General features: G+C 40.3%; 1 protein-coding gene across 2 annotated transcripts; it reads left to right on the forward strand.

Moving 5' to 3' along the window:
* The first annotated feature begins 37429 nt into the window (after positions 1-37429).
* On the forward strand, positions 37430-59371 carry gal (galanin/GMAP prepropeptide). Of its 2 annotated transcripts, XM_035157261.2 has the most exons (7): positions 37430-37527; positions 37665-37745; positions 38352-38406; positions 40357-40428; positions 46956-47042; positions 47508-47579; positions 58975-59371. In XM_035157261.2, the coding sequence occupies exons 2-7, from the start codon at positions 37665-37667 to the stop codon at positions 59034-59036; spliced, it is 429 nt and encodes a 142-aa protein (XP_035013152.1). In that variant the 5' UTR covers positions 37430-37527; the 3' UTR covers positions 59037-59371. The 2 variants fall into 2 exon arrangements, with proteins under 2 accessions (XP_035013152.1, XP_035013153.1); XM_035157262.2 differs by lacking the exon at positions 40357-40428 and having other exon boundaries at positions 37439-37527.
* The last annotated feature ends 1985 nt before the right edge of the window (positions 59372-61356 follow it).

Genomic DNA, 61356 nt, shown 5'->3' on the forward strand with positions numbered 1-61356 from the left:
TCGATGTTCCCGTGGACCCGAAAGGCTTATTTGGCCCGGCGGTAGCCACCATGCAGAAACGCTGTGAGGAGAAAAAAAGAGAGGGGGAAGCGCTCCAGCTTTGCCTCCCCAGGAAAGCGCTGGCCGCTTCCCCAGCCGTACACCGGCAAATATTCGCCCAAGCCGTGGCACGGCCAGGTTCCCGTATCACTCACCCTCAGGCGGGCGGTCGGGGCCAGAACAAACCACAGGAGCTCAAGGGCGCATGGGCGAAGAAACCCTTCGCTTCCAGCATGACAGCGGGAGATCCAGCTGCCCATCCTGCCACTCTGGGTGCCAAGAAGAAGATGCGCGTTACCTAGCGTGCCTCCGCCAGTCGGGGACGGGTTCAGCCAGACGCCTGTGTCCCTCCCGGCGGAAGGGGTTCAGCTCCGAGGAGCTTGTTCCAGAACCCACAAAAGGTGTGCATAGGCCATGTTGGTGCTCACGGTTCACGTACAATCAAAGAAAGGAAAGGTCAGCGCTGCAGAGAGCTCTGTGGAGCCGCAGCCGAGTGTTTCCAAAAGCACACAGTGCACAAGCACAAACCCGTGCCCAAACAAACAGAAAATTTCTTTTCCCTCGGTGAAATGTTCAATAAATGTCATATGCGGTGCGCATCCAGGCCAAATGCCGAGGGCGTAGCCTCACTTGTTCATAAAAAACGAACAGAAAATGACAAAAACAATCAAAATGATAGAGGAACGGAACATGGGGGTACGGGCTCGCATAACACCACGAGGGGGCAGTATGGCTCCACTTATGGCACAGCGACCCAGCATGCTGATGCAAAGGGCAACATGAGCGCTGGAACCACGCAACTCGTGTAATCCACCGCTGCTCAGGCACTAGGGCCGCTAGCGGCTCGAACCCGACAGTGGCGAACCTGTGGGGCATCGGAGTGGGTAATGAAGACTGTGACCAGGGGCTACAGGCTTCAATTTGCGTCCACTCCACCCCGTTTCAACGGGATATTGCAGTCACAGGCGCAGGGAGAAAAGGCGCATATCTTGCAGAAATAAATCACTGCTCTGCAGAACAAGGGGGCTGTTCAGGTGGTTCCACGAGAACAGAGCCAGAGTGGCTTCTATTCAAGGTATTTTCTGATCCCGAAGAAGGACAGGGGTGTACGTCCGATAGTGGACCTGCGTGCACTAAACACATACATGAGGCGGTACAAATCCGCTTTGTGCGTCCAGGCGACTGGTTTACAGCCATAGACCTAAAAGACGCATATTTTCACATCCCTATTTATCCTCTTCACAGAAAATATCTCAGGTTTGCCTTCCAGGGCATAACATACGAATACCGGGTGCTCCCATTCGGTCTTTCATTAAGCCCACGGGTGTTTGTGAAATGCACCGAGGCAGCTGTGGCGCCCCTGAGGGAGGGGGGTATGCATTTAGTGATGTATATAGACGACTGGCTGATAGCGGCACAGTCGCCCCAGCAAATTCAGGCCCACACCAGTCAGCTCACATCGCATCTGGCGGCCCTGGGTTTTACAATAAACTGGGAAAAGAGTGTTCTGATTCCAACTCAGAGAATCACATTCATAGGACTGTCCCTCGATGCAGTCATGTTCAGAGCGTGTCTGTCAGCGGAAAGGATAAAAGCTTTCCAAGCTTGTCTGGCACTTTTTCGCAGGGGGGCGTTGCTAAAGTTCAGGTCGTGCCTCAGACTTTTAGGGCTGATGGCCTCAGTTCTGGTGGTCATTCCACTGGGTCGTTTACACATGAGACCGGTTCAGCGCTGGGTAGCGTCGCTCAAACTGAGCCCGACGCACCACCGTCATCGCCAGGTCTTAGTCTCCATGGCCTGCATTCCGCTGCGCCCGTGGAGACGCACAGGTTTTCTGACCAAGGGCGTTGCCATGGGAACGGCCCTGGCACGAAGGGTTATTACAACAGATGCCTCTCTTGCGGGCTGGGGGGCCACGCACGAGGGGAGGACAGTGAGCGGAACATGGAGTTTACTAATACAGTCCGCTCACATAAACCTGGAAGTATTGGCTGTATCGCTGGCACTAAAAAAATCAAATAGATCAATTCACAAGAATTCAAAATGCATCATCATCAAAACTGTAGTGCAAAGCAAACTGCCATTGTTGTGGAGACAATGGTATGCGTCGCAGAAGGGAGTAAGGACTGATAAGAGCAGACTAAACAGCCAGTACAACATCATCACATTCTTCATCACAGAGAGTTATTGAGGGCAATTGCCTTTTAACAGGTCCAATGCCCTTGTTTGCTGGACGTCCGAACAGAATCTTCAATGGGCTCAATCCATATTTTGGTCTAATTCTCATTCTCATCTGCATGAGAACAAGCGAGAAAGATTTAGTCCATGACAATCCAGTTTCCTCATACAATTTAGCAAAATTGTTTTTTAGTGTGCCATTTTCTCTTTCCACCGCTCCACCACTGGATGGGTGGTAGGCACAATGTTCTCTCAAATCATGCCCAAATATTTACTTAATTGTTTTAATGCCGCACTAACAAATGGAATCCAAATCATGCATGCATGACAAAATTTCTGAGAGTAGTTGGAAAACCCCTTTGTGAACCAGTGTTGTGAATTGCAGCCAACATCGATCCTTTCGAAACATGTTCATCCCATGCGTTAACTTTGCATAATAGGAAAACAGATAGTTTGGCAGACAAGGTTTATCATCAGAGCCCACCCACACCCCATCTGTGTACATGCAGCCAACATCTCCTCCAAAGTGCACGCTCATCTGCTGTGGCTCTAAGTTGGAGTTCCTGCAGGTCAGCTGTGGGGGTGGTTGGGTCGACCTGTAAGAGAATGTGTGAAGCAGGTTGTGGCTGGCGAGCAGCTGCTCTCGCTGCTGCATCTGCTCTGGCATTACCTTGAGATACTGGGTCATTATTAGAAGTGTGAGCATCACATTTACATACTGCAACCTGTTTGGGGAGGAGGACAGCATCAAGCATCTGAGACACGAGAGCATGATGTGCAATTGCTTTGTCTCTGTTTCCAAATCGTGAAAAATCATGTACTACACCAAATGCATCTCTACTGTCAGTGTAGATATTCACCCTTCTCCCTTTAGCCAATTTGCATGCTTCAATGAGAGCAGTGAGCTCTGCTGCTTGTGCAGACAGAGAAGCAGGGAGTGGTCGTGCAATCAATGTATCATGTGCTGTTACCACAGAGAAACCAACTTGATTTGCTCCTGTGTCTGAATTGCGAGATGCTGATCCATCCACAAACAGTTCAAAGTCTGGATTCTGCAAAGGTGTTTCCTGTAAGTCTGGTCTGGGGGAACAAACTTAGGTTATTGTTACTACACAGTTGTGTTGTTCACCATCTCCTTCTGTTGGAAGAAGAGTAGCTGGGTGTGGAGGTGAGGGGGCTGGGAGAGCACCCTCACCTGTACCACAGAGGATCAATCAGCGCAGGTGAGAGCTGTTAGCTGATTGGTCCTCGTGCTTAAAAGGCAGCGTCTGCACTGCCTCAAGGAGGAACTCAGAGACTCAGACACTCTCCGACAGAGTCCCGGACACTGAGCTGGAAAGCTCAGGAAGTTTAAGTTTGTATTAGGAATTTATGTTTTGATGAATAAAGATGCTTAGAAGCAACCCGTGTGTCTCTAGCTGTGTGTGGGAGAGCCCCGTGGCAAGGTCAACTGCCACACTGGGTTTAGAACATTACATCTTTTCACAGTGATGTTACGCATTTCCAACAAAATAGCATGATATAGATAGCATCATAGACACAGCATTTGGGGTCAGCAGGGTGAGTGGGGAGTATCCTAGTAAATCCTTGGATGCCATGACAGTCTTATCTGAAGCTGCTACAGCTCTAAGACAAGTAAGGAGGCCTGTATCAACAGGATCAAGTTTTGCTGAGAAAAATGCCACAGGTCTCTGTTTGCCCCCATGGTCTGGGAGTAGCACTGATGTCATGTAGCCCCCCTTCTCGTCAACTGCCTGTGTGAAAGGTCGGTCAGGGTTGGGTAGTCCTAAAGTCAGGGTTGTTTGTAAGGTCAGTTTCAAGTCAGTGAAAGCTTTCTCTGCGTCATCAGTCCATGTCACCTTACTATATGCTTGTAGGCCTTGCCTGTGTGCGATTGCGCTGAGGGGCTCCTCGAGGACAGCATAGTTAGGAATAAATGATCTGCAATAAGAGCACATTCCCAGGAATGACATCACTTGTTTCTTTGTAACAAGTTTAGGAATATTTGAGGGATTTGCCCTCTGCTGTGATCACATACCCTAAAAATGTAACTTGTACTTTTACAAACTGCAGATTTTCAGGCTTGCCTTATGTCCTTCTGCAGCTAGATGTTTTAATTTGAGCCACAGAATCCTTTTCACATTGTTCTTTAGTTGGAGCACAAATCATTAAATCATCAACATATTGTAAAAGTGCACTTCCTGGTGTTATCTCTAATGATCTTAAGCTTTCTTTTAGTGCCTAGTTGTAAATAGCACTGACATAGGCATGTGAATGTATAACTTTCTCTGTTAGACTCAAACTGTCTTTATCAATTTGAATGCTGAAAAATGCATTTGCCAGATCAACAACAGAGAACCAGTCACTATCCTGCAGAACTTGCTAAAGGATTGTTTAAGGCAGGGGTCTTCAACGTTTTTCAGACCAAGGACCCCCAAACTGATGGAGAGATGGAGCAGGGACCCCCTACTATATATATTGTATAAAATTGTGTTTTATATTGAACTGGGCCTAGTGCCATGTATAAACATAGCTACCCTGTTATTGTGCATTCAATACTAAGCTATTCAAATAATACACAGGTTCATATATTCATGTTTTTATTATTGTGTGTCGCTGAATGTGTGCATTGCTGACTGAAAGATAACGTCTTCTGCCTCCATTTATCCGTTTGCTACAATATGTTGGATTCATGTTAATGTGTATTTAAAGACATTTAAATTTGTGGGAAAAAAATTTGTTGGAAAAAAAATTTTAATTTAAAAAATATAAAAATTTGTCTAATCAACCAAACATTTCGCGACCCCCCTGCAGTACCTCCGCGGACCCCCTAGGGGTCGCGGACTCCCTGTTGAAGACCTCTGGTTTAAGGATTTGGAACAGACGGAGCGCTTTGTTGTACTGCGGCGTTGACAACTTACAAATCTTGGATGAATCGCAAATCATCAGGTTGTGATTTATCAAAAATATTCTTCACCGGAAAAATCGGAGTGTGCACTAGTGAATCCTTGCAAGGAACAATTACACCTGCCCTCAATAGAGAGTTGAAAACTGGTGTAATACCATCGATGGCTTTCTGTTTCAGTGGATATTGTCAGATCATGGTGTGATAACCACAGGTTCTATGTTTTGAATTAAACCGACATTATGATTGCCCTGAGCCCTTGAAATGTTGTTTGTATAATGTAAATATGCATGTGCATATTGGGCATCTGTATGTGTGTCTGGTACCAGTTAAACAGTCCTGAGTGTGTGAACAACAGATGTAAATCATTTTCTGAACTCTTTCAAAAATGGATTATACTGAACCATAGGATCTGATGTCTTTTCCCAAATGTCAGCATTTACACATTTTTTTATCCACGGTCCCAAGTCTTGCCATTCATCATTTTTGTGTTTTGACAGCAAGACATGTGAGTGTGAACCAGGAACGTCAAAAAAGGAAAGCATCCTCTGAATATCTGTGAAGGAACTGAGAGGGTGACATATTTTCTGGTTGGAGTAAAATTACAGAAACAGCACATCTATGTTCATTCCAGAACATGCAACTTAGTGTTAAATTCTCTTTCACACAACTTTCTTCACAACTTTCTCTAAACCATCTTTTTTCAAATCAGATCAGCCGTTCAGACCACTATGACTCCTAATGGGGTGGAAACGATAAAAATGCCCAAAAGACAAATTACATCACTTCCCATCAAATTAATTAGACAACTTGAATTTTTCTGTGATGCTATCACTACATATTAAGGGAGTTATGTATTTTTCAATCACGGTGCTTCCTGAATCCAACACAGATCTAACAAATCATTCGCTCATTTTAGGATGTCTGTCAAACATATCACTCTTGATGACAGAATGTGTTGCTCCTAAAACTATAAGGAATGTAATCTCTTTCCCTAGCACTGTGAGTGTGTGCGTTGGCATATTAGCATATACATCTCATTGATATTTAACATATGTTCCTATCAGTAGTTTGTCTTTCTCTTCTAAAAAATCTTTACTTCTGTGATAAGTGTTTGTGTTGGTGTGGTGCATTCACCCTCTTGATGTTTGAGGTGTTCCTCACGGTCTTGTTCTCTGTTCAAAGTTGCTGGTTCCTCCCTCTCCTCCATCCCCGCCTCGGTTCAATCAGCCTTGTCAGGTTGTTGCTGTTTCTTCGGACAATTTCTTGCCCAATGTCCCTTCTCTCCACAGTGAAAACAAATGTCCCAATCATCATTCCATATGCGGTCTCTCCTTCTTCCTTGAAATCCTCTTCTTTTGCATTCGCGATGTACCTCTGAACATTGTCAGTGAGGCTTTATACAGATCAGTCTCTCTTTTCTTCTTCTTCTTCTTGTCTCCATGTTTAATTATCTTCTTCGCATCAACTGCATGTGCTTTTATTAAGCTAAGTCTTCCAGAGTCCCACTTGATGCCTGTATGTTTTAACAGGCTGGCAACATCAGGTCACTTCAACCATCGCGATTTGAGCTGGATCCTGTCCCAGTCCATATTGCCCGCTTGTCTGGTGCGAGGTGAAGAGAGCAGTTGTGGGTCTGGAACTTTATCAGGTGGAAAAGGTTGTGGAGCCTGGGCTCCTGCCTGCGGAACATTCGCTTCTGGTGGAGCTTGGTGTTGTTCTGGTTGTCGTCTTCTCGGCGGGGAAGAGTCGAGGTCGGAAACCTGCATTTTGAGACACTGAGACACTTGTGAGGAGTTATCTGTCCCTGTCAGTGTTTGTTTTCTGTCCCTTTGATGCAATTATTCTAACCACATTCCACATACCTTCCTATCTGCCTGAAATGTAAGATTTTACTTTTCTGGCCTGACTTACTTTTTTCTTTCTCCTTTAGCTTCAGTCTCAGCTGTTTTAGCCTGTCTTATACTAAAACTTCCCCCAGTTGGAAACCCACATTCTTTCATTCACACTTGTATCAGACTTAGTGCTGTGTCACCATAGTTCCTCCACATAAAGTTCATATTAGGATTACTCCGATCAGTTCCATTATCCAAATCATCAAATTTTTCATTTACCTATGTAAAGACATTTTTTTATTTTAAGTATTAGTTACCTTAAGTCTTCAATCAATCTCCAAAACGCTATCGTAAGGAGCAAATAGGAAACTCAGTAATATAAACATCCTCAAAATAATGTTATACCCCTATATAATATAATCAATAGTAATTTCCTCTTGTAATTACTTGGTTACTGGTAATTTCTCAATTCATCTCTTTTTTTTTTTTTTAAATACACCTTCAAATATCCTGCCTGACCAACATGAATCATAGTGCCTTAAAGAAGTTCTCTACATAGCGCGCTTTTGGAGTTGCCTGACACAATGCAAATACAACTCAGTATTATGTCCTCTCTGTGTTTGCAGTCAAAACAACTATTTAAGGTACCTCGTCAGTCTACCTTCCAGGTTTCTTCTAAACCTTGGTTAAAAATTTACGGGGCTTTCACCCATCTGGAGATCTAATCCCCTTAGACCAACTTCTCCGTAACACTATGTTTGCTGGGATAAAATACACTTGAAATCTCAGATTCTCACCAGATAGATACACGCAGCGCTGAGACGATCCGGGCTCGGGTCTCGGTCCCTCCGTCTCACCCGTCCTAATGGGGAGGCTGAGGTTGGAAACTATTTTTCCAAGAAGGCCACTCAACCGTAGACACCGAGTCCAGATGCGCCCAGACGTGCGATCCCACTTCTGACACCAGATTGTGATGGAAATCTGGAAATACAAGAGGCTGGAACACCAAATTTGTCTTTGTGTGTTTTAATAGGGGCTTTCTGCAGAAAGGATCAACACAGAGAGTCACAGGGATCTCAGAGTGAAGATGCAGGACAGTCAAATGCAAGGATCTTATATAGGAGAACTAAGGCTGTCTCTCAGAGCCAGTTCAGACTGGTTCTGTAGGCGCAGGTTGAGAGAGGAATCTAAACACAGACAACTGATTTCCTTTGGAGATAAGTAGACATACATTCAGTTCTTTGGAGAGTAAATAAGTGGCTAGAGGGTCTGACAGTTTTCAGGTCATGCACATTTCAGACCGTAAAACAGTTCAGGTCATAAAGTATTTGGACAAGTTGTATATGTATGTAGATATAGGTCATAAAACTTACTTTTCAACTACAAAAATAGTTTTCAACCACACCTAGTTATTTTTCCACTACAATGTGCAGCGACGTTAACTATGCCTTACATGGCTAGCTTCATTGTATTTTCCATGTGCGCCCTCGTAGACTCATGTTTCTTTATTTTCTCGGATAAATGTTTCATATCTCGTACTCCTGTAACAGTCCATGCTGTATCTGTTCCAGCAGTTTTAAAAAGTAAACATGGAAAGCAAAAGACTGCATTTGCATGGCTACATCCTGCTAGCCAAGCCTTTATGCTGTACCAGTTACGGGAATAGCCTTGGGTGTATGATTTACCTTTTTCGCTGGCTTGTGAGCTGATTTTAATATAAGGTTAATCTGGTCCAATTTCTTTAGTTCGCAGTTTTTCAACCAAAGTTCTCCTCTCGAATGGAGTTTGGAGAAGAGATGGTACAGAATTTGGAGGCTGCAATGCTGTTTCATGCGTACTCCTGGCCATCATTGTCACTAGTACCGTCTGTCAGCCACCACCGACACTGACTGACCTGGCTTGGTTGCTATCAGAATCGCCCTTCGGGTCTAATTTTCAACGTTGTTGATTGGCCAAATTTACTTTGCTATACACATATCTTGCCCAGCAACAGTCCCTTATTGGCTACTCGTCTCTGCTTTATGGCCGACATTTCCAGCGCCCCTGAACCACAGACCGTGCCCTGAACACTCGTTTCCCACACATTTCCACTGAACATATTTATTTATATTTTATACAACACGTATAGTTTTTGTGAATTTTAAACGCATAAATACTTAAATAAGTTATCATAGTTAATGTTTAAAAATAAAAAAAAATTACATTTAAAATAAAACACACTCTCCACAAGGGAGGGCAGCGCCCTAGAGCCCTCTATTGGCCAGCTGCCACTGAACTTCTAGAGCTTTTTTCTGCATTTGACACAGTGAACCACCAGATTTCCTCCCTTCAGGATTTCGGTATCTTAGGCTCTTCACTCTCCCTGCTCTCATCCTACCTCAAAGAACGCACTAACCGGGTAATTTGGAGAGGATCTGTGTCAAAACCTTGTCCTCTCACTACTTGGGTCCTTCAAGGTTCCGTCACCCTCTTCTCTTCTCTCTGTCCCCTAACTCTCTCGGCTCTGGTACACACTCACATAGCTTTTCCAACCACAACTACGCAGATAACACCCAACTTATTTTCTCTCTCCCCAATCTGAAACACAGGTAGCAGCACAAATCTCTGCCTGTCTGACTGACATCTCTCAGTGGATGTCGGCACACCACCTGAAAATCAACCTTGACAAGACCGAGCTACTTTTCTTTCCAGGAAAAGGCTCTCCCACCCATGACCTTACTATTACCATTTACAACTTCGTGGTAGCCCCCACCCAGACCTGGGTGTGACACTCGACAGTCAACTCCCCCTTAGTGCTAACATTGCTGCAACAACCAGCTCGTGTAGATACATGCTTCACAGCATCAGGAGAATACTTCACTTTCTCACTAAGAAGGCGGCATAGATTCTGGTCCAGGCTGTTGTCATCTCACGCCTAGACTACTGCAATCCCTCCTGGCTGTTCTGCCTGCAAGTGCCATCCGACCTCTCCAGCTATCCAGAATGCAGCAGCTCGACTTGTCTTCAACCTACCTAAGTTCACTTACACTACACTGGTCCTCCGCTTCAAGACATTGCGAACAGATCGGGCCCAGTCTACATCCAGGACATGGTTAAACCTTACACCCCAGCCAGTCCCCCCTGCTTTGCATCTGCCAATCGGCTTACTGCTCCCTCACTAGCTAGCCACTCAACAAAATTACGACTGTTAGCAGAAAGTCGAAACATCTTCTGCCACAGACAGAAGACACATCTCTTCCGACTACACCTTGGTTAAGAAGATGATGTCTAATAGCCACCAGAGCCACTCTGGTTTATTAAAAAAAATTCAGTTTAGTTGCAGTTACATGTAGCACTTGTGGTTTGAGTTTGTGTGTCTTTCCTGATCCTGAAGCAGCGGTGGTTATAATTATTCAGCAGAGTCCACGTCGAGAAAGTCCACAGCTCTAGTGCTTACCACTGTGCAGGAGATGTGAAGGGAGGGAGGGTAGGGAATAAATCTAATCATCCGACCTGATATTTAGATTTTTTATTCAATCAGTATATTGTTTGACAGGAAAGCTTTGCACAAACAGGAATGTAATATTTATTTATGTTTCCTTTTATTTATCTTGTCTGCGATTCGTTTTTTGGCATCAACTTTTATGTCAAACCATTTTTTAAACTTGTGCCACCGTCCGAACCTCAGGGGAAATTAATTTCAGTTATTGCAGCCCAGGCTTCATTTTTTAAAACATCTTCACTCCGGAGGACACTCTACGGAAAAGTGTGCCTTTTGTGGCTTCCACCCACAAAATTTGCTCGAACAAACGTGTCATGAATCTGGCTGTGGTTTTGTGCACACACTTATTTTGTGTGGAGAGTAAGAACACGTCTGCACACATGTTAGTAAATGAGTGTGTGTGTGTGAGAGAGTCCAATTTTCGACTCCTTCCACATCTGCTTGTCACATTGTCCTTATGCAAAACTATCAACCCTATATTGCCTCTGACAGCAGTGTCAGGATTGATAGTGCGTTACGTATAGAAAGTGATATATGAAATATGTGTGTGCAAATGTTGTGAAGACTAGAAAAGCGCTAAATAAATGCAGTCATTGCCTATATATCTCACCTGCACGATTCTTGAGCACAGTTTGGACAGCCAGTCTTTTCATGTAAGCTCTGTTGCAAAGTGAATTTCCTCTTCTTTGCAGACTGATGAGGATTCTGATTTTCAGATATTTATATTTGTGCACAGTGAAAGATTATATATTTTATGTTTTTTTTGCATGGGTGTGGCAATAATGATCATAAAAATTGTAGTCTCCTGTTTTCCTTTTGCCCTAGATGTATGAATCAAAAATAATAAATCACACTTTGTGTGTGTGTGTGTGTGTGCGCGCATATGAGTCACCTAATGAATTATTTGTTGTTATAAAGGTCTAAATTACTGGTCATGACGCATGATGAGGGGTCCAGAAGGAAAAAATTTGCAGCAATGGGGGAAAAAATGGAGGAAGGTTTAAAGGGGTGAAGGATTCATAACACTCCAAATAATTGAAAGGCACAGTCGTACAAAGGTTACCAGTGACGATGTTCTTGGGCCGAACCATCTTTGGAGAGTTTGCATATTCTCCCTGTGTTTGTGTGGGTTTTCTCCACGTACTCCACCTGCCTCAAACAGCCCAGGGACATGCAGTTTGGGGATTAGGTTAGTTGTGGAGACTTTAAATTTACCCTATAGGTGTGAATGTGAACGTTGGTTGGTCTCTCTATATTGACTCTTCGATGGGTTGGTGACCTGTCCAGGGTGTACCCCTCCTCTCACCCAATGTCAGCCACCATGATGGATGGATGGAATACTCTAAACACAAACTAGAGCTACTACCAGATACATTTAGGGTTATATCTTGTGCTTACATCTAGTTGCTTTTTCCACAACTAAGGAAATATTTTTCCTTAATCCTTAATTTTGCTTGCTAGTGGTATGAGATTATAATTTAGAATCTGTTTTTTTGCGGTACGAATAGACACCATAAAGCTTAGTGACAGAGTCTCAATTTATCTCCCAAACCAAAGTTTTGAAAATTACAGACGTTTCAGTTCTGAGGAAGAACACACAGTATATTAGACAGTAAAGATCATAAGAAGCAAAGAAAGATGTTCTCACAAAGAGTAAGCCATTATACATCCTCTTCTCAAATAACACATAATTGCCATGTCACAATGTGATGTGTTTAAATGGCAGTCGTGATGCTCCATTATAAAATGACCTCAATGACAAGTGATTAAGTGTAATTTGCACATATTATTATTAGCAGGAGGTGACAGAGTAGTGCTTATCATTTGTTGGGTTCAGCGAGGATAGCCATTTATCTGTGATAATATATACGAAACTAGTCAAAAAAGTTTAGGCTTAGTAGTTTATTGTTTGATTGCAATGACCATTGGCATGAAGAGACATCATTGTGGAAACTCTGGAGTGTTTCCTGCCCTCCAAAAAATGTTAAGTCACTGTAACAAATAGTAATGCTGAGATTAAACAATTAAACAAACAGAATGCATCCCAAAAAAAAAAAATGTAAATGTATTCTCATCTCTCCTGTAGCTCTACCCTAATTCAAGCAACCAGTCATCAGTGAGGTGCACCTGGCCAGGGAAATGAGGTCCTATAAAAGCTCCTATGCCAGTAGCACAAGGGGAGGCCTCCAGTGTGGGGACTGATAGTTTTGCTGTGCTTCAGCCAGTGGTCACGGATTTTATGTGTTGTACACCACATATGGCCACTCAATCTTGGGGCGTAACAATTAGAGGCTTTAGATAGAACAATAGAACATCAGTGAGGTGAAGTAAAGATTTGTGTATATTTGTCTCTAATGACCGTTGTTTTAGTGTAGTGGTCGTTGCTTTGTATAAGTGGGTGCTTGGTGTTTGAGAGCATCCTAATTATTTAGCCATCAGGCAGTCTTGAGTCTTGCCACTTTATTATTTTGCCTTTCTTATTTTTGGTGTTATACCTAGGTATGGGTACATTGTCAGGGTGTGTCAGGAGACTTGCCCTTTCCCAATTCACCCAATAGCCCTACCCCTTCATTTGCACGTGGTCATGAATGTTGTCACATTTCTCTATATGATGTAGGAGTAGTGGCCATCTAGCCCTTCAAACAGACCTTCAAACGTAGTGTATTCAGGACCGCCTAAAAACTAAGGGGTAAACGGAAATTCCCAAATTCTTCATGACCGGACAAAGCAAATCAAGATGGCGACCGCTGCAGGTTAAATGCTCATAAATGTAGGTATGAATCTTGCAAAATAACCATAAATTATTTTTTTAATCCAGCGGAATATTTTAGTTTAATCTAGTAGCAAATGAAAATGTATGTGAATCGCTGTGACACGTGTTGCATGAAAATCGCTATTCGCGCTGTCAAAACAAGCATGTAAACAGTCTGAGAGTAAGGAGTAACGTTTGTTACCACCGCGTCCTAAATATAGAACGTTTTCAGTGCAGACGTTTCTGCACTAATTCAGTTATGTTGTGTACTCAATTACATTTGGTTAGTAAGCCCAGTCATAACATTAAATTACCTTACATGTCATTTAGCTGACGCTTTTATCCAAAGCAATTTCCAATTAGTGCATTCACCATCTATGAGGGGCCATTCGGGGTTGCAATTGTGCATTACAATGAATCAATAGAATTTCTTCCTTTGCCAGTGTCAGGATCGGAAGGGGAGGCTTCCAGCAGGGGGACTGCTGGGTTTTCTTTGCCTCAGATTAGAATTTTAACATTGTGTTTATTATCTTGTTTAAATTGAACAATTCCCATTTTGGTTGTTTTTTCTCGTTTTTTTTATGTCGTTGATTCTTGTCAGTGGTTGTCAGTGATGTGTTGTATGCCCTATAGGGCCACTCAATATTGGGCTGTAACAACAATATATATCTACTGTTTTTCCTTAAAAAGGCCTTTTATTTACCTTAACTTCAGTGGGTACCTGGGTCCTCCTTTATGCTGGATGCACTGGCCCTGAGAGAGGAGTCCGCAAATGGAAGAATGAGGAGGAAACAAGTGTCCAGCGATCACAAAGATTTTTTTGTCCCATGGTGATGACTAATCAGCTGATATACAGGTATGAGTTTGGTATGATTATCACTATACAATATTTACCTTTCTATGTGGAGCCTCTTTTAATCATTTAAAAAACCTCCACCTTTGAATTAGATTTTTTTTAATTTTAGGCACTGTTCTTTCTATTGTAATCACTCTCACTGTTTCATCCGCAGCAAAAGCAGAGCATCAGTGTATTTTCTTTATTAATGACATCACTGTTGTGGCCACCAAACAATGGGCCTCATTCACAAACAGTGCGTACGCACAGATCTGTGCTTAAACCATGCGTACGAACGTCTGACGCACAAATCTGGGATTCATCAATATGTTCTTAACTCCCTCAGACCATGCGTACGCACAAATGAAGGCCAGGCTGTCCTACAAAATGTAAACACACACCCTTTTAACTAAATACATAATATGTTAAAACTCTAAAATAAGTATTTAATAGACAACAATAATTTTATTATTGTGTCTTTTTTTCACTCCTTCCAAAACAAATACACATGCTGGCCAGACAAAGGTTTTTATGAAAGGAGACAGAAACACTACCACGTTTGTCCAAAGAGGGGCCAAAATCAACATAAATGAGGGGGCTTAAAGTAACAGAAGTGATCAGATCATAAATCGGAGCCTGCACCATAAACTCATGGAAAAAAACTGCCAGAGATGGAAAGACTGAGAAGAATTACTTTATTTAGGGATGGGTACCTTAACCTTGTTGTAAATAGGCAACGATTGACAAGCTCTAACCTTACTTCCTCTTCTCTGTCTCTGTCTCTCTCACTCACATTCACACACACACACACACACACACACATACATTGTATTCCTAAACCTAAAAGTATGTTTTAATGCCGAAACAGCCCGTCCGTAAGGTCCAGTCCACTCAAGAGTGGTCCTTTCAGTGGTGTGTGTGTGTGTGTGTGTGTGTGTGTTTGAAAACACATACTATTCACAACAAGGCATCATCAAAGTCTTCAGGCTTTTCAAATTTCATACAACTTAAAATCAGAGGCTACGATTATTAGGGGGTGTAATCAACATCATCACACCCATGCAAAAAACCCCATAAAAGATTACATTTTTCACCGCACATGAAAGTAAACATATATAATCGATATATGATATAATCTTCATCCGTATGCAAAGAAGACGAAATTTGCTTCGCACCAGACCTGCCTTGCCTATAAGGACACTGTGATATGGGAGGAATCAAATGGATGACCGACCTTCCAATTTGTGCAAGACCGACTCTAGCTCCTGAGCTAAAGTCACAGCCACCCTTAAACAGCAGGATTCATAAGACCACACAGTAAACACGTCATGGAAGTGTAGGCGGAACATCACTTGAACTTAACATCATTCTGGGATTTAGATCTCATGGGTTACACCCTTCTAAAACCCTTCTTTAAAGCTCATTGTGTTGCTTCACATGCTCTGTCTTCTAGTTAGTCCTGATTTTTCTTTCTCTTCTTGTAACACATCTCTGGTAAATGTGAAGCTGTTTTTCTTTTTTATAGAGGACAAGACAAAGGGCCAACTGCTAATTTTATCAAGAAACACTGATCAAATTAGACGTCCAATTTTTTACCCAAGTATTATTACCCAAAAATTCCTCAACACAAATAAGAAATATTATATACTTATATTGTTGACCTGGAGTAGAGAGGACAAAGATCCATAACCTGCTTTCTCAACTGAATGCACTTTTCTACAAAAAGATATATGGAGGATGGAGATATATAAAAAAGATATAGCTGAGATGAGATTGTGCTGTATAAAAGATAGGATCTGACCATTTAGTGTGTCTATGATAAAACAGTAAATGAAATGTATCCATCAAATGAATTGATCAGAAATTTGTTTTGATTTGATATCTAGAGTTGTCATCTATGTAACATATACAGTTAGGTCCTGAAATATTTGGACAGCAACACAATTTTCATAATTTTGGCCCTGTATGCTACCACAATGGATTGAAATGAAATAATCGAGAGGCTGTTCAAGTGCAGACTTTCAGCTTTAATTTTAGGGTATTTACATCAAAATTGGAGGAAGGGTTTAGTAATTGCAAAAATTTTCGTACATAGTCTCCTCCTTTCAAGAGACCTAAAGTAAATGGACATATGAATATAATCATAAATTAGATGTTCATTCTTAATACTTTGTTGAGAATCGTTTGCAGGCGATGACTGCCTGAAGTCTGGAACCCATGGACATCACCAAATGCTGGGTTTCCTCCTTTGTGATGCTTTGCCAGGCCTTGACTGCAGCTGTCTTCAGTTGTTGTTTGTTTGCAGGTCTTTCTGCCCTAAGTTTTGTCTTAAGCAAGTGGAATGCATGCTCGATCGGATCGTGATCAGGTGATTGACTCGGCCATTGTAGAATATTCAACTTCTTTGCCTTGAAAAACTCCTGGGTTGCTTTCGCAGTATGTTTTGGGTCATTGTCCATCAGTACTGTGAAGTGCTGTCCAATCAACTTTGCTGAATTTGGCTGAATGTGAGCAGACAGAATGTCCCTATAGACTTCAGAATTCATGTGGCTTGTTAATGGTTTACACCTTGTGGTGAACCCTCTGTATTTGCTCTCGTGAAGTCTTCTCTTTATGGTAGACTTGGATAATGATACGCCTACTTCCTGGAGAGTCTTCTTCACTTCACTATATGTTGTGAAGGGGTTCTTCTTTACCATGGAAAGGATCCTGTGATCATCAACCGCTGTTGTCTTCCGCTGACGTCCGGGCCTTTTTGTAGCCGAGCTCACCAATGCGTTCCTTTTTTTCTCTCAGAATGTAGCAAACTGTTGATTTCCGAATGATTCTGCTATCTCTCTGATGGATTTTGGTTTTTTTTTGCAGCCTAAGGATGGCCTGTTTCACTTGCATTGAGCATGTGCGTTCTGCGTTTCAAATTCATTGTGGTAGCATACAGGGCCAAAATTATGAAAATTGTGTCGCTGTCCAAATATTTCCAGACCTAACTGTATGCAGAAACTGAACTCTAAATCTACAAATGTATGATTTGTTGATCTTCTTCAGCCACTCATTACTTCACAGGTCATAGTTATGGTCGGGAATCGACCTAAAGATTCAACAAACATCTGTCTGTCTGTCAAAACCAACGCCAGATAATTTTGATAATTTGATTAGTTTATTTCATCATATCAGACTTGGACACAGACACAGACAGTCACAGATGATGCTCTGATTTTTTTTATGTTATTAACATGCATACAATCACTTCCTGTTGGGCAATTTGTCTTCAAAAGTAAAAGCACAATTTTCATTTTGTTGCTGCAATGCTATATAATGAGCTGAATTACAGAGGTTTATTTTGAAAAGGTGTGAACTTAGGTCTGAAGATTGTGTTTGTTGATAAACTGACCTCTGAAATAGCTGACATGCAATTTATGAAAAAATAACCCCGTCAAGTAAATCAATCAAACGTATGTAAGCCACACACATTAACAATAATAAAGACAATTCAGTTTCAAAATCTTCATTGCAGATAAACCAGGTAGGATGAAGAAAAGTTTTTTTTACTTTTTAACAAATTGTGTATAAAAAGCTCTGCACACCCATGTCCAACACGCAAACAGAAAACAGTGACAAAATATTGTTGCCCTTTTTAAGGAGGACTCACTAATGACAAGGAATAATCCTGAAGTTGACCCAGAGTATTTCCACAGGCTAAACAAACAGTCAATTACAAACAGGCAGGTTTAGAATGGGCACTGCACTAGTATAGATGAAGCAAGATATGGCAACATGTACAATATAGTGCATTTGTTTGCAAATCCTGACACTCAAGTCAATTTAAAACATATGCCTGAGCTGTCAACAACAGCCATTTGCCAGCCTTAGTTTCATGTATGCGACTTTATAACCCTTGCATGCAGACATGTTGAGGAAGAGATGGAAGAGGGAACAAGAAGAATGTGAGATGAAGAAAATATCAATGGGAAGATTGAGAAAAGGTAATTTCCTATAAGATACACAGTAAATTTTTGTTGTCATGAGAAAATCCTCAGGAATTGGATACTGGCACAATGTTTTCTTGCAGTTGTATTTCGACATTTCCATATTACAGAGATGGAATAAAGATACTATAGAAGATAAAGGAGACGAAATAAGAAGTCATACAATAAGCAGTCCTGATCTGGCCTCCTTGTCACTCTGAGCAAGGAAATACCTGTGTCAGATGATCATCATCCCACAGAAATAGAATATTAAATCAGAAATTTCTGCAGTTTTTCCTGTTTTTGCTTTTGTGTGTCACTGTAGGAGTCTTAAGACCTCTAATGGATTTCAAGTGTTTTTGTTGGTGTGGATCCCAGGATGATCCCAACCTCTCTAAATGGTAATGATGTGTGTAGGTGGGTGATAGAGTTTTCACAGAGCCTTGCTTTAGACCAGCAGGAAAGCACAGGCATATAATTAAACTACAGCTGCTTATGCTTCCTCATTTCATGACAAAATGATCACAGGGACCCAGCAAGGGTTATAATTTTGGCCTCAGATTTAGGAGCTACATAAGTAGACTTTTCACTGTGAGTTACATGTCATATTGTTCACTTAATATATACCTGGACCCCCTCAATTTGATTTGAAGGTAAGAAAATGTTATTGACATAAGTTGACTTATGATGTCATCCATCTTAATAGTGAACCAAATATACAGAAAAGACACTAGTCCCCACCTGTCCATTCTCCAGGACATGTAGACCTCCTTAATCAGGAAATAGAGAAAATCGATAAATGCCTCACAGCCTGGACTCAGAGCACTGTATGCCAAAACAGCCAAAGACAAAAAACTTCTTTTCTCATTCATTACTCTCATGTCCAGTTAATCAATCAATCAAATTTTATTCACCACATTCACATATCACAATTTGCCTCATAGGTGCGACATCAGAGAGGAAAACCTACCAAAATAAGCCTTTTAGCAGGGAACTAAATATAGTAGTGTATATATGTTTTGTGTAACAGAGCACATCAACAAAATAAAAAAATATTTACATTTATTAAATGGAGAGGTGTATCAATGTTTAAAGTATATATACAAAAGAATCATAATCTTCGATCAGCTGCCGCCATAATACCATCACAATCCACGATCCAAAAGTAGATGTAAAACATAAAGACATTAAAGGGATAGTTCACCGAAAAATGAAAATTCACTTCATTTTTCAGTGAACTATCCCTTTGAGCTCTGCGTTGAGACAAATTATTTTATGTTAATAAACAGGTACCTGTGTAAAACACTGAGTCTGAGATGACCTGTGAAACAGCTTTATAACTTACATGTGAATTCAATTTTTCTATGCAGAACCCCTCAATTCAGTTAGCAGATTTGTTGGGGGATTGGCCAATTTACTGGCAGTGTATCGTAGACTGTCCAGGAGTGTGTGTGTGTGTGTGTGAGAGAGAGTGTGTAAGTGCATGTGTGTGTCTTTGTATCCTGCTGAGGATGTCCTATTGTGGCTATCTCTCCATCTACCTTTTCCTGGACCTTTCACTGATGCTGTAATAGCTCACTAGTCACATCCTGTTCTGTTTCTTCTCAGCAAGACCTCTGTGCCTTTTCAAAGCACAGTGGTCTGTTCTGCTCCATTGCTGCTGGGTCTTTTTGATGATGAGAACAGCAGAGACAGATATGAAAGCAGATCAAACTAGAGCCCCAATGCCCCAATCCCAAACCTCTCACTGCTACATAATTGAGAATTCAGGGAAGAAAATGTTAGTTTCCTTCTACCTGCTCTAATGCATTGCAGGTTTTTAATTATTTCTACTACATGTCCTAAATATCCTTTTCATCTCAAATTACATTCCCTTTTTTAACCATGGGCCATGGGCCATGGGCTATCAATTAATCAATCAATCAATTTTGAATTGTATAGCCCATATTCAAAAATCACAAATTGCCTATAGGGCTTGACAAGGTGTGAGAACGACTGCCATTATCCCCTCAAGAGAGTTTTTTTGGGGGATGGACACCTCCACCAAGGAGGTTATGCTTTAACCCTTGTCAGCAAGCTTACTCTAAATGAACTGAATGGATTTCCACAAAACATGGTGGAAGTTTACAGTATGGGTTAGGGAAGAATCCATTCAAATTAGTTTCTGATGTGTGGCAGATGAAAAAATGAAAAATACAAAAATAAAACAAATAGCAGAATTAAAAAATGGAGCGACACACGTAGAAGACACCAATGAAGATGTCAAGAGATTTTGTGGTGATAAGGGCCAACACTGGTGTCCATGTGATGTAAACTAAAACATGTGATCTCTGCAGCATAAATAATGCATTATGCCCTGCCTCTGCTTGCTGCAAACTAAGACCTTTAATTGCATTACCAATTTTCAGCAAAGTGAGCAATGCAGCTACTCATAATTTCATTGTAGAATAAAAATGTCCTTTTTTCTACAACTACATGTCTTTTTAGACCACCAAGTTTTAATTTAGCATGTTTAAGTATAGGCAAGTTACTCCAACAGACTTCTCAATAATCTACATGTTCTTATTTAAAAGCAGAATTACATCAAAAATCTTTCATTATAAATCTGTCATGTTTGGGGTCTACTCCAAATGTATTGATCCACAACAAGCTGCACCAAAAAGCCAGATGGACTTCAAAACGAAAATAAATCCATACTCCTGTCGGATTTTCAACATGTCAGTCTGGATCCAAATTCTCAGTGCACATTTGTGCACATCAATAAACAAACCTGTACTGGGCCTGTATAATTATGTGGTTAAGTGGCTGAATTTGTGTTTAAAAAATGTTTTTGTAATGAAGTATTTTAATAAAAATATCTGTACCTTTCTATATTTTTGCTAGTGATTTTAAAAGAAGTATTATGTAATTACTGTATAAAACTGGAACAACATGAAGTGAAACTATTTTAAAACAAGTGGAAGCTTCAGAGGTATATGGAGGTTTTAAGTACTATTACTGACTTTTACAATTCATCATAACAGGGCATTTATTTTATTATTTCTCATGTGGATAAAATTCACATCAGGGTATAAAACATATTCGAAATTTGTCTGTAACACACAGACCTGACACACTATCCTAGTTATTAATTTTGTCCATTACACCCTGGGGTAGAAGATAACTTCTGAATCAAAATATTGTGAAATAATAAGATAAAATTTAATGTGTAAAATTCAGTTTTCAGTTTTGTTTGGGTAAACAAACACATCACAGCACTACAGCCCTATGCAGAGTGTTATCACTGTTAGTAAGTTAAGCTCTTGCAGGCCCTCTGACAACTGGCTGTAAGAAAGCTTTAGCAGACCTTTACTGATGTTACCAAGACCTGTATGTCCTGATCTTTTTGAGGAGACTCTTCCTCATGTGAATGACACATTTGTGTTTAAAGGCATGGATCCAGACAGGTCAATAGTTTACAGCGTACAAATCCTATTCATCTGTCACTCTCACCCAATTCAGTCCTCCATAGTGGTCTGTATTACTTTTTATTGAGTTTTAAACAGTAAACAGCTCAACACATGGTACCATCACCCCAGACAGCCATACAGCCTGTCTAACAGTGGTCTGTATTGACAGCAGTAAGACAAGACTGTGGCAAACCAGAGCAGGAAGATTAGGTTACAGACATGAATTCAAGACTAACTTAATTAGTCCAGGCATCCCACAGATCCTCTTTTACTTTGTCAAATCTGCCAATATCACATCAGCCTTAAGAAGATGCTTCACATTATAAGTAAGAAAAAGGTGAAAGGTCTGATCAAGGTCTGTAACCAAACATATGGCCAAACCTAATATCAAAGATTAAACTTTTTAATGTCTTGTGAATTATGACATTTTCTAATCCAACCAGTGACCACTTGACAAGCAGCTCTTCCAAATTGTGTGTCATGTGGGTCCTTGTGGGTGTGGGCAAGGAGTGCCACCAGGGTCTCCCAACAGCAGCCAGAGACAATCTTGCTTTTCAGCATGCTTTATTTGAGAACAGCAAACATACCTTTTAACAAAACATAAATTGACCAACATATAACCTTTTCAGGTTGCTCGGCTAAGCTGTCTCCGTGTCCATGTCCTTCTCTTGTGTTTCTCATCTGGTGGCAGCTCTCCTGCAGCGTTTAATCCAGGGAGAGTTAACTAGACTCAGTTGTGCCAATTAACTCTCCCTAGTTCAACTGGGGGTGCTCTGACAATCTACCTCCACTGTCATGGTTACACACACACACTCAGCATTTCCTGTTTCCTGTTTTAGGTCACTTACTGTTTTACTTTGATACTCACGTTTGTCTCTGTTTTCTTGGGTAACTTCACTCCTGCCTTTGTGTGTCTCACGGATTACCTGCCCCTCCGTACTATGTTTCACCTGTGTGAAGTTAACTTGATTTCTGTTGGGTATCTATGCGTCTCCCCCTTTCCTGTGCCAGTTTGCTCGTATTGTACGTAGTGTTCCAGCAATATACCCACGTCTAGTCTTGTCTTGTGCTTTTGACCACGTTTTTGTATTTACCGACCTTGCCTTAGCCTCACGTCTTTTTGATACCTCTGCCTTGTCTTTTTGCCTTCCGTGTACCGAACCCTGACTGGAATAAAAGACCACTGTTTTTTGGAAACTGGACATTGTATCAGAGTTGTGCTTTTGGGTTCTCAGTTCATGTACTCAGCCTTAACAGTACGAGCTGGCCAACCCAGCTGACTCAGCTCCATTGCGCAACGCCATCAAAACGCATCGAGAAAAGATGGTGAGACGTGTAAAATCATCACGGCAACTCAAAATGTGACTCAGTAGTATATGTAGCCACCACGTGCATGTATGCACTCCCGACAATGTTTGGGCATGCTCCTGATGAGTTAGCGGATGGTGTCCTGGGGGATCTCCTCCCAGACCTGGATCAGGGCAGCAGTGAGCTCCTGGAAAGTCTGTGGCAGTAATTGTAGGCATCAGATGCACTGATACATAATGTCCCATAGGTGCTCAATTGGATTAAGGTCAGTGGAACGTGAGGCCTAGTCAATGGCATGAATGCCTTTAACATCCAGGAACTGTCTGCGGCCCAGACAGGACTGATTGCTAGCACACTGGATGCTAGCAGGCCGAGGAGCAGGCTGGTTGCAAGAGCCAGCTGGAAAACCCCTCGACCGGACAGGCATGGTGGCGAAGTGACCTAATAAGACAATTTGTTTGCGAGGTTTACTGAGGCTGCTGGGCCCTCCAAAAGCCAGGCGGATGCTAAAGTATGGGTTCCCGGTTTACACAGGGATAGTTTGTGGGAGGCCAGCAGACTGAGTCTGAGACTTGGGTGCAGAAGAGGCTGTACAGGCGAGGAAAGTGTTCAGTCTTTTCTGGACCACACTCAGATGAAGGACAATGTTACTCGCCCAAGGTCTCTCTTTAAACCATGCCTCCAGGGTACAGGGTTTAGGGTCCGGGGGGTGAGGGAGGGCTGTGACGTGCTGAGAGAGTGCCGCATGATCGCCGCCTACCGTAGGAATACAAATCTCAAATATATTTTAGTCCACACAAATCTTAATAAATTCAATTCTATTTTATTTGTATGCCATATCATAATATACATTGGCACAAGACACTTTACATAGAAGGTCAAGACCTTAAAAATTGTAAAGTGGTTATTAATGATGATAGCAACAGTTCATATAATGATAATAGCTCTGGAGTCAGAGATACCTGCAAAGAGAGAGAGAGAGAGAGAGACTTTCCTGCTCAGTGATGACGGTCACTGATGATGCAATAAAAAAGTGAACATGGGAGGGAAAAAAAACACATAGTTAGTGACATTTAGTAAAATAAATAAATAAATGTGGGAGCAGAGAGACAGAAAGAAGGGGAGAAGTGCTCAGTGCATGATGGGAGTTCCCCCAGCAGTCTAGACCTAAAGCACTATAATTAAGGGATGCTTCAGGATTCACCTGTTCCAGCCCTAACTATAGGCTTTATCAAAAAAAAACATTTTAAGTTTAACCTTAAAGGGGACATAGCATGCCCATTTTACCACAAGTTGATATGGTTCCTTGGGGTCTTAATGAAATGTCTGTAACATACTTTGGTCAAAATACCACAAGGATCATTTAAAACAGCACCCTTTTTACCCTGTATAAAACAGCCCTCCACAGAGTGACCTGTTTTGAGTGCCTGTTCCTTTAAATGCGAATGAGCCAGCTCCCCCCTCCCCCCTCTCCCCCCATGATTTTAAACGATATAAATTACATATTTTATACATATAAATTATCAAATATGCATCCCATACTTTGTATTCCCCTTCTGTTGTCCTGGAGTTTTAATTTTCCCAATCACATAATTAAATGTCCCCCTCTGCCCATCCACTACAAGCACACAAGCAGACAGACAGAGAGAGAAAGAGAGGGGTGGGGGGCTATGAAGACCATCATTTACCCCGAACCCGACATTTCAACGGGTACAACAACAAGCGGAGAAAGCAGAATCGCGGGCTGACCTTATATATACAGTCTATGGGGCTGACCAGCGCGGAGAAATGCACGCCCCGTGAACAGCCAGGCGGCTGCGCGCTGAGAACGGCGCTGCGCTGCCTCGCAGCGGCGCTTCCGCGTCCGGTGTAAACCCGGCGTAACGAGTGGGGGGGGCTCTGTTAGTGCCCGTGTTACAGTAGTGCTGAACACTGCGGAAGTCTTCCACACTGCTGGCTGTGTGGCGCTGACACAAATTCCAGCTCACGCATGGGAGAGCGAGCGGTTGCGCCCGAGCAGCTGCTGCAGCCTCCCGGTCCCAACGATCCAGACAAATGCCACATGTGAGTGAATCGCGGGCTGACCAGCGCGGAGAAATGCTCGTCCCGTGTGAACAGCCAGGCAGCTGCGCGCTTGGGGACGGCGCTGCGCTGCCTCGCAGCCTCGCTGCCTCCGGTGTAAACCCGGCGTAACGAGTGTGGGGGGGATGAGGTGGGGGTGGGCCAAGACCATGTAGGGAGACTTCCAGTGCCTTGTTACGACACAAAACCCAGGAAGCTCAATCGAGTCGCTCAAGCATGACGTTTCTGACTTAGAGGAACCATAACAAAACGCGCGAGTGTTTTTTCCCAGAGTTTTTGGGTTGGTAGACATGCCAGATACCCACATTAACCTGTAGAAGCACTAACAAAGTGGAATTTGCATGCTATGTCCCCTTTAATGTCCTCTGATATCTTCCTCTTATATCTTCCTCTGGAGCCACGTTCGCGCATGGATCACAGCGGACACTTAGGTTAAAAACATGGTGTAAACAATGTCATTTTGTGTTGAATTTGAATGACACCACAGGGATAAAGGCCAATACCAAAACAAAGGTTGCCAGTGCAAAAGCAAGGCATGGTCCAACAAACTCAACATACAAAGGAACACTAGGGAATAGGGATAGGCTGAAAAAAAACATGAGTGATTGGTACAAGAGGAACCAGATGAGCAAGACGAACAGAGTTACAGAGACTTTATACAGGAAGGCAAGGATAATTGAACACAGGTGAAACACATTAGGAACAAGTGCAGATGATTACAAGGGCGGGGAAACAAGAAAAAGACAGAAAATATAGCTGAGACACACAAGGAGCATAATTTCAAAATAACCAGGAGGACCAGGAATAAGCGTCGACCTCACAGCTGACTTCAGACGTAGCACAGGCGTAGACTTCGCTCAGAAAACTCAGGCAGCAAAAATGAAACCTGTACTTCACACCCAGACTTGCAAAAAGTAATTCATGCACTAGTTTTCTCTAGACTGGACTGCTGTAGCTCCCTCCTCTCTGGCATAAGCTAAGTCACTCTTCCGCCCCAACTACAGTAGTTCAGAATGCAGCAGCTTGGCTTCTCACTGGTCTTAAAGGCAACAACACATCACCCCGATCCATGCTTCTCTTCATTGGATCCCTGTCCATTTTAGAATTGATTGTAAGACTTTACTGATCACTTTTAAAGCACACCAAGGTCTGGCCCTAAGCTACATCACAGAATTACTGACCCCTTATGTGCCTGCACACAAGCTTAGATCCTCAGGTGGAGCCCTGCTTGCTGTTCCAAAGTCGAGGTCGAACACAAAAGGTGACCGTGCCTTCTCCATCAGGGCACCTCAGCTTTGGAACGGCCTACCTGAGATGATAAGGCTCGCAGAGTCAGTGACTTCTTTTAAAATCACTTTTCAAAACCCACTTTTATAGACTTGCTTTCATGTGATACTGTGATTTTATCATTTTCTTTTCACCTTTCCTTTACTTGTTTACTTATTTTTATTGTTATTTTACTGCTTTTTCATGTTGAAGTTTTAATTTACTTTTCTTGCTTTGCTTTCTCGCTGCAGTGTTGTTGCTTTGGGATGGTAGCTGTCACCCCAACAAATTTAACTAGAGGTAAGGTAACCTGAAACGTATGAATTTATCTATTATAATAATCATACCATATATGCTTACATGCATCAAGTCATTTTTAATATGCAATTGTGGTAATTTATCATTTATTTAACCTGTACTATCTCAGCTGAAAGCTCTGGCTCCTACTCTACTTTTAGAGACTTTAGGGACGACAAGTAAACCTGAATTCTGGGAGCGCAGTGCTCTAGTGGGTTGATAAGGTACTAACAGCTCCTAAAGGTATAATGGTGCCATATTATTAAGGGCCTTGAAGGTGAGGAGGAGAATTTTAAATTCTATTCTAGATTTAACCGGAAGCCAGTGTAGCGAAGCTAATACAGGAGAAATGTGGTCTCTTTTCTTGGTTCTTGTCAGGACACGTGCTGCAGCATTTTGGACAAGCTGCAGAGTCTTTAATGACTTACTGCTGTAGCCTGATAATAAGGAATTACAATAATCAAGTCTGGATGTAACAAAGGCGTGGACTAGTTTTTCTGCATCTCTTTGAGAAAGAACATGTCAGATTTTTGAGATATTACGCAAGTGAAAAAAGGCGGTCCTAGAAATTTGTTTTAAGTGAGAATCAAAGGATAAATCAGGATCGAAGATCACTCCCAAGTTCCTGACTGTTTCATTGGAGGCAAGGGCAATGTCGTCTAGCGCAGCTATATCATTAGATAATGTATCTCTAAGGTGTTTAGGGCCAAGTATTAGAACCTCTGTTTTATGAGTTTAATAAGAGAAAATTGCGGGTCATCCAGGTTTTTATGTCCTTGAGACATGCTTGGAGTTTAGTTAATTGATTACATTGTTCAGGTTTTATTGACAAGTATAACTGGGTGTCATCCGCATAGCAGTGGAAATTTACCGAGTGTGTCCTGATAATGTTTCCTAGTGGAAGCATATATAATGAGAATAAAATTGGGCCGAGCACAGAGCCTTGTGGAACACCGTGGTTAACTTTGGTGCGCACAGATGACTCATCTTTAATTTGCACGAATTGGAATCGATCTGAAAAATATGATTTAAACCAGTTTAGGGCTGTTCCTTTTAATGCTAATTAACTGTTCTAGTCTCTGTAATAAAATGTTATGGTCAATTGTGTCGAATGCTGCACTAAGATCTAACAGAACGAGGACAGACACAAACCCCTGATCTGAAGCTATTAGAAGATCATTAGTGACTCTTGCCAAGGCTGTCTCCGTGCTGTGATTGGCTCTAAACCCCGACTGAAAGTCTTCATATACATTACTTTCCTGGAGAAACTCACACAGCTGATTGGCTACAACTTTTTCAAGGATTTTAGACAGGAAGGGGAGGTTGGATATCGGTCTGTAGTTGGCTCAAACCTCTGGGTCTAGGGTGGATTTTTTGAGAAGGGGTTTGATTACAGCTAGTTTAAAGGACTGTGGTACATATCCTGATGATAATGACAGATTGATTGTGTTCAGTAACGTACTATCAATTAGGGTCAGAATTTCTTCAAGTAATTTTGTAGGGATGGGATCCAAGATACAAGTTGTTGGTTTAGAACATGAGATTATTTTGGTCAGCTGATCAAGGGTGATCAGAGAGAAGCTGTCTAAATAATTGATAAGATTCTCAGCTGTTTCTGAGATTTCTAGGGCAGGAGATGGTTGATTTTATTTCTAAAAGTTAGAATTTATCATGAAAGAAGTTCATAAAGATATTGCTATTCAGGGATCGAGGAATACTGGGTTCGGTGGAGGTGTGACTCTCTGTCAGCCTGGCTACAGTGCTGAAGAGAAACCTGGGGTTGTTTTTCTTTTCTTCTATTCATTTTGAGTAGTAGGCAGCTCTTGCTTTGTGGAGGGCCTTCTTATATGCTTTTACACTATTTTTCCAGGCTAGGTGATTTTCAACGCAGTTGTTGGAGCGCCACTTCCTTTTTAGTTTTCTTGACGCTTGTTTTAATTCATGTGTCTTGGAATTATACCACGGAGCTAATTTACTATGTTTTACACGTTTCTTTTTAAGTGGCGCTATTGAGTCTAATGTTAATTTTAATGACTTTACAGAGCTATCGACGAGATGGTCAATCTCCGTGGAGCTAGGGTTTTTAAAGAAGTTGTTGGTTATATCGACAGATAATACGGGTTTAAATGTAATTGGAATTGTTTCCTTAAATTTAACTACAGCACTATCAGGTAGACATCTAGAAAATGATTTTTTTATTAGTGGCATATATTCTGATAATGAAAAATCAAGGGTTATTAAAATATGGTCTGATAGAATTGGATTACGTGGAAGTACTATTAGATGTTCAATTTTGACACTGTATGATATTACAAGGTCAAGTGTGTGGTTACAACAATGAGTAGGTTGGTGTACACACTGACTGAAACCAATTGAGTCTAGTACTGAAATAAATGCTACGCTAAGGCTATCACTATTATTGTAAACATGAATATTAAAGTCACCTACAATAATAATTTTATCGGTCTTTAGGACTAGGCTTGATAAAAACTCAGGGAATTCTGTTAAAAATTCAGAAAAAGCCCCAGGGGCACGGTAAACTACAGCAAATATGATTGGCTCTTGGAATTTCTTGGATGGGTGTGGAAGACTAAGAACAAAACTTTCAAATGAGTTGGAGCTTAGTTTAGGTTTAGGATTAATTGATAGACTGGAGTTAAAAATAGCAGCAACTCCACCTCCTCGGCCAAAGTCTCGGGGAATGTGTGAATTTACATGACTGGGGGGGGGTAGATTCATTTAGACTGACATATTCATCAGGATGCAGCCAGGTCTCAGTGAGGGACAATAAATCTATTTTATGATCTGAGACTAGTTCATTAACTAAAATAGCCTTTGATGATAATGATCTTATATTTAAAAGTCTTTGTTTCTTGAGTTGTTGCAGAGGTTGTGTTAATTTGTATTAGTTTTTTGTGTAGAATTCTCCCTCTGTTATTGTTTGATTTACATAATTTAATGGGACGGTGGACAGACACAGTCTCTATGGGTTTGTGGTTGTGTGACTGATCCAGAGGGAGTGCAGAGAAGTGTGTAGCACTGCAGCTCTGCGTCCTGGTCCCAACTGTGGGTTGTCATTTAATAGACTGGGTAATATTCCTAGATAAGAGAGATGCTCCCTCCCAAGTGGGATGAACGCCGTCTCTCCTAACAAGACCAGGTTTCCTCCAAAAAGTTTGCCATTTATCTACAAAGCCCACACCGTTTACAGGACACCACCTCGACAGCCAGCGGTTAAAGACAACATGCGGCTAAACATGTCATCACCTGTTGTGTTTTTGTTGGGTGACCTATCTGAAGCCAGGCTAGCGGAGCACCGAGATGGTTTTTCATGTGGTTCATTTTCTCCTTTAAAGATTTGCATGGAGACCTTGTTATGTGAAGTTGTTGTACTGAAAACCTTGTGTTTTACACAGGTATGTGAGTTCCCCTTTTGTTATTTTGTCATGTAAATTTGATTTGTGTTAATAATTTTGGTTTTTACAGTTATTATTTTTCTACATACATTATATTTAAGTTTATTTTTGCTTTATATGCATTAATAAAGCATTGCCGCTTGGGAGTGGGAAAATAGATTTAAAGGGATATTATGAAGACTAACAATCAAAAACTGAGGAGAGATGTGCATGGAGACCTGGTTATGTGAAGTTGCTGTACTGAAAACCTTTTGTTTTACACAGAAAATAAATCCTCCCACGGCTGGCAAGAGAGCAGTTGTCCTTGTTTTATTCACCGCAGGTCACAAAACAACACAGAGTTTGTAGCATGACAGAGTGTCGACCAGACCGGCTACACTTGGACAGAACATATTAACTAAAAGCTGTAGTTGTAAAACTGTGGAACATGTGACAAATTTAATATGTAAACATCAGTGTGTAACACGTAAAGATGGCTGACTATTTTTGTGACTAATTATTCTGTTGTTCATGTTCATGTGTTTAAAGTGTTATCTTTTCCAGTATAATCTCTGTGTGTGTTCTCCTTATCAACATTTCCATGCATCTTAAAAAAAGAATGTGCACTGAAACTTGTCTGGCAATTTTTAAAGATAAAAATAAGAACATATTATGGTAATTTAAATCTGATTATACAACTGTAGAATTAAAAGTAAAAACACAATAACTGATTATTTTACACAAGTGTTTTAGTTGTCAAGTGTGCGTAAGAGTGCTCTTCAGTGTGCGTAGATTCTGTTCTAACATAAGAACAAATCCCAGTTAAAAAAACATTTTCGAATGTCAGAATCTTCGTCAAAAACTTGGGTTTTAAGAAGAAATTTCTTCTTAAGAATGGTTGGTAAATGAGGACCAATGTTTCACTTAACTTTTATTATTATTATTAACTGGTGCTTGTTTGGGGACATCTACCTCATACTATTTTGCAAGGTACTTGTCCCTGGTGCACTCATTCAACAATTCCCTGTTCAGACCCTAACCCAAGAAACTCAATCCCCAACTAAGCATTTGAATATGCCAGACTCATCATTTCCCAACTTTTATAACAGAGATTTATTAACCATTTGAAAAACCTTTTCTCTGGCCTAAGTTAAGCTACCTGAACTCTATCAACCCTTGTGTGGGTGTGGGGGCGTGGTTCAGGCACTCCTCTCTAGGAGTGGAGAGTGTGGAGCTGGCTCAGCAGGTGAGTTGATTGACACAGCTGCATTAAGTCGTCTAATCATGCTCGTTTAAATGCAGTAGCGGCTGGACTGAGGTAAGGTAGACCTACTGAGAGAGACACAAAGAGGTCGGTGAGAGACAGAGATAACCACACACTCTGAATAGATCCACCGATATAATGGAGAGACTTTGGAAGGAGCCGGGTACCAGAGCAGCTGGGTAGTAGGCGCATCCTGGCGCTGTGTTTTGGGCTGTGTTTTTTTTGGGTGACAATAAAGATCGGTGATCAAAGCTCTTAGACCTGTGTTATCCACTCTGCAAAAACCTGCGGTGGTAACCATCAAGTGTTACACCTAATTATAGTTTGCACTAAAACAAGTCTTCAAGTGTACAATGTTGCTTATACATAACAGGAGAGGTAACCCCCAAAGATGACACCTTTGGTGAATGCATGAATTAAATGTACCCCAGATACCTGACCCAAATCCAACTATGAAGAGTAGATCTCCCATAAATATCCCTCAAACGTAGCACCAGCAAACCCAAATTAAAGGCGAGGGATCAAACACGGAAACTTAAATGAACCAAATTTAACACAAGTGACTAAAACAAAGCTCTTGGTAACCAACAGAGGGAGTCCACACACTTTTTTCATGATTCAACAAGTTTATCCTGCTTAAACAAGTGGACGATCAGTCAATCAGCATTTGTCTTGTATGTTTGGATGAGGCATGTGTACAGATATTCAAGAGGTCTGCGTGCTGCCATTATAGCCAGTCAGAGGGAGGCATATACCAGCCAGGTCTGCTACTTTAATAGACTGGTCATTCGGCACCAGATCACAACCAGCTGGCTGAGGCCCTTACCAACTTCACCGATGGGTGACCTGCAAAGAAGTTCAGGGAGACAAGACAACTTCATCCATCCACCAATGGAAAGTAACTGAGTACCCCAGTACTCTATTTAATAATACTATTCCAGTTCCTAGAGTCATGTTCTACTTATCCACAAAATTGTATCTGTTGGGTAGTCTCGCATAATCCTGCTAATAGACAAATGCAGATGACATGATAACCTTCTTGATGGAGATAGTTATAGAAGGAAAAACAGCAGAATCAAAGTGAAGGAGTGATTCCTCTAGTATCAGTGACCACACACATGGAGGTCAGCTATTGCAACAACCAGAAGACAGAGACAGGCAGACAGAGAGGTGAAACTGAAATGTAACTGTTAAGTATTTAAAACAATTTTCAGGTTTTATAAGTGTAGTGTTTTAAACTACTCTGCTGACAGTGAGAACTGAGGAATACAGTGAGAAATACTGTCTTATATGAATGGTACAGTGCAGGTTCAACTGCCAACCTGACTCCCAACAACAGTGGAGGGGGTCACATACTACATGATCTATCACCAGGATAAAAGCCTGACTACTGTGGTGGAAAACTATTTTGTAGTTGAAAAGTCACTTTTTGTATACCTGTCTGAGACTTTTATGACCTGAACTGTTTGTGACCTGAAACCTATATGACCTGTCTAATACCTTTATGACCTTTCTATTACTTATTGACTGTCCAAGAACTTAATTTCCGTCTGCTTTATCTTCAAAGGAAACATATGCAAATCAGTTTCCTGTGTCTTAATTCCTGTCTCAAACTGCGCCTACAGAACCAGTCTGAACTGGCTCAGACAAACAGCCTTATTTCTCCTATATAAGATCCTTGCATTTGACTGTTCTCCATCAACACTCTGAGATCCCTGTGACTCTGTGTGTTGATCCTTTCTGCAGAAAGCCCCTATTAAAATACACAAAGACAAATTTGGTGTTCCAGCCTCTTGTATTTTCAGATTTAAATCACACTACTAAACAATGTTTAATCACATTAGAGAAGATACACAGTGAATCTATCTGATCCAGTCAAGTGGACATCAGTTGTAAAGAACAGTGAGTGGCCCGGGCCAGATGTTTTTGTCTCAACCCATCTCAGCCAGTGAGAAAAACCGAGTCCAACCAGAACCAGACAGGTGTTCAATTGTTAAGTAGATCTGTGTCATATGCACATCTACTGTAAAAGGCTGCATTCATTAATTTGTTCTTCTTGGAAAAATGCAGCCCTTCTGTGTTCTATACCCACCTTTTGACATGTTGTATTCCCTTCTTTTCCCCCTTGTTTGATGTCTTACTGTGTCTCTGCTTCATCACCATCAGGTTCACTGACTCTGTGGTAATGCCCTCCATCATGTCTGATACCAGTCACCATCATTACAGGCAGAAATAGTAAATCCTCAGGGGGAGCTGCTGCTCATTGCCAGGAAGGCCCCTCCACAGGCCAGGGTGGAATGTGTGTTATTACAGAGTAAAGGTGGAGAGTTGACGAGAAGAGCATGAAATAGCTTGCTCTCTCTATGATGTATTTTTCACCATCTTTAAGTATTTACTTTTACCACTGCAAGGAGGTTTTACTGTCACAAAAATGTTGGATGAATTGGATTGAAGTGTTTTCTTGCTCTGGTCTACTGAATAGTCAACTTTCAATGTAACGTCCTGATATAATGTCAGTATTACTGTTTTGTGCTCTGAGACACTTTAATCCACCAACCTTGCATGAAATAATTCTGAACAAGCTGAAACAAACCTGGGCAGATACAGATATGTATTATTCAGCACAGTGATATATACAGTATCAACATTAGCTATTAAATAAGGGTTTTAGTTTATTTTTCTCCCAAGGCTAATAACAACAAGAGAAGTGCAAGCTTTTCAGTGCAATGTAAAACTCAACTCGACTGTCTGCTTGACCTGTGTTAATGCTCAGGAACTACCTCAGATTTATTCCTTGTCATTAGTGAGTACTCCTCAAACAGACCCATAATTTGTTTATGTGCTGGACATTGTCTGCAGAGCTTTTTATGAACATTCTATGGTTCAGAGTGAAGTTTGAAACTCTGTGTTCATCCTACCTTGTTTCTCTATAATTATGTATTTAAATGGCGGCAGTGGATCATGATTGTGGACTATAGTGGCATCCGATCTTGATGGTGGATCATGATCGTGGTGGCTGCTGACCATGGACTATGATTACAACAAGACTGCTTGATATACAATATTTCTCCTCAGATGCTCGACCATTACTGGGAGAGGGATCCCTCACATGTGGCTCTCTCTGAGGTTTCTACATTCTTTTTACCCTGTTAAAAAGGTTTTCTGATTGAAAGTAATTTTTTTTCATCAAATGGAACTGAATTTGATTCATTAATGTTCACTTGTGTGGCTTATATATGTGTTATGGTCAGCTATTTCAGAGGTCTGTTAAGCAATTAACCCAATCCTCAGACCCAAGCTCACAACTTCTTAAAATACAAGCTTTATAATTCAGCTTGCCAAATTGTAATTGCAGCAACGAAACAAACATTGTGCTTTTATTTTGAGAACAAAATGTTAAAGAGGAAGTGATTATATGCATGTTGCTGCCATGATGGAGTTTAGCCTCTGCAGCACTTGTGAATGATGTATATTTCAGTCCAACATGGTGAAACAATAAAGAAAATGATCAGGCAGCTTTTGATCTGCAGTTTTACCCAGTTACAGACTGCTGCTGTAGTTTATCCGAGGACGTAGCAGAAGACATGTGGACTCAGTCCACTGACTAAAGACAAACTGCCCTCCCTGACTGTCACATAGCGCATATCGCCTGTTAATATAAATGATATCAATATTAAATGTATCACGTGTCCGAATCACACCAAATTTGACACCACACATGTCAAGTGTAAGGCTGTTAAGATGAACGGTTTTCTGAGATTTGCATACAGACAGACAGAAAGTAGATAGATGACAAACGACATAGCCAGTTATAAAATTGGCTGTGTACTTACTAATGATACTACAGTCTGCTCCTTACAATGATTAAGGAGGTCCCACATAAAAACTAAAGCTAGAGCAACTTTGGTTAATGAGAGATTTCTGTGATGCAAAAGTAATTTTTATATGTCGGCCAGGTCTGTGGTGGCTCAAGCCTGACACTTTTCCAGATTTGCTGTTTGGAGGATGCCAAAGATCCACTTTGAACTTAGAAATGTGATGTGGACAATTGATGCATCCAGTGCACATACACTGACAATCGTACTTAAGGGGGAACTACACCTCCAAATTCAGTAAGATAGATGTTTAAATTTAGGTAAAACACATTTACCACATTTAAAGTGTTTGTTAATTTTCTGTGGATACATTTTATTTGTTTGTTTTGCAGAGATGTGCCTGAGGACCAGAATAAATGATTGCTATTAGAATTGATTATTAGTATCAAGATCAGATTAGCTCCCAATGTGGTGTGTAGAAAACCATGAAAACATCATCAGAAGGTTCCTCTGGGTCCCCACTAAGATGAAACATTGTTTAATTTCACTCTCTCTAACATGCCAAATTGTAATTGTTTTTTTTGTTTGTTTTTTTCAGTCCTGCTAAAGAAGGAGAAAGTTCTACATTTCACTTAAAGAAATTAAATTATACCAAATCAAAACAGAAATCTTCTCACAGGTATTTAGAGGAGAAACTAATAAAATATAAGTTATAGGGACATACATGTATTTAAAATTACACATATATCATAATTAAGGGTAACTAACGGTTTATCTAGAACACAGAGGCTTAATGGGTCTTTAAAACAGAACTTTTATCTGGAAGCTCCATACCATACGTACCCTAAATATGTTTAAGATAGAAATCTCAAAGCAGCTGAGAATCCTTTTTAGACCCCATTCTAACAAAGCTACTGAAACAAATTCTGCCCTTAATAAATACAATAGTACTTTACTGAATATAATCGATCTATCTCTATCATCAGGTTATATATCACAATCATTTAAACTAGCCGTAATTAAACCATTTCTTAAAAAACGCACCGATTTATCTAACTACAGACTTTAGCTAACCTACCCTTTGTTTCTCAAATCCTTGAGAAATGTGTTGTGATCAGCTGTGCGGCTTTCTCTGAACAATAATGTATATGAAGACTTTCAGTCAGGGTTTATAGCTGATTTCAGCATAGAAACAGTTTTGGCCCAAGTCAGAAATGGCCTTCTTATAGCTTCAGATAAACGGTTTGCCTTGTCCTAGTCTTGTTAGATCTTAGTGCAACATTTTATACTATTGTTTATCACATCCTATGACAGAGACTGGAACATACACCACCCCCTCTAGACCCTATCAGGTTTATGCTTGCATGGTGGTGGGGAGGTGGGCACCTTTGTGCACTCTTAATGGTACTGTCCAGCTTTTACCGCTTTCTGGGGCATAGTCAGAGTAACTGTCTCAAAAATGTTGAACATGAAAGTAGGTTAATGTCCAGCTTCATGCTTGTTGGCCATCCAATGGCATCCAGTGCTGGAGCACCTGCCCCTTTGCCCTTGATGCCCAAATGTGCCCTTTTGTCAAAAGCATATTTTCCATAAAAAAAAAAGAAAAAAAAGCTATAAATAAAATGACCTGGCTGCCGTCGGTCACATGATGAGTTTTCACCTCACCTGAGCTCATCCTGACGTCTTCCGCAACTGCAACCACGCGCTGAAGCTGCAGACGCACAGCGCTGTCTGAGACATCGGGACCAAAAACTTCAACGCCGGTAAATGGGGTTTGCAGCCGAGTGCACATTATTTGGTGTATTTCTACATGAACGCAGTGAGCACTGAACATGCATGGTTGTGGTTTATATCGCTGTGTTCACTGCGCAGCCTGTACAAGTAACGTTTGTACTTCTGTCCACCGGTTTAAAGAAAGTTACGCACACACACACACACAAACCTGGGAAAAACCTAAGCCTTAGGTGCTGCACTGTGTGTGTGTGTGTGTGTGTGTATCATATTTTCTTATGAAATTTCATTCTGCAGTGCAAACATGCCTCGTAAAGAGAGGAAGTCCCCCTCAACAGCAAATTGTAGGTTTAAGTTATGTCGGCATATGAGCCTTTTTCCATGAGCCCCTTTTGAAATTTGAGCAACTGCCCTGCTACTGCTCTTTTACCACTGGTACAAAAACACCATTTAATAAATGTGATATACTGTGCTAAGTAAAATCCAACGAAATAAGTAATTAAGCAAGAAACGGTCATAGTAAACTATTCAAATTAAATCGATGCTGATTATTGACAAGAAGACGTTTGATTGTTACTCAGACGTGAAACTCCGTGGAGCATGTAAGCATGTTAAAGTCCGATATTAAATTAGGACAGAGGAATCAGGCAGGCGTAGTCTATTTCCCCCTTTTTAAATTTAATCTCATGTCTCCGAGGGCGACAAAGAAAAATCTGACGATTATATAATATTATAGAATTTCATTATGCGTTGTGTTCGTGACCTGCCATCCTGCCTGCAGGAGGGGGCTGCTGACGCCACCTGACAGCAGCGGGCTCGGGGTGGAAGGATAATAAAAGGTGCGCGGAGTCCTCGTCTCATCCCAACCACGGAGTTACACAGCAACCTGTGAATTCAGAGCAGAACTGACGGCGGAGAGTCACATCAAAGGTTGGTTACTGTTTTTATAAACTTTATACGACGTTTTTTTTATTCTCTGGAAAAAGTGAATGTTGAACAAAATATTTGAGATTCGTATTCGGCAGAATAGCTTTCAAATCCTTCACTTTCTTGTCTCTCTGTTTCAGATGCAGAAGTGCTTTGGATTTTTTTGCGTGTCGCTCATCTTCTGTGCAACTCTCTCAGAGACCATCGGTTTGGTCATTGCGGTAAGATGTGTAACATCCAGCACCGGTTTATTGTTCATGGGTTAAGCAAGTTTCATGTACTATCAGATATACAAAATGATAATGGAAGGGTAACAAATGAGCAATGATATAAAAGAATTCCCCAAATCACAGTAAAATTTTTTTTATAAAATAGTCAAACAAAATACAATACAGGTATACAAGAATTTTGTTCACAGAAGTCAAATATGTGTTTGATAAATCTACACAAATTGCAGTGCTGTTGTGAGCAAAGTCACCTTATGATCAGCTCTTTTAAATCAACTTAAATGCTATACAATTTGTCAAAGAGTGCATAGTATTTAAAATGAGAGTTTAGTTGAAATAATTCAGGTACATTTGGCTGTTTAAAAACTTCAGTAAAGTATGTGTATGTGTGTGTTTGTGTGTGTGTGTGTGGTTAAAATGTTCAGAAGGATGGTGAGTCAACAACAACATAGAGAAAGTGGTTATAGAAATAGTATTCAATTACTGACTTGGCAAACTCATTTTTAAGACACAATTTTACACAGCCTCATTAAAAACAGTCAACATTTACCAGTAAACCTGTGGTATTGATCATTGTGTGTCTCTGCATCCTGCATCCAGGCGAAGGAGAAGCGAGGCTGGACTCTGAACAGTGCTGGTTACTTGTTGGGTCCACGTAAGTACTGACTGCATACATGTGCACGGACACACACACACACACACACACACACACACACACACACACACACACACACACACACACACACATATCAGCTGACGGGAAAAAATATGATGTGAAGCCACCACAAATTTGGACACTTTTGGATTACCTGCATGTTGTCAGAACATCAATATTACTTTAATATACAGAATGATACTGCATTCCATTAAGCCAAACCAGTTTCAGGCCTGTGCCTGCTAACTTATTGACATAGTTTACCTGGGTACTCAATGGAGTAAAGCCTTTGTTAATGTTATTAGTATGCGTTTTTCTTCTATGACAAGTATGAATATCTACTGGGTGAAGGGTCTGTAGATAACTTTGGTCCTCCATCCATTCTCAGCTGCTGAAGTGAATTTATCATGCTCCGAACCTGTGTGAGACAGATATGTATGAATACATATTCATATCTGAATTTGCATTAATACAATCCCTGAATCTGAAAAAAGGCAGAATAAAAGAGATTATTCTACTAAATATCTGAAGTTACATTACTTCACATTAAAAAATGTTCTCCTACTATTTAGAAACTAAAGCAGCACTCCAGCTGCACTGCTGTTTAAAGGTTCCATGTTATTTTGTAGTTCTGATGTGAAAGTGGAAGCCTAACAATGTTAACATTAATAACATTGCCATAATATCACTTTATAATGATCTAACTCTCATCTCATGGTCGAAAGCATGTGGTGCAAATGCATTTAGGACATTTCAAGATGCACGTTTGTTAGTTTAACAGCAAAAAAAAGTCACTACCAAACACGTGTACCAGTTGTACTTAGTTTCTTAATTTATCATGGGTAGGTTTTGGTCGTAGCATCCAATAAACCATTCATTCCCTTTAAAAGCCAGGTGAGCTGTCACCTTGGAAGATTGATATTGTAATGGGGGATTTGCCAAGCACTTAGAGAGCACACTCTGCAGAGGAAATGGTTTTGACTGCACACACAAGCAGATCTGTGTGTTTAACAAGCACAGTATGCTCACATTGTGTAACAGCCTACAAGTGCATAGTACCAATATTTCTCCAAATAATAACAGTGAAATATCACTGATTGTTGACAAGGTTTATGTTGATAAAATCTTGATTGCTGTCCACTGCAGTGTGCCAAAGATGTGCCTGACCACAACTAATTTTAAGGCCAGCACATGTATTTTTCACTACATGGGTGCCAGACAGGAAAATGACAAATGGCACATGAAGTCCATATGGTAAATGTGCTTGCAAGCAGCATCTTATATACACAGAGTGGTGTTTCTGTCCACCTGTCTATGCAAAAACCAAATTGCTAAATAACATTTTTACAGATTAAACACGTTAGTTATAACGTGAAGTAGTGTACTTTAGAGTTCTTGTTAGGTGCTGACTTTTGACAGAATCAGATAAGGTTTTAACCTGTTTCCAGGCTGTATCTTCATATATAACAGACAGGTACTGGAGTGGGGTTGATCTTCTCATCTACCTCTTGTCATGAAAGTGAAAAGGCTGATTTTCCAAAGGATTTAAGTAGTCCTTTAAGTATAGCTTCGACCAAAAGTGGGACATGTATGCAAGCTTTTATTTGTGAACCTCAGCTCTCTGTGCATCTATTGCTACATTATAACCACTGAGCATAATTTTCACATTTTACTCACTCTAAGTTTGTACATGTATTGCCTGAAAATGCTGCTTATGTAACATAGCTTATACAACACAGTTTAACTCATATTCCGTGAATCAATGCTGTTTTCTTTCTTTGTCCCTGTCCACTGTCTCCAATGTGTGAGGTAATTTAGTGTAATTTAAAGATTGCCTCATTACCTTTTGAGGGTCATAAAGTGAACCCTGGGTATCCATGTGTGTATGTGTGTGTGTGTGTGTGTGTGAAGCCTAGGTAAAGGTTGCCCCTGCCTCATCCTGTGTTTCAGGTCGTATTGATCACCTAATTCAGATAAAGGATTCTCCCAGTGCCAGAGGCAGAGATGAGCTGGTCACTCAATGTAAGATAGAAACATACGGCCGCTGCAGGGCCTTGGTGTCATGCCTAGAATTGCTCTGTCCAAACATCTATCCTCTTAGCTGCTTTTGCCAGTCATCAGGGTAGGACGTCTGTCATCCTGCTGCTCTTTGTGCTTATGCATCCAAGTTTAGCATTTCTCTCTGTGCTTTCATGTTGATCTCATATGAGTGTCTGTTGGGTAAGGAAGACTCTGGTACAGAGAGATTACACACTGTTTACCCATTGTCAAAAAATGGGAAGAATAGGAAAAAATTATACTCCATTTTATGAGAATATTCTAAAATGGTCACCTCCACTGCTAACTAGTTACACCATATTTAATTAGCCATGGTGTTCAGCTAGTCATTAGAATGATAACAGACAATATTGTAAGCTGAAATTATTATATTAATGTTAATAGTATATTTTATTTATATGACATTCCCAATGAAGGGCACTGCTTCCATTTTTCTACAGGCTGTTGGCATGTGCATAATTGTCTTCCCACAGTAGGAGGTCCCATAACTGTCAGAAATTCTGAAATCCACGGCTGTTGTGAAAAGTTTCTTGGATAAAACATCAACACAGTATAAACTAGAATGGCACAGAGCTCATACTTACCCAGATGCCAAACAGTCCCCTTAAATTGAATCAAGGACCACCAAATTGTTTACATAGATATCACCCCCCTAAATATGCCCAATGTTTTTTATCAAGTTTGAAAGAATTGTTACCTGGGAAATCAGTGAAAATGTAAAAAACAATCACAATTTGTCTCATATGGCTTAACAAGGTGCAACATTCTCTGTTCTTAACCCTCACCAAGAGTAAAAAGTGGAAAAAAAAGTTGAATGGATGCCTCCTGATCTGGATTTACACCAAAATTAAATAGTTCCCTTGTGTGTTCATAGATGTATACTGTAGGAACAGGTTAGCCAAGTTTAAAGAAGATATTCTTTGCACCTACAGCAGCTTGTTACAGTTAAAAGTTAGTAAGCAAGTTACAAAATGGGAGAGTTGCTGTTTGTTTCCACCCTTGCAGACATCTATTGGTAAAATAAGTTTGATACTTAAAGGGATAGTCCCCCGAAAAATAAAAATTCATGTGTGGCTACGTCCGCTAGCTTAGCCACTTCCTGTAGACTTTTAGGCTTAAAACACTGTGCAAATGACCTCGTTTCAAGTCGAATATGAATGTCAGGGCTTGCGGACACCACACAAGCAGTATGGTATTCACTTGGACTCAAGGATGAACTGCTTTGATTTTGGTAGTCAAAAGTCAAGGTCACAGTTGCCGTTAATGTTTTCTTGAACGTGATATCTTAAAATTAGCCTAAGGGAATGTCTTTAAATTTGGTTCAAATATTCACTTGGACTCAAAGATGTAATGATTAGATTTTGTTGCTCAAAGGTCATAAGGTCAAGGTCATTCACATTGCTGTGAACGTGATATGTCAAGAACGCCTAAAGGGAATTTCATTACATCTTTCACAATGCACTTGGACTCATGGATTACCTGATTCAAATTTGTTGGTCAAAGGTCAACTTCACACGTGTTTTGCCTTGTGAATGTTATATCCCCGTAACACCTCAAGAAAATTATTTCAAATTTGGCACATAATCACTTTAACTCATTTATTAACTGATTTTGCTGGTAAAAAGTCAAAAGATAAGGTCACGTTGGCCGCACAAAACGCATCCATTTTCTCTTAAATGTGATATTCCAAGACCACCTTGATGTAATTTCTTCGACTTTTGATCAGTTGTGACTTGGACTCGAAAATTAACTGATTTTTTTCAGTGGTTAAAGGTAAGGATCACAGTGACTATTTATGAATTTGTGGGGAAAAAATTATGTAAACCGAAACTGCACGTGTTGGTGGAGGGATAGAACTGCAATGCTATAATTCTAGTTTCTCTCATTTCTAATGTATTTTACCTTTTGTTGCATTTTAATTTGTCAGGTTTCTGTTAAACCTTTGATCTAATTTGTATTGATTTAGATTGAATCATCGTTCTTCTTATTCTTTTTATTTTACACTTTTATTGTGTTCTCATTTGCTGTGAAACAGTTATCCTTGAACGTGACTTATACAGAGCTATTGTGCTGTTATCATTAGGGCATTTTCCATCTTAGCTTTATATTCCCACACACTGGACTTGAAATCAAAGATGAATGATAAAGGAGGTTTGACGGTTAAAGCAGACTGGAGCGAAATTAAAGTAATTGGTCAAGTTAACATAAACCTCAGTAGTTCATCCAATTTAAATTTGGTTTTAAATCAAAGCGGCAATATTTTCTTTTTGCTTATTTTAGGGGCTTTTGCCTGGATTTTCAGAGAGGGGAGCGCATGATCAGAGTCAGTTCTTTTAAATTGTGATCAGTGTTTCATTCTGACTCTAATTTCCACTGGAGCCAAGACAACATGAACATCTTTCATTGTTTCAATTTGTTTAACTGCATCTCCGAAGATATTATTCCCGAAAAGAATGTAATGATGAATTGATGATGATATTGGATTCAAAATCCTCTAAATAAATAGTACAGTTATACAGTGGTGCATGGCTGTGGCTCAGGAGTGAAAGTGGGTTGTCCACTAACCAGAAGTCTGGTTATTCAACCCTATTCTCCCCCATTCCTGAACCTCCAGAACCTTGCCCCTGAGATAGCACATCGATGCACTGTATGCATGTTTATGCCTGAATGGGTGAATTGCAAAAACTGTACTGTAAAAACCTTTGAGTAGTCATCAAGACTAGACGTGCTACATAAATACTGACCATTTATTATACAGGGTGTGTCTTATCTTCAACACATTAAATAATTAAAATTGAAACTCACAGAGCAGGTACCTCCACCAAGATTCTCCTTAAAGGGCCTATATTTTACACCTTTCTGGGATTCAATTTGAGGTATTGGTCCCCCTAAGATGATATATCAGTGGTTTAAAGTAAAAAAAACTGCTGCAATGTGTATTTCCATGTCCTCTCTTCTGCCTCTCTCTGGAGCTGCAGACAGAACAGGCTGTTTTCACCTGCCTCTTGAGCCTCTCCTCTGATTGGCTGACTGCACTTTGAGTGACACGCGACCAGGCCTATCACCGGTCTCATTCTGGCGTATTTACGATCTCTCTGGTAAACACAGCTGAAAGACACGTTGTTATGTTTGCAGCTATAGAAGACCAGCCACATATTTACAGTCGGTTACAACAGGAGGTTTCTGAACGGTAAGTTACACCGTCCTCATGTTTGTTTAAGTTTTAAAAGGACAGTCGGACAATGTAGGAGTAACGTACTGAGTTACAGTACGGAGTCTCACAACGGAGTTTCAATACTGAGCACACCGAGACGGCACGTCAGAAAAAATAAAGCGTAACCGCTGGTCTCAAACAGTGACGTTCTTAGGAGGAATGTGCACGGACACATTCTCTTCCTTGCATCCCTCCACGCTGCAGTGTTTCTTCAGTGTTGTTTGTTGTGGTTAGCCTGTGGTAGCTAACAAGCTGCTAGCTCAGCAACATGTCTGCTTACTGTCGAGTTCGGTGTGGAGAGGTGGAGGTGACGGGGAGCAAGGGTGGTTGGTTCGGAGGCTGGACTGGTTCCAGCTGGGTGGGGCTGAGAGATGGGTGCGATCCCGAATGACATCATACGGATAGGAAGTATGAAACGAGACGTTTCGAAAACATATTTCTTAGAATGGACTCAGTGAAAAAGTCTGTGGAGTGACTGTTTTCATACCTTGAGGGTCCCTACTGACCCCCTTCAAGAAATTACGGATAGTAAAACCCCTACAAAATGCATTTTACACAATATGGGTCCTTTACATTCACTCAAGCTTGACCAAACTGCATACACATACATATCAGTCCTCTAAATGCATGACTTTTTTAACCATGAGCATTATTTGCTGAGAAATCAACAAAATTGTCAAAAATGCCATAGTGATAAAAAAAAATATATATATATCTTCCACTTTGTCTGGAACTGTGCCAAAATTGTATTAATTCTTCTTTGGATTTTGCCCAATCCTTACACCAGGAGATAATGGGTTCTGCAGTTTTTGTGTAAACCTGTGAAGAGACAAACAGATCAACAGCAATTAGAACATGACCTCTTTGTTAAAGGTAACAAAAATAATTGTCTATTCAGTTTTCTTTTACACTAATATACCTTACTGTAATGTAGCAATAATGCAGACAGGGATTGTTTTACTCCCGACTCTTTTGATGTAAAACAAAAATCATTAAATGTTCACGTACTGTAAGTAGATGCTTTATATTTTTGGTGGCTGAATGGTGGTTATCAAAACTTACATTACATACATTACAACCTACATATTGGTCTTTTGTCCCATACCTCAGATATGAGTCGAAGGAGTGTACCAGCAGCGGGCTTATGTTATTATGGCAACTATAATTATCACGTGGTTAAGGTTATGGAAAAGTCATAGTTTGGTTAGGTTTAGGCATCAGTTTCACACAGGAATCCTGACTGGAGTGTTTGGACAAACAGTCAACCCATCCCTCTCTGCGTGTCACCTGACTTACTTTATTTACTTTAACTGTTAAAACTTTTTTATATACTTCCGTAATTGACTATTAGAGGTCACCTAATTATAAAATCTAACTATGGGACCAATGAGCTGCATGCCCAGACCACATATTGTCTAATTTTTTTACAGGAGGACATTCTTGTTAAGGTTGGAACCTTATAACATGCAACTTTGAAATTTGGATTCCCAGTCAGGGAACCTTTGTTTCATGTCATACCCCTCTTACTGCCATTGTTTCTAGTCTGTCTCTAGACTTTGTACCATCTTGAAAAGGTGAAACACCAAAAATTGACTTGGAAAAAATATATTATGAAGCATAATATATTATGAAGCATAATATATTATGTAAGTGTACAAGACACACTACAAAAACATGGCTTTTATATATAATTATAAATATAAAGATCAAAAGCAGAGACTGGCAGAGGAGCAGTTTGTATTTGACAGACAAAACACTTAAAATATTTTTTCCCCCCTCGTGTCATTGAATGTAATTTTTTTTAATTGGATTTAAATGCTTACAGTTAATGCATGCACATAAAGTTCAGGGGTTAGCAGCTCAAGCACTACTTTAGCTAGTGAGGAAGCACCTAAGATGAGTCAACAATTCTTGCTACTTAGCCCCTCTCCTCTTCAATCACACATCATGACCACTCATAGAGTTAAGTGATGCGATGAGTACATGAACTTTAAAGATGAAAACTCATATCTGAAAAAGGCTGGTAGCCCTCCGCCAAGAAGGTTGTTATCAGTGTGGTTTGATTGTTTCTTCGCTTGCTAATTTACAGGATTATGCACAAACTACCTGACGGATTACCACAAAAACTTGGTTAACGGATTAGGTATGGGTCAGGGAAGAACGCTTTATAGTTTCTCTAACAATGCGAGATGGGATTCAGAGAATAATTATGGCTCTTGAAAATAACCAGACATGTTCATGGACTAATTATTTGAGCTTGTGTAAATTGGTGCAGATCCAAATAAACATATGGATCTAGTAAATTTAAAAGTGGTTTTCATATGGAGACTGTTGGACCTTGATGGATGTATGCGCTCTACCGAGTGCCCTTCTAGTTCTGTTTAAATTATCGGATTTTTCTAAGGTGGAGTGAATATACATGCCCATCAATTTAAATCAATTGAAAAAATGCATATCATCTTAAAAATTATATATGAGCCTCAGTTTGTAAAAATAGAAGGTAGCGGATACGAAAGTATTACTTCACTCATTCACTCATGCCTTCAGAATGGACAGTTGATAAAACAATTTGAAATAGGTGGTTTACCAAATGTTTAATTGTTGGCGAGCTCATTGAATGAGGACTTTGAACTCTGACCATGACATTTCCCTATCTTTAGGCCCATGAAAACTCTTTAATTATACAATGAGAGTTAATGATGTACCTACCACCACAGCACTTTGCTGGTCCATTATTTTTTGTCTTTATTGTCATTATTATTCTAATGCATTTCCTTGTGTGATCCCATTGTAAATGTGCCATTTATTTATTTGTTTTACTGCAATTCTGTGAGCCAAGCCCTGCAGTTGGTCCGTACAAGTTTGGTAATAAACCCACATGATTACAAACCCAAAATTTATGTCAAAATATATTGTGTACAACAATGACTTTTATCTTCTTTTATAAAAACTAGATAGAAGTGTGCCATGTGTTCAGTGTGTATGTGTTCAATGTAAAGGTGGAATATTTAGGACTTGATAAATCCTAATCAGATACTGTATTTTTAGTGCAATCAAACATAAAATAATTAAATTTACAGCTGAAATATGGAAATCCTGGAGAAAAATAAATGTATACATATCCTTTCATCAAAGTGAACTGAACTTTTAACTTTACATCATGCCATTACTGGAATTTCAAGTGAATTTAACGTAGTGTAGGAAACAATGAAATACTCAGCTGACCAATCTGCTGTTCACATGACTGTATCGATTGTGCTCACCCCTCATTGTCCAGATGGAATAGATGGACACCGGACATTAGGAGACAAGCCGGGTCTGGCTGGCAAGAGAGATATGGGTCAGGAGGAAGACTTCAGAACAGGTCTGTCTGTCTTTCACTCACAGAATCAGGACAATCTTACGATATTGTATAGATTTTATTTTACATCTTCATGGTACTCTCTCCATCTCTTCGAAAGTTGGCTGATGTGTAAAGCTAAAACAATGAAACATTTCAGACATCTTAAAACAACCTAACTACACCCAAGCAAACTTCAGTGGCTCTGGTCATTTAATAGGCCTTCATATTTTGTTTAAAGTTCACAGTTTTTTCCTAAAATACTGATTAATTCATACCAGACATTGATTAGTTCAATTTTATCTGTAATTCCCATCACTTTCATGTTGAACAACTGTTGAGGGATTCCAAAAAGATTTGTCCTTGTATGAAGGTGTAACGGTATCTGGAGATATTAATTTCCCCATGTGTTGTTACCAGAGCTAACCTTACAGTCTATAGCTAACTTTAGATGACATAAGACTGAACTTTGTTGCTCTGCCTCCACAGGTACCCTAAGAATAGCAGATGAAGACCTCATCCACACCATCATTGACTTCCTCTCATACCTCAAACTTAAAGGTATGCTTATCATTTCTGTCTAAACTAACTTCAGCAGAGGCTCAGCACATGCACTCACACAAAGCTATTGTTTCCAACAGTTTTTTTGCTTGTGATGCCAAAACATGAAGAAATGCCTCGACTTACAACTCATCCTTGCAGGATATTAAATACAAAGATACCATTAACTTTGAGCAAGCTGAGGTAGAAATGAGAATCTATGAATGTGTGGTGATTATGAACTCATACAACAATATGGGCCAAATTTGACATTCATCTTTATAAAGCCAAATACTAAAACATACAAAACTTCTAAAGGCTTACTACCAAGCTACAGAGGCTAAATGTCCATTATTCCGATACAAAAGTGTTGGATTGGAAAACAGACTACCAATAACCTTGATGTAAATTATTCCAGACATTTGCATGCCGCCCATTAAATTATAAGGTATAATCAATCAATCAAATTTTATTTGCATAGCCCATATTCACAAATCACAGTATGTCTTACAGGGCTTAGCAAGGTAGGACATCTTTTGCCCTTAACCCTCAGCAAGAGTAAGAAAAACTACAAAAAACCTAGAAACCTCAGAGAGAGACACATGTGTCCCTCTCCCAGGATGGACAGAAGTGCATTAGATGCCATATGTATAGAGCACATAAACAAAATAACAATATTAAAGTATTTGTACATAAGAAAATGTCAGACAGAGAAATATAATAATATGTGAGGTATGTGCATAATAATAATAATAATAATAATGATGATAATAATAATAACAATTGGTGTTGTCTGGATCCTTCAGCTCGGGAGTCAGATATACTTGCAGAATACAGTGAAAGAGAGCCAGAGAGAGAGACACTGGGAAGGAAAAAAACAAGTTAGTGATATTTAAATAAATGGGGGTTAGAGACATAGAGAGAGGGTGAGAGAGAAGTGCTCCTTGCATGGTGGGAGTTCCCCCAGCAGTCTAGGTCTATAGAATAACAGAGGGATAGTTTAGCGCTCTCCTAAGCCAGCTCCAACTATAAGTTTTATCAAAAAGGAATGTTTTAAGTCTGATCTCAAATTTAGAGGTGGTGTCTGCCTGCTAAACCCCGATTGGGAGCTGGAAGCCTGTGTTAACGGAGCGAAGAGATCTATTTGGACAATATAGTGCTATGAGCTCTTTAATATATGATGGGGCCTGATTGTTAAGCAGGATTTTGAATTCTATTCCGAATTTTACACGGAGCCAATTCAGAGAGGCTTAGACAGGAGTAAGATGCAGCATTTTGGAACAACTAGGGGCTTTTCTCAGACTTCCTAGGACATCCTAAAATAAAAGATTACAACAATCCACGCAAACAAATTAACAAAGGTAACAAAGGCATGGACTAGTTTGTAGTTGAGACTTGTATTATATGTGGGTCAAATGACATGTCCAAATCAAACAAAACTCCAAGGTTCCTCACAGTAGAGCTGGGGGCCAAGCAAATGCCATCCAAAGTGCCTATCGGGTCAGGCAATATTTGTTTGAAGGTGTTTAGGGCCAATTACAATGACTTTAGTTTTGTCTGAATTTAGAAGTAAAAAGTTCTTGGTAACCAACCAGGTGTTATCACCTAAAGACATAGCTGAAGTTGAACTAAGTGATTCATCAGGCTTCATAGAAGTACAGCTGGGTGTCATCTGCGTAACAATGGAAGTGTACGTGGTGCTTTGTGATAATGTTGCCTAAAGAAAGCATATACAAAGTGAAAAGTGTATCCAAGGACAGAACATTGTGGAACTCAATGAGTAACTTGTGTGTGCATGGATTCATTGGTAATATTCACAAATTGGAATCTATCTGACAAATACAACTTAAACCAGCCTAGTGCTGTTCCTTTAATCCATGTTGTTACTGTCTATGTAACAGATTATGATCTATGGTGTCAAATGTACAACTATAGATGCGAGTCCATTATCTGATGCCATGACAGGTTATTGGTAACTTTTGACAGTGCTGTTTCTGTGCTGTAATGGATTCTAAATCCTGATTAAAAGTCTTCAAACAAACCAGTATTGTGCAAGTAATTAACTGGTTAGCAACAGCTTTTTCAAGGATTTTGGAAATGAAGGGAAGGTTTGACATGGGTCTATAATTAGCTCAAACATCTGGATCAAGAGTGGGCCTTTTAAGTAGAGGTTTAATTACCACTACCTTTAAAGCTTGCAGTACTTAGCCAGTAAGTAGAGACATGTTCATCAGATTTATTATGTAACTATCAATTAGAGGAAGAACCATCATGCTGAAACATAATGGTTACACATGGTCTCTCTCTCCAAGTTTTTTCTCTCCACAGTCACCAAAGTGCTTCCTCAATGTGGGAACTGTTGGGTTTCTCTACAATTTTTATGATTTGGCTCTGTACGAATAAAACTGAATTGAATTGAAGTTCCTTAAAAAGTCTAATAGGGATAGGGTCTAATAGACAAGTTGATAGTTTAGAAGAAGAGACTAGTGAAGTCAGCTCAGAAAGATGGTCTTAATATAAATCTCGTGCTATAGTTTGTTGTAAGATCTGTACTGAACAGTCAGCCAGGATACAGTGCTGAAGAGGAACCTGGGCTTGTTCTTATTTTCTTCTATTAATGATGAATGATAGGAGGTTCTGGCATTTTGGAGGGCTTTCTTGTAAGTTAGTAGTTTGTCTTTCCAGGCGAAATCTGGGATGTCTGTTTTAAAGCACATTTAAAATCATTAGGACTGCAGCTATCGCTTATTTTAGTAATACCCCCCCACCCCTCCTCCTACAATGACAGGCGGCTATGCACAGATGATAATTTCAGTGTTTACTATAATGTAGAAAAATATATTTATTACTTGTTTGCCGGGATTTCCCCAAAAGCATTACTTCACTCTCCACCGAGCGGTAGAGCTCAAGCCGGCGGACTTTGTTACACCTGCACAGAAGCACACATACAGGTGATGAGTCCAGGAACATCAGGACATACAGTAAGGAAGCTGTGAATGGACGAGGCTGCAATTAAACACAACACTGACAATTTAATAATACAGGTGTAATCAATAAAAAAAAAGAGACTTTAGCTTGGTTGAAATTTGTGAAGCACCTGAAGGCAGCAACATAAACGAAACTTATGGTGTAAATGTCGTTTGCATTGCAAACAAAGCTTTCTGTCTTCTTGTTCCTTTGTAATGCACAAGGGATCAAAGAACAAGAAATGGTGGTGACTGGTGGCAGTGTAATCTGTGAATTTTTTGGGGAACTCTGTCCTCTAAACACAGTCGTTGTGCAACAGTGTTATTAATCCGTGTGAAACACAGTGGCCACTGAGCAGCATGAGAGCCTACAGACATTCGCTGGCAGTATATGGATTCATAGGTGATTTATAGGTGTGTGATTAAAACAGTGTATCTTTCAATGAATTAATGCAGAACTAAGGCTGTCATTAGCAACAAATACATGAATGTTGAAATCACGTTTCGCTGTACGAGGCTGAGGATGAGACTTTAACTACCTTTCGGTTGAGGGTTGATAAATTTAAAGATTTAAATAGGACTATGTCATCCACTCTAGCCCCAGGAATACATTTAACGGTGGTTGCCTGTGTCGTTTCTCAGAATAGAGTCGCCAATAACCAGAGTTGATTCCTCCGTGGGTGTGTTGCTGAGAGGGGAAAATTAGCTTGAAACATGAACGGGAGCTGTTAGGGGTGCTGGAGAAGCTACTAATCCTCACCCCCATCCTGGAAAATAAACTACATTGATTATAAGTACCGTGATCACTAAAGGAAGTGGAGGAGTAACTGATCATCAAGCACACTGAGCCGGGGAGTGAGAGGGAGAGAGAAAAGCCATCATTAGCTCCTAAATCTAAGTTGCCAAGCTAACACAAGATAGGAATAGCGTAAGTAATACAGTGAATTATGTAGGTTGCTAAGAGAGGGAGAGATATATATGAGTGTGGAAATAGCCTCAGTGAGCCAACCTAATCTCTCCATCACACTTTCCATTTAGAATTGTCATCAAGGGGTTCAAGTATCTTGGAGTTGATCACCTTTTCCTCCCTCTTCATGAAGAATTTTGACAGCTGAATGTGGCGAATGTCGAGCACTTAGTTAAAGCTTTGCTGATTGAAGAAGTGAAACGGATAAAAAAAATCTTCTTGTTTTTGTGTTTTGACAGGTTGTAATGTAATGTAAAAAATATATGGCTAGGTGGATAAACCTCCCGCTGTCTTTGGCTGGCCAAATTATTAAAAAATTATCATATTACCAAAATTTGTTTACCTTTTTCAAAACATACCAATTCTAATAAAAAAAAAAGCATTCTTTAATTCACTGGAGAGTAGCATATCATCATTCATCTGGAATGTTAGACGACACAGAATTAAACGAAGTGCCCTTTGAAGGCCAAAAAAACTTACCCTACCCAATATTATTAGTACTGTTGGGCTTGTAATATAAAGTCTATGTAACACTGGGTTGAAAGAGACCAGCCTGATAAAAACGAGGCCTGGGTTCACATAGAAAATGCCTCTGGCCAGCTCAATCTAAATTCTGTGCTATGTGTCCCATCACTCCCCCCTCAAAGACAATTTTGCTCCAACCCAGTGATCATTCACTCACTCAGCATTCAGTTGCAATTTAAAAGGCATTTTAAGTTGCAGACAACTTCTGTGCTCTCTCCCGTCAAGAATAATCACAATTTCCCGCCTTCTCTCGCTGATTCTACCTTTAGAGCTTGGTCCTCAAAGGGCATCAAAACTATCTCTGATTTATGTGTAGATGGCAAGTTTAGATTGTTGGAACAGCGCTTTTAATTATTCAATTTGCCACTTTTATAACATCTTTACCTTACTTTCCAACAAACAATACATTTGATCACAATCTCTCTTTATCTCCATATCGCAAAGGTCTGATTTCTGTTCTCTATAACAATATATGCATTACATCCCTCGTTCACTGAAAGATGTTAAGAGACTATAGGAGAATGACCTTGGAGAAGAACTGACAGACAATCAATGGAAGACAGTGCTTAACTTAGAGCACACTTGAGAGCACATTTGACCAAAGCAAGACTGGTGAAAACTTCCCCCAATTCAGACCCTTCATGACCTCATTGCAAAGGCCAGCCAGCAGATTTTATATATATAACGATTAATCTCAAACGATTGAGCACCTACGGGACACTATGTGTCGGTGTATCCGATGCCGTCAACTACTGCCACAGACTGTCCAGGAGCTCACTGATGACCTGAACCAGGTCTAGGAGGATATCCCCCAGGAAGAATTGATGCAAGTTGAATCAGCCTGTGATTTAAATTTTTTACTTTGATTTTCGGTGTGGTTACGAATCCACATTTTGTTTACATTGACCATTGTTACCTAATTTTGTTCTCAACAAATTATACAATGTACAATCAGTAAAGATTACATTTCAACATGTATAATTTGTTCATTAAGATCTGACGTGCTCCCTTAATTTTTTTAGGCAGTGTATTTGGCAAATCAGATGGATCCCCACTGCCTTAGATGATAAATAGATATTCAGATCAGGGTTTTCCTGCATAGAGAGTCAGATTTTGTGCCGCCACCGCCTCACAACAAACTTATAGTACAGTGGAAACTGTTACTGATCATGTTTTTCCCGATCCAAATTGATGTCTATAAGCAGTTGATTACTATACAAGAAGTATGTAGCTTCTTTATTATAGTCCCAGATCCTGAGGAAAGGGTATCGGCACACACACACACCAGATCGATAATCGATCATCGATCTATATGCTCGCTCTCTTCCTCACACACCCACAAACCAGACATGTGTAAACTCAAACAACAAAAACAACAGAATTTGTAAACTTAGACAATGTATTGAGAGTTGGAGGAGAAGGTAGGGCGCGTTTGATTTGGGTAATTTCAGTTGGCAGTGCGCAGCAGAAATGGTAGAGACAGAGAGGAGCAGTGAATTACTGAAAGAGCCGGTAAAAACTGTAAAACATAACTTTTTTACGGTCCAAACATGATCACTGGAAACAGACTTAGTGGAGCTGTGCATGGCTCCCTGCGTGTCTACCCCCAGACTTGGTGGTGCTGTGGCTGGGCTGTGCGCCCTCTCCCCCTTAATTTATCGCAAGTCATATGGTCATTGCAACAAAGAATGCAAGCCTGCACCCTGCTAGAGGCCATACTAGTTATTTGGAATATCAATGTGTAGCAGCAAGCATGCTGAAGACCAATCGTTCTACTTCTGCAATCTCAGACTGTAACAGTCCTTATTTTATTGCTTGATTGTTGACAAACCAGCAGCCTGGACTTGGTGCCAACGTGTATTATTGAAATTATTTATTATTAGGATGAATCCCTCCCCATCATCTTATGTTCAAGGGGGTCCTCAACACAATAATACAAGTACATTTTGACATTTAGACAACATATTTAGCACACACACACACACACACACACACACACACACACAGAGAAACACACAAAAGAAAACAAAACAAAGAATACAGAGCAAGTCAAATGAAAAAAAAAAGAATAAAGATAAATGAATGATCAGAAGGTTAGTAATCTCAGTACTGTCATTGATACAATTAGAAATTATAGAACATTATCATACTTATTATTATAATATATTGGGGGCATGTACAGCTAGTCCTATAATATGAAGAGGATATTTTTGAACACATGGAAAAATGATATGGATCGCATATTTGCTGATAAATGATTCCAATCAGAACAAGCTTTAAACATAATTGCCTTAGAGACTGCTGGAACAGAGAAAAAGAGCTGCGTAGAGTGTCTCAATTGATAACTGGAGGATTCAAGATTCAAGAGTTTATTGTCATATGCACAACGATAACATTAAGCAGTCGCTTGCAATGAAATGCTTGGGTCACAGGCTCTCTTATAACAATGCTCAATCAAAATTTAAAATTTAAAATAAAATATACATATCTAGAATATATATATACACCTAAAGAAAAAGAAAAACAATAGTGCAAGTGTGTGCAATAGTGCAAATATGCAATAGTGCAAATATGCAATAGTGCAAATATGCTAAGGTGCAGAGTTATGACAGATTGGAGGAGTTTAAAAGTCTTATGGCCTGGGGGATGAAACTGTCTCTGAGCCTGGTGGTGTGGGCCCGGATGCTGCGGTACCGTCGGCCAGACGGCAGCAGGCAGAACAGTTTATGGCTGAGGTGATAGGGATCTTTAATGATCCGGTTGGCCTTCTTCCTACACCGCTGGGTGTAGAGGTCCTCCATGGATGGTAGCTCCGTCCTGGTGATGTGCTGGGCAGACTTCACCACCCTCTGTAAAGCCTTACGGTTGAGGGCGGTGCAGCTGCCGTACCAGGCAGTGATGCAGCCAGTCAGGATGCTCTCTATGGTGCACCTGTAGAAGTTGCAGAGAATCCTGGCATCCATGTTGAGCCTCCGCAGCCTGCGGAGGAAGAAGAGCCGCTGTCTGGCCGTCTTCCTGATGGAGTCTGTGTGGTGAGTCCAGGTCAGGTCATCACTGATGTGGACCCCGAGGAACCTGAAGCTGCTGACTCGCTCCACCGTAGTCCCGTTGATGGAGAGGGGGGCGTGTTCTACTCCTTGTCTCTTCCTGTAGTCCACGATCAGCTCCTTTGTTTTGCTGACATTGAGATGGAGGTTGTTGTCCTGGCACCAAGATGTCAGGGCTCTGACCTCCTCTCTGTAGGCCTTCTCATCGTCGCCGGTGATCAGGCCTATGACGGTCGTGTCATCAGCAAACTTAATGATGGTGTTGGAGCTGTGGGTGGCCACGCAGTCATGCATGAACAGGGAGTACAGGAGAGGACTGAGTACACAGCCCTGGGGGGCACCGGTGTTTAGAGTCAGGGTGGAGGATGTGGTGCTGCCTATCCGCACCGCCTGGGGTCTGCCCGTCAGGAAGTTCAGAATCCAGTCACGGAGGGCGATGTTGAGCCCAAGGTCTCTGAGCTTGGTGACGAGCTTCAGGGGCACGATGGTATTGAACGTTGAACTGTAGTCAATGAACAGCATTCTCACATATGTGTCCCTCTGGTCCAGGTGGGAGAAGGCAGTGTGTAGGGTGAGGGAGATGGCATCTGCAGTCGACCTATTTGGCCTGTAGGCAAACTGAAGAGGGTCCAGTGAGTCAGGGAGGGAGGAGGTGATGAATGGTTTGACTAGCCGCTCAAAACACTTCATGATGGTGGAGGTGAGTGCTACTGGGCGGTAGTCGTTCAGGCAGAGGGTTTTTGTTTTTTTGGGAACAGGGACAATGATGGTCTCCTTGAAACATGTGGGGACTACAGACTGGAGCAGTGACAGGTTGAAAATGTCTGTGAAAACATCTGCCAGCTGATCTGCACACACCTTGAGAGCTCGGCCAGGAATGCCATCAGGTCCAGGTGCCTTGCGTGTGTTAATCCGCTGAAGTGAATGGTACCATTCACTGTCTTAAATACTAAGGATAACTGAAATGTATGCATTTAAAAATAAACTGCAGCCTGTTGACCTTACTGCAATGGGCAGCCAATAATAAATCTAAATAGTCGAATATAAGCTATTTTGCGAGAAAGAAGATTAGTTTTAGATGCAGTCTGATATTCAATCAACCTAATCAAGAATTTGTAAAACAAGTTGTAAAGCAAGTTTCTTTCTTACAGTGAATGAAAAACTGTGTAGATTGATAAAGAACACTAAAACTATAGACCATTTTCTTTACAATGTGATCAGTATGGCGTTTAAATGTCAGTCCAGGGTCAAGTAAGAGTCCTAGGTATTTGATGTGTTCAACTCTTTGCAAAGAAGTGCCATCAAGACAGGAAATAACACGAGTAGTTTTTGTTGTAATGTTTCGGTGAGAACCAAAAATCTATATATTAGATTTAGTTTTATTAAGTATTAGTTTGTTAACAGCAAGCCAAAGTGTTGTACTTTATTAAAATCAGACGATCAGATGATTCAATCTGGGTTAAATTAGTTTGAAATGTGTTTATTACCGTATCATCTGCATAAAGATGAATACAACATTCTGAACAAATAGTGGGGAGATCATTGATACATATGTGCAGTGGACAAAGAGTTGAGCCTTGTGGCATACCTCGTTCTTGTATTATTGTGTCAGATCTGTTTCCTTGAATAACAACAAATTGTTTCCTGTTATGAAGATAAGAGTTGAACCATAGTATAGCAATATGAGACAGACCAACAGAGTAGAGTTTGTCAACCAGATCAAATAACTTCTCTAAATTGATGAAGATTGCTCTTTTTAATTTGGTGATAAAATGTTATTATAAATGAGATGTATGACAGTATGATCATTTATCATAAATTAGCTTCTTAAAAACTTTTGCAGTAGAACAAAGGATTGGAATTCTTCTATAGTTATTGAGTTTGACTGCATCCCCACCTTTGTGCAAGGGAGTGATGCGTGAATCTTTCCACATGACAGGTATTTTACAAGTGGATAATGACATAAGAGTTCACAGAGAGGGTATATAAGAATATTAACCCTAACCCTAAACCTTAACCCATCTAACCCATGATTACTGACCACTTTTAGATAATTAATATTAGAATTTTATATTTACTTTCAGCGTTTGCCTGCAGGTTTAGTTTGGATTTAATGTGACCCGCTCTGGCCCCTGGCATGCACTTGACTGTGATCACAGATGTCGCTAACCTCACATTTCTTATAACTGAGACACCAATGACAAGAGTTTGTTTCTCAACAGGTGATTATTAAGTGAAGAAAATCTATTGTAACTGTGAAGTGGTGCTTCCTTAAAGTTTCAGTGTGTAGAATTTAGTGACATCGAGTGGAAAAGTTGCATGTTTCAGCTGAATAACCCTCACCTCATCCTCCCCTTCCAAACCTGAAAGAAAACCTGTGGTAGCCTTCAGTTGTCATAAACACTCAAAAGGTGTTTAGTTTGTCCAGTCTGGGCTACTGTATAAAAACATGGTGGCAGCCGTAGAGAGGACCCACTCCCAATGTAAATATAAAGTACTTAAATATAAAGGGCCCGTTCTAGGGTAAAGAAAAAAAACTATGAAACACACTACTGAAAACATCACAAGGATTATTTTACATTCAATTTCTGCCAATTGATCCCTTTCACCTAAATCTTACACACTGGACCTTTAATTGTGGACTTAGACTTAGCATTATTCCCCCTTCAGACAGTCACCCAGCCGGCCTGGGTTCCTAGGAGGCTTAGCAGTGGCTTAGGGGGCATGGCTAACCACAACTAACTTCCAAATTGCTAAGCCACGCCTCCATTGCTGCCAATACACTTCATTTATTACATGTAAATGGTATATGGTCTGTATTTATATAGCATTTTTCTAGTCGATGTTGATGACCACTCAAAGCACTTTACAGTACAGTTTTTCATTCACCCATTCAGACACACATTCATATAGTGCATCTAAGAGCTGTACTTTTTCTATGAGGGTCCATTCAGGGTTCAGTTAGCCTAGGAGAGTTAACTCAAACAGAGAAATCCAATGAAAAGCAGGGACAATGACACAGTCGCTTTAGTACCAGAGAGTACAGAGTGCTTGAGCAATATAAGTAAATGTTTAACTATGGATCGGCCATAAGCCATAGTAATATTGTAAGTCGCTTTGGATAAAAGCGGCAGCTAAATGAAATGTAATGTAATGTAATATAGAAATGATCAGTGGAGGAAGTTTGTCACCTTGTGAATCTTCCTTTGGATGTCGTGAGAATACTAAGGTAAAACAATTGAAATCTTGCCAGTAATTGTGTTATTTGTTGTACCCTGGATAAACAGCAGACCGAGTGCCATCAGCAGACTTCCCTGCACTTCAGTGAAACATTCAGCATTTATTGATTTCTCATTTGTCAAATATACATACAACTGCTCAAAAATATTAAGGGAACACTTAAATCACAAATCAGATCTTGATGAACGAATTATTCAAGTTGAAAATCTTTACTGATGTACATTATGTAATTTGTTGAGAACAAAATGATGCAACAACGGTCAATTGAAACCAAATAAACCCACTGAGGGCTGGATTCAAAACCACACTGAAAATCAATCCAAAAAACACATGCTGATCCAACTTGCATGAACTTCATTACGGCAACTCATAATGTGAGTCAGTTGTGTGTGCTCCTGATGAGTCGGCGGATGGTGTCCTTGGTGATCCCTCCCAGACCTGGATCAGGGCATCAGTGAGCTCTTGGACAGTCTTTGCTACAGGCAGCACAACGTTCACCATGGGATCTCCAGACTCTTTCACAACTGTCACATGTGCTCAGTGTGAACATGCTCTCATCTATGAAGAGAATGGGGATTCTTAACTGACTTTTTAAACTTGAAACCTTATGTCTGATAGAAAATACATGTCTAGAAAAAAACTAAGCAGACAACTGTGTGTGTGTGTTACAGAGATGGGAGCTTTGGACACCCTGCATTCCTATGTGACATCAGATGAACTGGCCAATCCCTAATGGTTCTGCATCCCTGCTACTCACCTTCCTACACTCCTGCTACCCAAAAGGTCACCTTACTGTGGCTCCATCAACATTCTGACACTAGATTTGTCCTTGTACCAAAGATATGATTCCTTAACTCTTCTTTAACTCTATTCCTCCCAATACAAATATCAGATGCTCCTGTGTAAATAAAAGTTGATCTCCACTGTAGATTAGTGTGCGCTTGCTGACTGTAGGTGCATCTAAGTAATAGGGACCTCTCATCAGAAACCTGCACTGTATAATTATCTAAATATACTACCATCTGATTTAAAAGAATGGAGTCAAATAAACACATTTATGGCACTGGACTAACTTGAATTTCTTTCTTTTCATCATTTACACTTACATAAAAACTAAACAAAACAAAAAACATCTTTTATCTTGTATTTCATGATGTAACATTTCTGAATTCCCAAGTCAACAGTGAGGTTGTACAACAGCAATGTAAAATTTAAAAGAATGTTGCCCGCAAAATCTCAATGATCTTTGTATCTCTATTGATACAAAAGTATCAATAACTACAGGTTGTTCTCTCTTAGAGTTGTTAAATATCTCAATATAACAAAAACTAAGCTGAATTCCACGTTTGACGCTAAAAATTAAGAATGTTAACATCAAAACTGTAAACTGTGGAAAATAAGGTATCACATTAACCAAAGTAGAAGCAATACTTTTCAGTGTTTTACCCAAAAATCTTGTCATGTCATTGTAAATAGCTTTTACTACTGTAGTACTCTGTATTATTAACCAAGTTTTGAGAGGGCAAAATTATATATTTTGCCGAAACACAGTGGTATCCAGACACCCTGAAACACTGAAGCTGCTCAGACAGCACAGTTTGCTGTGTATGAAAGGACATGTCTGCCAGGAAAAATAAATATGAACAAACAATGATAAATTAAAATGTTAATTACAAGTAAAAAGTCACAATCTCAACTAAATATAACTCCCCATTAAACAAAGTGGTAGCAAGTAGTATGCAAAAATTACAAACTCATCATGCTATCAACCTGCTGCCATACTTTCTTCTGTTTGACACATGAACGATAACTACAGTAAGTGAATAAAGATGAGACCGTATCTGCATTTTCCTCAAATTACAAATAAAAACTCTCCATGACTAAAATGACAACATATTTTTTCCATTCAACAAAAAGAGTCTACTGCCATGACCTCTGACCAGAAAATGTCTGCAAACACGTCACAACTTATGAAGTTCTTAACACAACAAGAAGGAATTCATATGGACGTGTGTTGTGAATATGGCAAATATGACCTGATTGTTCGAAATGTTCGATTCCACAAGTCACAGGAATGCAAAAGGGCATCAGCCATAACAATAGCTTTCCCTCTCTTACGCCGAATTTCAATGTTATAACTTCATGCAATAGCAGAGATCAACACATTAACTGCTAATTTGGGACAGGAACACTAAGGGGTTGTGGTCCAAATACACAATCACAGGCATCAACCTCAAGTTTGAAGGGATGCAGAAAGTCTTGGGAGGCAAGAACAGGTGCGTTGCAAAGAAGAGCCTTAGCAGACTCAAGAGCTTCCTGACAACAAGAAGTCCACACAAAGAGCTTAGGGGGACTGTATCGTGGTCGCTGCCAGGCCCAGACGACAACCTTCGCATGAGGACACCATCTTCAAAAACGTGCGTGACAGACCGACCCTTTCTGTTTTCTGAAGCTGCAGACAAACTACTAACTAAAGTACAGTCACTGGTTGGTCAGTAATTAGTTCTTCTTTGTAAAGTCAAAAAAGTCAAATCTGGAGCTGTCAACAATGGGTTATCCGTGGGCTCCCACGATGTTGGGGGGGTCACCCAAAACAGAACCATCTACCACAACATTATCATTGACCATGAAAGTATCAGAAAGAAGCACCACATCACCTAATTAAAGAGCCCTGGCACGTGTAAGTGCACACACAGGAAAAATGGAGGGTGAGTCACACCGATCTACAGTGGGGTTTTACACAATTTCGGGTGAGGGGAAACATTCACTCCTGCAGCATCATTCCCGAGAATTAAGTCAACCCCATGTATTGGCAACTGGAACCGCAAACCAACTGCAACGTGGCCAGACACAATGGAAGAGAACAGCTGTATAGTATGGAGAGGCACACGTAAAACACTAATTTTAACACCCCATACCGGTATATCTGAGCCACAGTACGTTTGCTTCAAAAAGGGCAGCACACCAGCAGGAATGAGATAATGTTTTGCACTGGAATCTCGAAATATTTTAACGGGCACAGGGCAGGAACATAAAACCATCTGAGACGAACA

The sequence above is a fragment of the Hippoglossus stenolepis genome, chromosome 5 (assembly GCF_022539355.2).
Source record: "Hippoglossus stenolepis isolate QCI-W04-F060 chromosome 5, HSTE1.2, whole genome shotgun sequence".
Lineage (NCBI taxonomy): Eukaryota > Metazoa > Chordata > Actinopteri > Pleuronectiformes > Pleuronectidae > Hippoglossus > Hippoglossus stenolepis.

Excerpts from the sequence above, each read along its gene's own strand:
- gal (XM_035157261.2), top strand. The coding sequence starts at position 37,665 with ATGCAGAAGTGCTTTGGATTTTTTTGCGTGTCGCTCATCTTCTGTGCA. Across the intron at positions 37,746-38,351 it reads CCATCGGTTTGGTCATTGCG|GCGAAGGAGAAGCGAGGCTG; the intron begins GTAAGATGTGTA and ends TCCTGCATCCAG. Across the intron at positions 47,580-58,974 it reads CTCATACCTCAAACTTAAAG|AGATGGGAGCTTTGGACACC; the intron begins GTATGCTTATCA and ends TGTGTGTTACAG.